The sequence below is a fragment of the Monodelphis domestica genome, chromosome 4 (genome assembly GCF_027887165.1).
Source record: "Monodelphis domestica isolate mMonDom1 chromosome 4, mMonDom1.pri, whole genome shotgun sequence".
Lineage (NCBI taxonomy): Eukaryota > Metazoa > Chordata > Mammalia > Didelphimorphia > Didelphidae > Monodelphis > Monodelphis domestica.
In genome coordinates, this window is record NC_077230.1 from 73,216,181 (window position 1) to 73,287,351 (window position 71,171).

At 37.5% G+C, this 71,171-nt stretch overlaps 1 protein-coding gene across 2 annotated transcripts; it reads left to right on the forward strand.

Moving 5' to 3' along the window:
* The first annotated feature begins 2,147 nt into the window (after positions 1-2,147).
* C4H3orf52 (chromosome 4 C3orf52 homolog) lies at positions 2,148-50,044 on the forward strand. Of its 2 annotated transcripts, XM_007493661.3 has the most exons (7): positions 2,148-2,507; positions 2,602-2,741; positions 18,663-18,792; positions 31,885-32,015; positions 38,062-38,132; positions 42,668-42,849; positions 46,729-50,044. In XM_007493661.3, coding segments are annotated over exons 2-7 (624 nt in total). In that variant the 5' UTR covers positions 2,148-2,507; positions 2,602-2,633; the 3' UTR covers positions 46,731-50,044. The 2 variants fall into 2 exon arrangements, with proteins under 2 accessions (XP_007493723.1, XP_007493722.1); XM_007493660.3 differs by lacking the exon at positions 2,148-2,507 and having other exon boundaries at positions 2,517-2,741.
* The last annotated feature ends 21,127 nt before the right edge of the window (positions 50,045-71,171 follow it).

The following is a 71,171-nucleotide window of genomic DNA, read 5'->3' on the forward strand; positions in this document are numbered from 1 at the left end:
CCTGGGAGGAGATCTATAGCATTGCATTGTAGGTCTAATAACTAGAAAAGATTTGAAAAGACTCAACCATTTCTCTCTTTTTAATTTTTATAATGGGACCAAGGTATGTGGCATTAATCTACCATCCTCAGTGCTAGGATAGATATGATCTGACTAAAGTTCAGCAGGGTTTCAGAGATCAGACTGCTCTTACAGATTCAGACTCACATATTTATCTGAGTGTTGCTTACTTACCTTTACCTGAGCTTTAGGAAATTTAGGAAAAAAAAAGAGAGAGAGAAACCGTCCCTTCACTTACCAGTGACTTTAAGCCAAGACAAGGGAGAATAAGAACCTAGGTAACAGTCTAAAGCACTGGCAATAGGGGGATTGGAATGTGATATTGATTTGACTTTGGCCACTAGGCTTCCTATGCCACCTGACCAGGGACAGAAGTGGTATCAGAATGTAAGTGGACCTTCCCCCACAGCTGGAAATATAAATATTCCTGTCCGGAGCAGAACTACTGTGTGGAAAGGAAGCAAGGTAGGGCAAAAACACCCAGTCAGTATTTGTGCTAGGCTGCCCCACATACTCACTGGGCATAATATCTAAAGTAGAATTTGATCTGCCCAACTAACTATGATTGTACTACAAGGCTCTGTCCTAGACCCCTTTCTCTCTGTTTTTATTTTCTCTCAGTGGCCTCATCAGTTCTTTATGGTATAATTATTGTTGTGATTGTTTAGTCATTTCAGTTGTGTCTATCTGACTCTTAAGGACCCCATTTGGGTTTTTCATGGCAAAGATACTGGAGTGTTTGCCATTTCCTTCATCAGTTCACTTTATGGTTGAGGAAAGTGAGGCAAATAGGGTGAAATGACTTGGCCTGTGTCCAGAGCTTTATATATTTAGTCCTTCTCTCTCTTTCTCCATCTCTCTTAAACTCTTACCTTCTGACTTAGAATTAATAAGTATTGATTCCAAGGCAGAAGGGAATTAAGGGCTGGGCAATGGGGGTAAAGTGACTTGGTCAAGGTAACACAGCTAGGAAGTGTTTGAGGTCAGATTTGAAACCAGGACCATCCATCTCCAGGTCCAACTCTCTATCACTGAGACATCTAGCTGCCCTACCCTCTCCTCTATCTCTCAAAGTCCCATTCTATATCACAAAGTCCATAATGGACATTTCAAACTGGAACCAGATGTCTTGTTCAATTAAAGAATTTCAATTAAATAGGTCCAAAACAAAACTCAGCTTCTTTTCTAAACTCAATTCTCTTTTGAACCTTACTCTATGGATCAAAGCATATATATAGAGATAGATATTCAGGCTAAAATCCTTGATTTCTAGATCTCCCTTGTCCCATGTACCCAAATTATTTCTACATGTAGTTCTCACATTTGTCCCCTCCTCTTTACCCATGAGACAGGCTCCCTAGTTCAAGTCCTCCTACCACTGGTCTAGAGTATTTCAATAGTTTCCTAATTGGCATCTCTGCCTCAAGCCCTTTGAATTTATACTTCATACTCTTGTCAAAGTGATTTTTCTAAAGCATAGGTCTTACTATATTACTCCTTTGCTTAACAGATTCCAGTAATCCCTTCTATCTCTAGAATTGTCTGCTTATTCCTGTTTTACATTTAAAACCCTTCATAATCTACCTCATCATACCATTTCCAGTCTCATTATATTTTATTCCCTATTCCAGACTTTGTGGCCACTCAACTGGCTTTATCTCAGTTCTTCATATACCATTTCACAGACCGGCTCCAAATACCTGGAATTCACTCCTCCCTCCTTTCCTTGAAGACCAATCCAAATGCTAGCTTCTACATAAAGTCCTTCCTTTTCTCCTCAGCTGCTACTAATGCCTTCTTCTCAAAATCTAACTCTTGCTTGGTTCATACAAGCTTCTCATTTGTAGAGAAACTTCCCTCAAATAGGAGTTCTCTGTGCCAATTGAATCATAGATCCAGTTCCTATCCCTTATACAGTGACATACACATATATTGTTAAACCCAATAAGACTAGGATTTTTGTTTCTATCACTAGCACCTGGACCCCCGACTAGCGTTTAGCAGGTGCCTAATAAGTGCTTGTTATCAGCTGCTTGATTACAATATTGTCAATAGGACAAAATGAAGCCCAAGTCTATTGTTTACCGAGGCTGTGCCTCTACGTTAGGAAGGCATGCGTTCCGATTTCTCCTGCTCAGGCAGTTTTTCCAGTTCTTTGAGAACTGTCAGGGCTTTCCCTCTGCCTGTTAAGGAGGATAATCTGACTGTCCAGGGTTAGGCAGGAGCCAGGGACACGCTGAGCAAACCTGAAAAACAACTCTCGGGAGAAGGCGTTATCTTCAAGCTCACCCTTCGCCAAAATGGGCATGACCATTCTCCCCTAGACAGGGACCTTGTCCTCCTTTGGGCCCCGGGCTTAGTATGTTTGGCCCTCCCCTCCCCGCCGGCTCACCACCGGCCCTCTCCACGTCACGGCTTGTGGGCGGGGCAGGAACGAACCTGGACAGGTGAGTACGGACCTCCGTCAAAGCCCTTCAGTTTTCCCGAGACTTTTCTCTACACCTGGCTTCTGCACCTAGCTCTCCTCTGCTCTCCCACTAGGCGGAGGGAGGCTGCCAGCGCCGGCTGATGCTATGATTCAACTCGCGGAGCTCAGGGTACATCCCGAAGAGGCTGTGCCTCTGAGCGGGAGAGTTCCTCAAGAGAACGTTCTCCAGGTGGAAGACCCCGAGGCAGCCCAGGTAGGAAGCAGAGCTTTGCGTTTCCCTAGCTCTAACGCGATTATATGAAGTTTCAGAGTCTGGAGGTGGAAGTTTTAGGGATAAAATTTCTATATAAAGAACTTTTAAAAAAAGTTTAACCTTGCTAAATGGCCCCTAAACAAACGAATATATTCGAATAGTGCCATGGGAAGCCCCAAAGGAAGAACTTTTGAGCTGTTTGGGCAGGGACCACGTCTAAACGGGTGCCACAGCTTCAAGATTATATTGGCAAGGAAGTGGCTTCTTCTTGACTGGTCTCCTTAAATAGGAGGTGGGAGATTAGGTTTTAAGAACTAGTTTTGTCTCTTGAGATTTGGGACCCTTTTCTTCCTCTACATTGTAGTTGAGTTGTGCTGTTTAGTATCCCACAACTCTTTGCATGATTTCTCAAAGTTGTTAAGTAACTGCCTGTTTGGAAATAAAGTGATGCCATAGAACAGATCCGGCACACTTCAAATATGCTTTGCTTGTAGCTGTCTACAGTTTTTAAAAATGTCGTTTTCCTTTTATTTGTATTACTTTGTGTATTCGAGCTCTACCACATAGTTTAAAATGTTCATTTGAAATTTTTGGGTGCCAAGAAATAGCCATTTCAGGATAAATGTTTGTAATAGTGTCAATAAACTATGACATTTTTCTTTTTGTGTATTGCTTAGAAAATACCATTTTCATTTCTATTGTAAATATTAAATGGAATATACAATAAATCATCTTTTACACTAAAAAACAGCAAGAAACAACCTAATTAGGTCAAAAAGTGAAGTCCCTGGAGATTGAACTGGTTTAAAGGAAAATGTAGGCCTAAGGGTTGATTCTCTTACTATTCTATCTACCTACTTTCACTCCCACTTCAGCTCTCTATCTTCAAACTTTATTAAGTTCTTACTTTGAGGCAGGTCTACACTTTCTAGTCTCATACCAATCTTCATCTTCCAGATACAATCTCCCATGAGAGTACATGAGATGGGAGGAATGACTAGGATTATGGAGGGTACTATAGGGTATACTTTTCACCTGCTTAAAAGAATCAAAATAAATATTAATCTTCCATTCCTTAGCCCTTGGCAATTTTCAGGAAGGACTTGTTTTTCTCTTGAGTTCAATCCTAGTTATATCTCATATATCATTAATTTTCAATAACTGTTTGATGGAATTTGGGACCAAATGTCATCTTAAACTGAAAAAAAAAATCAGAGCATGTGAGAGCTCTCCATATATAGGTCCAATAGACACATTTTTTTTTGTCTTTCATTGATTCTTACCCCCATTCCACCTCTTGCACTCCCAAACAGGAAGTTTAAGCATGGACCTTCCCATAGAAACATATAGTGGATGTCCTGGTGTTTTTATTTCTGAGAACACATAATTCTGTTAAAAGGTTTGTGTGAGAACAGATTGACTTTTCTCTTGGATTTGAAATGAGAATTCTGAAAATGTTCTAGTTATCTCTTGCACATGGCTTCAAGTATGCTTTGAGTTATCAGTAATTTAGGACAGTGTCTGGGACTGGGACTCTAGTCTTAGGAAAAACATTGTCTGGAACCTTAGTCTGATATTTTTGAGTATGTGTCAAATAGTATTCAAATTTGTTCTCTATCTGTGTCACTTTATCTCTGTTCCCCTCTCTCTTTGTCTCTTGTTGTGTCTATTTTTCTCTTTCTCTATGTCTATCTATCTTTCTATCCATCTGTCTGTTCCTTTCTCTGACTCTCTTTGTCTCTCTCTGTTCCCCTCTCTATCTCTGTCTCTCTTTGTCAGGCTGTTTCTCTCTTTGTCCATCTCTCGATTTCTCTGCCTATATTTACAAAGGATGTTATAGAAGTGACTCATATATAAGGTTGGACTTCAAAGTTCCTTCCAACTTTGATTGCATGATATCTGCCTACAAGTACAGCTGAGACAATTGGTATCTGTAATGAAATTTGGCAACAGTCATCAGGAAAGGTCTTACTGGAAAAAGAAAGAAGAGCTTTCTGTTTCTTTCCTTACCTAGGTCTAGGGCAAGGATTCTTAATCTAGGGTCTATGGATCCCAAAGACATCATGGGTAGATTTTATAGGATTAATGACCTATTTTCCCCCAATATTTTGATAATTGCATTTTTATATGTTGACATTGGTTTCTTTTCTAATCCTAAGTATTTTATTTCATTCATCTAAAAGCATTATTCTGAGGAATTCACAAACTTCACCAGACATTAAAAAAAAAAGATAAAGAATGACCTGTTGCAATTGAAAGAGAAAGCAGAAAATGAAAGCTACTTGTCTCTGATCAATCAGGGAATCAACAAACATTTATGAAATGCTTGCTGTGGTTCAGGCATTCCATCTTAACTGGTATATTTTTTATTGAATTTTTAAATTTGAATAACAAATTTCCACTTAAGTTTTCCACTCATGTGATCCATATTGTCTCCCTCCATTCTCCCTTCCCCCCTTCCAGAGCTGATAAGCAGCCAATGTATATAGTTCCATAGTATTCATTTTTATAACTGAATAAACTTATACAACTAAAACCCCAAAATATATGTCCAAGTAAACAAGTGATCAATAATATGTTTTCTTGCATTCCTCCTCCAACAGTTTTTTTTTTTTTCCCTCTGGAGATGGATAGCATTCTTTTTCATAAGTCCTCAGAATTGTCCTGGATCATTGTATTGCTGTTAGTAGCAAAGTCTATTACATTTTATTGTTCTGCAGTTTTGTAGTTACTGTGTATCATGATCCCTCAGTTCTTCTTATTTCACTCTGCATCAGTTCACATAGGTTTTTCCAGTTCTTCCTGAAATCATCCTATTCATCATTCCTTATAGCACAATAGCACTCCATCACTATCATATACCACAATTTGTTCAGCCATTCCCCAAAAAGGGACATGCCTTTGGTTTCCAGTTCTGTGACACCACAAAAAGAGCAGTTATAATTTTTTTTTTGTGCAAACAGGTCCTTTCTCATTTTTAAAAATCTCTTTGGGACACAGACCTAGTAGTAGTATTACTGAATCAAAAGCTATGCATTCTTTTATAACCCTTTGGGAATAATTCCAAATTATCCTTCAGAATGGTTGGATCAGTTCACAACTTCACCAGTATAAAAAAAAAATAATAGTGAGCTACACAAAATATAGATAGAAAAACTGTCCAATAAAAGTTCAAATCTGTTCAAAACTGTTTGGATACTTTTGATAGATATAATAAAAAATATCCTCAGTGATGAAGTGAAGCTCAAATGTCAACTTCCCTTCAGGGCCAGTCTCAAGGATGCTAAAGAGACTTTTATTATAAAAATAAAATATTTATTGAAATATATAAGAGTAAATAAAGGATTTCTAATTCTAAGGGATTCTAAATCCACCCAAATAAACTTCCAGGTTCTGTATGGAACTGCTTCTCCTCTGTTTCACAGGCTACACTAATCCTCCCTGATCTGACAACCCAAATTTATACTATCTAAATAAAAACTATCACCATTATCCTTATAAATCTTAACTTTGCCTTCAAATTATAAAATAGCAAAGGCTAGCTGGTTGAGTCTCAACAAGAATCCAGTTAGGTCTCTGAGTCGAGTCCAAACCAAAGATCAGGTTTTAATTTGGTCTTCTCAGAGTTAAATAATCTATAAAACCACAATAGATATTCAATAGTGTTTCCCAAGTTGGGAAAGTAAAACACTGAGCTCCTTCAGATCTTTCCCTCAGACAAAAAGAGAGGCAAAGATGGTACCTCCTCCAGCCCTGAGAGACAGTCTCTGAGAGAATGTCTCTGTCAACTTCTAGAGAGCAACAACCAATTGCCAAAGAGAGTAATTGACATAGAAAACCGGTTATAATTGTCACATCTGAAATTAACATGCTCTCTCATCTCTGTTTCAAACTCCAGTTATTTCTCAAGCGGACACTTTACTTCTTATTCCTAAACTAATAAAACAATACTTATTTTCTAATATCATCCTTACACCAGCCATGCATTAGTGTCCTAGTGTTCCCACATCCTTTCCAACATTTATTATTTTCCTTTACTATCATATTGGCCAATCTCCTAGGTGTGAGGTGGTACCTCAGGATTGTTTTAATTTACATTTCTCTAATCAAGAGGGATTTAGAACATTTTTATATGATTATTGAGAGCTTTGATTTTTTTTTCATCTGAAAACTGCCTATTCAGATCCTTTGACCATTTATCAGTTAGGGAATGACTTGGATTCTTACAAATTTAACTTAGTTCTTTATATTAAAAAATGAGACCCTTATCAGAAAAATTTGTTATAAGAATTTTCCCCCAGTTTTTTTTTTGTTTCCCATGGTTGCATTGGTTTTGTTTGTACAAACCTTTTTAAATTTAATCAAAATTATTCATTTTCCATCTTGTAATCTTCTCCCCTTCTCCATAGATCTGACAGGCAAATTCTATGTTCCTCTAATTTACTTTTAATATCACTCTTTATGTTTATATCACATACCCATTTTGATCTTATCTTGGTATAGGGTGTGAAATATTAATCTAAACCAAATTTTTGCCATACTATCTTCCAATTTTCCCAGCACTTTTTGCCAAATAGTGAGTTTTTATCCCCAAAGCTTGGATCTTTGGGTTTATTGAACATTAGATTGCTGAGATCATTTACCCTTAGTCCATTCCATTGACACCACCCTTCTATTTCTTAACCATTACCAGATTGTTTTGATAATCACTGCTTTAAGTATAGTTTAAGATCTGGCTAGGCCACCGTCCTTCACATTTTTTTTTCATTAGTTCCCTTGTTATTCTTGACCTTTTGTTCTTTCAGAAAAAAATTGTTATTACTTTTTCTAGTTCTATAAAATAGATTTTTTGGTAATTCGATTGGTATGAATTACTGAATAACACTGAATAAATAAATATATTTAGTTAGGATTGTCATTTTATTATATTCAGCTGGTATTTTGAAATGCTGTCACCTCAGGATAACAATAATGCAAATAATAATGATGTAGTTTTAAGGAAATTACCTTCTGCCATTTTTTTTTGAAAATAATTTTGTTGATTTTTTTTACATCATTTGGTATCTTGCAATTTCTTCCCCTTTCCCCCTAAAGAATCATCTTATATGACTTTTTTTTAGGAAAAGAGATGAGGAAAATCAGAAAAATTTATGCATTTTTTTAGAAGTCTAAACTATATGGAGCATTTTTTGTTTTGTTTTAACCAATGGACTTCCTAGTTCTGAAAAGGAGTGGGGTAGGAATGTCTTCTCATAGTTTTCCCTTGGGGCCCTGCTTGCTCTTTGTAATTTCACAGCATTTACTTTATTTTTTTGTTGAATTTTATTTTTTCAATTATATGTAGAAACAATTTTTTGCCAATTGTTTTCTGACTTTTTGCAGTTCAGATATTTTTCCCTTCTTTCTTCCCTGCCCATCCTCAGGTGGTAAATAATTGATATACATTATATCAGTTCTTTTACACAGCATTCACTTTTGATTATTTTATGACTGTTCTTTCTATTTATGTTGTTGTAGTCATTGCATATATTGTTTTGTTGGCTTTCCTTACTTATGTAAATCTTTTCATGTTTCTCTATATCATATCTGTTGTTTATAACAATATAGTTATACTTCATGACATTAATGTACCACCATTTATTTATTCCCTAATCCATTGGCATCTACTTTGTTTCCAATTCTTTGCTAACACAAAAAAGTGCTACTATAAATATTTTAGTGTATTTAAGAACTTTTTTTTTAAACTCTTACCTTCCATCTTAGAGTTAATACTGTGTATTGACTCCAAGGCAAAAGAGTGGTAAGGACTAGGCAATGGGGATTAAGTGACTTGCTAGTCTGGGTCACACAGCTAGGAAATGTCTGAGGTCAAATTTGAACCCAGGACCTCCAATCTCTAGGTCTGACTCTCAATCCACTGAGCTACCCAGTTGCCCCCTAAGAACTTTTTTTTTTAAGTGGATATCCTCCTAGGGGTATAAGCCTAGTAGTTGAATCTCTTAGTCAAAGGATATTCTAAGTCAGTTTATATGCCTATTTACAAATTGCTTTCCAAAGTGCTAGGCCAACTCACAGCTCCACCAACCTATCTTCACCTTTAAACTCTTTCTTCCTATGTATATTGCTCTATTGCTTCTCAAACTTCTTCAGCTTTCCACTACCATAATCCATATTGTTGTTCATCAAAACTAACCTTATCCTCAAATGTCAGTTTAAAAGAGGTTGCTCATCTCAATATGTATGCTCTCATATTTAATAATAATAGTTATGATTTATGTATTACCTACTATGTGCCAGGCACATAAATGTTAAACATTTTATAATTATTTCATTTGATCCTCACAATAAGGTAGGACCTATTATTATCCCCATTTTACTGATGTGAGAAACTGAGTCAAACAAAGGTTAAGAGATGTGCCCCAGATCACAAAACTAGTATTTGAAGTCCAAATTTGAACTTAGGTCTTCTTGACTCCACTATGACACTTCACTGCTCTTTTACAGTAGTACATTAGGTCATGCACCAATAGATTCACCCATCTCTATACCAATGAGAAGAGATGAGCATCTCCACTTTGTTATTTAACTGGGGAAAGCCTTTAAAGATGCAATGCCAATCATGCTATTCATTATCCCAAATTTACTTTTCTCTGATGGCATCTTCAGCTAGCTATAAGAGCTAATGTTTTTGCTTCCATTTCATGTACATTATTTATCTGTCCTGGTAGACTTTTGTAGCTTTTTTATATTACAAGGACCATCCCACTAATCATCCTAGAACTTTTCATCAATCTCTTTAGGAGACACTATTTAAAAAATGCTTCCTTAGTGGGATATAAAACTGTAATTTCCTTTTTCTAATCATCCTTCTGAGCTATCTCCATCAGGAGTATGACTTTTAGGTTATGAAACTTTTTTTTTCTTTTTCTACAAACATGAACTTCCAAGCATTTCCAAGTAAATATATTTATCAAAATATCCACCTTAGGGGGTTATATGGTCATTTCAGTAACACTGACATAGCACAGAGTATTTAGGGACATCTTTGGTGAATGCTATAAATGATAACTTTGCCCAAGTATTTTTTATTCATTTATCTTTTATTATTCTTTTGGCAAACCTCATATAATATGAGCAAAACTATATTGCTCACAATAATTAAACACATTATTTTACTTAATACAAGTTGTAAACACAGTAAAGTGGATAAAATATTTGGACAAAGACATTCTAGAATTCTGACATATCCCATTTTTTGTGCCATTAAGGACAATGGAAACCTTTGAAGCTCCAATTAGAACAGGTTTTATCACATAAAAAAACCTAAATTAGCATATATTGCAATTAATCAATATCAGCCACTATTTAAACTTTGATTTAGGTAATATTTAAATGATAGTAAATAATGTTGAATCAGAATACAAATTCTATAAAAGAAAAAAAATTCCCAATAGAAATCTTCTTGTTCATGTCTACTTTTTGAAAATTCCATGAACAAGACAATGTTCAGCTCATGATGAAAATGATAGCTAACAAATGAAGAATTGTTTTTAAATCTTTAGATTTGGATAACCTACTTTGCCTGACATGGATCATGATATTAAATTCATTTGAATATTTCTGCTTAAAAGTTACAGTGATTCCTTAGAAAATAGGTCAAAAGCATTAATACTTTAGAATTCTATTCTTTTGTATATCTTCTTACCTAAAAGGCATTTAATTTAAATCATATAAACTTTAATTATCTACAAAAAAAGTCCTGTATATTGGGCAAACATACACAAAAATTATTAACCTGATGCTGAGAGTGTATTTTTATTCCTTCTTCCAAAAAGCAAATATATCAAACAAAAGTTATTTGTAATTGCCTATTTGTAGAGCAAATGAGATTCATTTACATATAGGACTTGGGGAGCACCATCTAAAGTATGGACTCTTTTCTGTATGTTGCAATATGGGAAAATAGAGATCCATCTTTTACACTTGAACATATTGCGTCTTATACAGCTATGGGCTCCCAACCACTTTATATTTTACCCATAGCTGAATTATAACCAATTCTTGGTAGCTGTCCATCAGTTGTTTCACAGAATTGTAATGCTCTCCTAAGCCATAGATAGGCATGTCTCATATATATGAGTGTTAAAGGTTTGTTTGAATATTTTTCACCAACTACAATTGGAGGAGAGTCTGCTTGGATAACTTCTATTGGTGGTTGCAAAATAGGAGCCAGAGCCCTTAACTCAAGTGGACCTTCCCATGCAGCTGTGTTTGCAATACCATCACAGTTCTTTCCAAACTCTTCTGGAGTCTATAGATCTCCTGTATTAGCATTTGTTAAGAATGGCAGGAAGTCCTCCCCCCCCCCCATGGTTTTGCATATATTCATCAGAGAGCTCCTCTACTGTGACAGACTTCATGACTACCTTTGGCCAAGTATTTGAAGAGCTATCATGTAGAAAAGGGGTTAGACTTGTTCTGCCTGTCCCCAGAGGGCAGAACCAGAGTGATGGCTGAAAATTTCAGAGGTAAATTTAGGTTTGATGCCAGGAGAACTTCCTAACAATTAGAGTAGTCTAAAAATAGAAGTGGTTTCCCCAGGAAGCACTGGGTTCCTCTTTCATTGGGAGTATTCAGACAAGCTGGACAAACCCTTATTAGGAAATGCTCCCTTTTCACTGGACTTTCCTTGGGTTGGACTGCATGGATGCTGAGGGCATACAAATGTAGAATTCTCTGATTCTGTTTCAAAAGGCTGTGGTTTATCTTTTGGAATAACCTCAATGGTACAAAATCTTTATCCTCTAAGGGTTGATTTGACTATTATGGAAAAACTGTTTATACATGTAAAATCTATATCAGATTGCTTTCTGTCTTAGGGAGAGGGGAGGGCAGCGAGGGAGTGAGGGAAGGAGAATCAGAAGAAGGGACAGAATTTGGAACTCAAAACTTTTTTTTTTTAAGTTTTTAAACATTATTTTATTTGGTCATTTTCAAACATTATTCATTGGAAACAAAGATCATTTTCTTTTCCTCCTCCCCTCCCCCCTTCCCACTACCTCTCCCATAGCCGACGCATGATTCCATTGGGTATCACATGTGTTCTTGGTTCGAACCCATTTCCATGTTGTTGGTATTTGCATTAAGGTGCTCATTTAGTGTCTCTCCTCAGTCATATCCCCTCCACCCCTGTAGTCAAGCAGTTGCTTTTCCTCAGTGTTTTTACTCCCACAGTTTGTCCTCTGCTTAAGGATAGTGTTTTATCTCATAGATCCCTGCAGATTGTTCAGGGACACTGCATTGACACTAATGGAGAAGTCCATTACGTTCGATTGTACCACAGTGTACCACAGTCTTTATGTACAATGTTCTCCTGGCTCTGCTCCTTTTGCTCTTCATCACTTCCTGGAGGTTGTTCCAGTCTCCATGGAATTCCTCCACTTTATTATTCCTTTTAGCACAATAGTATTCCATCACCAACATATACCACGATTTGTTCAGCCATTGCCCAATTGAAGGGCAGCCCCTCATTTTCTAATTTTTTGCCACCACAAAGAGTGCAGCTATGAATATTCTTGTACAAGTTTTTTTTCCTTATTATCTCTTTGGGGTACAAACCCAGCAGTGCTATGGCTGGATCAAAGGGCAGGCAGTCTTTTATCGCCCTTTGGGCACAGTTCAAAATTGCCCTCCAGAATGGTTGGATCAATTCATAACTCTACCAGCAATGAATTAATGTCCCTATTTTGCCACATACCCTCCAGCATTCATTACTTTCCTTTGCTGTCATGTTGACCAAACTGCTAGGTGTGAGGTGATACCTTAGAGTTGTTTTGATTTGCATCTCTATGATTACAAGAGATCTAGAACACTTTTTCATGTGCTTATTAATAGTTTTGATTTCTTTAACTGAAAACTGCCTATTCATGTCCCTTGCCCATTTTTTTCAATTGGAGAATGGCTTTATTTTTTGTACAACTGGTTTAGCTCTTTATAAATTTGAGTAATTAGACCTTTGTCAGAGGTTTTTGTTATGAAAATTGTTTCCCAATTTGTTGCTTCTCTTCTGATTTTAGTTACATTGGTTTTGTTTGTACAAAAAGTTTTTAATTTGATGTAGTCAAAATTATTTATTTTACATTTTGTGACTCTTTCTAAGTCTTGCTTGGTTTTAAAATCTTTCCCTTCCGAAAGGTCTGACATGTATACTATTCTGTGTTCACCTAATTTTCTTATAGTTTCCTTCTTTATGTTCAAGTCATTCACCCATTTTGAGTTTATCTTGGTGTAGGGTGTGAGGTGTTGATCCAAACCTAATCTCTCCCACACTGTCTTCCAATTTTCCCAGCAGTTTTTATCAAATAGTGGATTTTTGTCCCAAAAGCTGGAGTTGGAACTCAAAAGTTTCAAAAAATGAATGTTAGAAATTATTTTTACATGTAATCAGAAAGTATAATATTATTTTTTAAAAAGTGATGAGTTTTGCTAATCACATAGAATTTTCAAGGTGTTTCTTCCAAAAGAGGAATTCCAAAAATATTTTAGAGGAATGGCAGAATAACTATTGTAATCAAGTTTAACTTCCCAAGACTATGGGATCAAAGATTTAGATCTACATGGCTTCTCAAAGATCCTCTAGCCCAATCCACTATCATTTTTAAATCTTTTTTTAAAATATATCAGTCACTTCTGTATAGTTTTTAAATGTGGTTGTTTCCTCTGCACAAAAAATGTCTTGTCATCTCCTCCAACCATCAACTGTTGTCTCTTTTTTCACTGTTAAATTCTTACAGTCATCTTTTTTAAAAATATATATTTTATTGTTTGAAAATGACCAAATAAAATAATGTTTAAAAGAAAAAATATATTTTTTATTTTACCAATTACATGTATAACAATTTTCCACATAAATTTTCTGAAGTTATAAGATACAAATTATCTTCTTCCCTTCCCCCACCTAGAGATATTAAGCAATTTAATCTGGGTTATACATGTATTATCATTTAAAACCTATTTCCATATTGTTCATTCTTGTAAGAGAATACACATAAAATCAAAATCCCCAAACCAAAATCCCTGTAAGCTAAAGTGATAAATAGTATTCTTTGATCTGCATTCTAACTCCAATAATTCTTTCTCTAGAGATAACATTTTTTGTCATTAGTCCTTCAGAATTGTCCTGGAACATTGTATTGCTGAGAGCAACTAAAATTTTCACAGTTGATCAGTCCACAAGATTGCTGTTACCATGTATAATATTCTTCTGGTTCTGCTTATTTCACTCTGCATCAGTTCATGTAGGTTTTATCAGCTCTTTCTGAGATCATCCTGTTCATCATTTCTCAAAGTACAATAGTATCATATCTTATAGTCATTTTAACCCATGACCTCCTTTTAGTTCCTCAAATACTTTGCAAAGAGGAAAATTTAGGCTTGGTGTCACGAAAAATTCCCTAATATTTAGAACAGTTTAAAAATGGAAGGGTTGGAAATAGTGAATTTTCTTTCTTTGAAAAACTTCAAGCTTTTTTTACTCATTTGCTCCTGTGTGTATCTTTCTGCAGATCCATATTTATTTGTTGATTAATTGATTTTACTGATCTACATTTCTGTTGACTACCTCTGTAGAGTGTAAGATGTTTAAGAGCAGGGACCCTCTTATTTTTGTCTTTGCTTCCTCAGCACCTAATAGTACCTTATACATATTGTTGTTATTCATTGGTTTCCATCTTACCCAAGTCTTTGTGATCCCCTTTAGGAATTTTTGGTGGAGATCCTGGAGTGGTTTGCCAATGTCTTCTTCAGTTCATTTTTATAGATGAGGAAACAGAGGCAAACAGGATTAAATGTCTTATCCAGGGGGACACAGATAATAAGTGTCTGAGGCCTTGTACACAAGTGTTTGATAAATGGTATTGAATTGGAAAAATAAAAATAAGTAAATTGTGTGGTACAAAATGACTAAAGGCCACACAATAAACAGCAGAGATAAGATTTAATCCCAATTCCTTTGTTCTACATTCAATTTTTTGTGTAGAAATTCTGTTGTCTTTGTTTTTTAAAAAATCACATAAGGGAGTGAGGGACAGGAGGAGAAAGAAAACATGAATGGAAAAATGTCAGAAAACAGTTATTGAAAATTGAACCAGAGGCAGCTAGATGGCTCAGTGAATTGAGAGCCAGGCCTGGAGAAAAGAGGTCCTGATTTCAAATCTGGCTTTAGACACTAGCTAGATGTGTGACCCTGGGCAAGTCACTTAACCCCAATTGCCTAGCCCACTCTGCTCTTCTGCCTTGGAACCAATACATAGTATTGATTCTAAGACCCAAGGTAAAGATGGATTTTTTTTTTAATTTAAGTATTTTTTTTCATGGTTATATGATTCATATTCTTTCCCTCCCCCTTCCCAGAGCTGACAAGCAATTCTCCTGGGTTTTACATGTATTATCACTTAATACCTATTTCCATATTAGTCATTTTTATAATAATCCCTTAAAAACCAAAACCCACATCCAATACTCATATAAACAAGTGAAAAATCAAATATTTTCAAGGAAGAAAGGAAGAAAGAAAATGTTTTCCTCATATAATCTGGAAAAAAAATAAAATAAAAAGAATCACAATGTGTCATAGCCACACCGCTTGTAAGTTTATAGTTAGATAAATGGATAGCTAGAACATTTCTTAAGTGCTTGCTCTGTGCCAGACACTGGTATGTACAGGGATATAGATACAAGCAGTTAGGTCTCTCCCCTCAAAGAACTTAAATTATAATAGGGAAAGACAACTTCTAAAGGGAGCTGAAAGGGACAGGGACAGGGACTATGGCAGGTAGAAGGTAACCTGAGAGGGGCAAGGTAGATGGGAAGGAAGCAGAGAAGTCCAGATGAATCAAGCCAGGAGTGACTAGTGTCCCCCATGAAATGATGGTCTGGTGTGGAGCCACCAATCAGGAGAATGAACCTTGGGGTGGAGATCTCTCCAGGGTTGAGAAGGAAGTGGAGAACTTGGAAGAGTGTTGAGCCAGGAGACAATAGTCTCTACCAGGGACAAGAAAGGAAATGGCTATTCAGTTGAATCTTGGAAAGACATTTTCCTAGGTGTCAGGAAGTTCTCAGATTCCTGTGGTGTCTGCTTCTGATGGGGTACATACAGAATGGGGTAACTTGTCAGAGATAAACAGGTAATCCTCCCATCCCATCCAGTCTTTGTTAGTCTCTATCCAGGGCACTCTGAGACCTGATTCGTTAAAGGCTGATGGGGAGACATGGGAGGTCACTCAGAGCACAGCCAGACAAGGAGATGATGAAACAGGACTTTCCCAGCAACAGAGTGTACACCCAGTCCCCACAAATTTGTAGAGGGAAATACTGAAAGTTTGTGAGTTCGGTGCAGGATTTCTTGTGTTCCCCATCCCATCCTAACCCAATAAAATGGAATACCATCTTGTGACCACTTCGTTGGCTTACCATGAAAGGTTGTGGAGGGAGGGAGGAAGGAAGTGGTATTTCTCCTCTGGATGATCCAGGATTGTGCAATCCTCAGTGTGAAAGGAGAAAGTTAAATCACTTAAAGGGGACAAAAATTAATACCAACAGGCTTAATGAGTCGAGAGAAAGCTCAAAGACTACATAATATACTTTTCTAGATTAAGTTAAAGCTAGTTATCACCTCTTCTATGTTATAGCTAAGGGCAAATAAATGATTTTAGTTATATCATGAGGGATTTAAGTTGAGTAGAAGAGAGTTATTCAATTCTGCTAAGAGTCACAAAGAGACCCGGGTTCTAGAACCAACTCTGACATATGGTAACTAAGTGTTTTTAAGCAAGTCACTGAACCTCAAGGTACCCTTAGCTACTACTCCATAGGATTACTTTGGCCAAAAATGTAGACAAATTGCTGATATATATTGGTAAAAGGAATTTCCACAATGGAAATGACCTATACTGATAAAATCTGATCCCTCCCCAAAAAACTAGTCAGACCAAAAGAAAACAAACAAAACAAGATTCTGAAGGAACATTAGGAAGTTAATGTCTTTAAAACCAGACAAAGGCTCTTCTTTAACTAAAAATAAATTTGATTATTAAAAGGTTTTTATTTCACCTAGTTTTTCCCCCATCTCTATCTTTTTTCCCTCCCAGAGAACCATATCTTATAACAAAGATTTTTTTAAAAGAGGGAAAAAATCAGCAAAACTCTAAGAACACATCTAAAACCACTTGATTTGATATATAATGTTTCACATCTAAATTGTATAATTTTTTTTTTTAAACCCTTACCTTCCCTCTTGGAGTCAATATTGTGTATTGGCTCCAAGGCAGAAGAGTGGTAAGGGCTAGGCAGTGGGGGTTAAGTGACTTGCCAGGGGTCGCACAGCTGGGAAGTGTCTGAGGTCAGATTTGAACCCAGGACCTCCCATCTCTAGGCCTGGCTCTCAATCCACTGAGCTACCCAGCTGCCCCCTAAATTGTATAACTTAAAAAATCCTTATACTAATAATATGGAAATAGGTCTTGATCAGTGATACATGTAAAACCCAGTGGAATTGCTCATTGGCTACAGGAGAAAGGGAGGGAAAGAACATGAATCATGTAACCATGGAAAAACATTCTAAAGTAATTAATTAAATAAATAAATTCAAAGCATAAAAATATAATTTTTTAAATTCTTATTTTCTGACTTAGAATCAATACACTGAGTATTGGTTCCAATTCAGGAGAGTAGAAAAAAGCTCAGGGTTTAGTGACTTGCCCAGGATCATACCTTTAAGAAGTTTTTGAGTATAAGTTTGGGCCCAGGACCTCCCATCTCTAGACTATCCACTGAATCATCTAGATGCACCCCCAACTTTCTGCCCTCTCCCTCTTCTTTCTCCCTCCCTTCCTTCCTTCCTTTCTTCCTTCCTTCCTTTTTAAATTTTCTTTTCTCTTTCTTTTTTCCTTCTTTCTCCTTCCTTCCTTCCTCTTTTCTTTTCTCTTCTTTCTCTTCTTTGTTTTTCCTTACCTTCCATCTTAGAATCAATACTGTGCAATGGTTCTAAGGCAGAAGAGCATTAAAAAGTAAGCAGTGGCTTGTGACTTACCCAGAGTCACACAGCTAGGAAGTGTATGAGGTCAAATTGGAACCCAGGACCTCTTGTTTCTAAACCTGGCTCTCAACCCTCTGAGTCACTTAGCTGCCCCTTACAGTCTTTAATTTCAAGGAGGTTGAGGACATTTGATTGTCCTCCATAATGTAGGAATTCCTAAGGAATACTCTCTTAAAACTGAATGATTAAGGATGTGCCCTAAAGATGATGGTATCTGAGCTAAGCCTTGATGTTTAGATAGAATTTGGATAATCAGGTGAGAAAAGAGGAGTTTTCAGGCAAGGGAAATGGTGTGTTTAAAGCTGCTGCTATCATCCAACCATTTTCCATTCTTGATTATGGTCAGTGTCAGAACAATAACTAACAATGATGGTTTCCAAGGCAGGAAATACTAAACATATTGGCAAATCAACTTTGGGGGGTTGGGGGGGGTTGATGATGGTGGTAGATCCAGATTTTGGCACCTCCCTTTTTGGAGAAGATCAAAGATCTTAGGGAGCTCACTTGGTATGGATTTGTACACTTCCAATATTTCATGTTAACTTGCCTTAGTTATGATTTTAACTACAGAACTAACCCCTTTCCCAAAGGATCAGGACCTGAGAGATGATGGGGGGGGGGGGGTAATCCTAGCATAGTGCTTATGGCTCTTAGTACTTTTCATTAGAGATTTTTATTCGGCAGGATGTGCGTTCTATGTGCGAAGATTTTCTCTGTTAAGTGTAAGTGGAGAGGTCTGCTGGACAGTTCACAGTTTTGGAACTCTCTTAAAAGTCTGCTTCACCATCCTGTTCAGTTTTAGCTGATCATACCCTTCTATTTCTTAGGCTAGAAGACAAAACTCCTGGAAATTCTGCAAGAGACCTGTGAAAGGGAAGTATAAACTGTGGATGGCAGTTGCTTCTCTCTTCATAGGCTTCATTTTAATGATTATTATAGTCATTTTGATCCATGAAGGTAAGAATATTAAAAAAGATAATTTACTATCTATATCTATACATCTATATACACACACACACACATATACACACACATTTATATACATGAACAGCTAGGTGGTACAGTGAATAGAGCACTGTGTTTGGAATCAGGAAGACTTATCTTCACAAGTTCAAAGCCAGCCTCAGACATTTGCTAGCTCTGTGACCCTGGACAGATCACTTAACCCTGTTTGCCCAAGTTTCTCATCTGTAAATTGAGCTGGAAAAGGAAATGGCAAACCACTCCAGTGTCTTTGCAAAGAAAACTCCAAAATAGAGTCATGAAAGAGTTGGACATGACTAAAATGACTCAACAACAACAAATATGTATACTTGTGCATATACATTATTCTTACTCATCTAGGTTGGGTTGTTTTCTGCTTTTTCAATGACCTAGATTTGGAGCTACATAATATGGATATGGAACTGACTTGGAAATTAAGAGACTTTCCAGATTTAGAACAATAAAAGCCACTCTCCAGTTGATAAATTTTTAAATGATATAAGCAAGCAATTTTGAGAAGATATCAAAGCTCTCGATGGTCATATAAAAACACTCTTAAGTCATCAATAAATAGAGAAATATAAATTGAAACAACACTGAGTTACCATCTCATATCCATCAATTTGGCTAACATCAGAAAAAGGAAAAGGAAAAATGCCGGAGAGGGTGTGGAAAAAATTAGGACATTAATGCACTGTTGGATCTAACCATTCTGGAAATAATCTGGAACTATACTTAAACTATGCTATAAAACCATGTACTCTTTGACACAGAGATATCACAAGTAGGTCTGTATCCCAATAGGATCAAAGAAAAATAAAAAGGCCCCATATGTACAAAAATATTTATAGCAATTCTTTCTGTGCTGGCAAAGAAATTGGAAATTGAAGGGATGTCTGTCAATTGGGGGTGGCTGAACAAGATGAGGCATACAATTATTCACGGAAAACTACTGTGCTGTAAGAAATGACAAAGGGAATGGTTTCAGGAAAAACTTGGAAAGGCCTATATGAGTTGATGCTGCAAATGAAGTGAGAAAAACTAGGAGAATATTGTATGTAGTAACAACAATATTGTGTGGTGATCAAGGGGGAATGACAACTACTCTGATTAATACAATAATCTGTGATAATTCCAAAGGACTTTCTGAAAAATTGCTGTCTACATTTGGAGAGAAAACTGAGAACAATTAGTGAAGTCTGAAGAATATTTTCAAAATTTATTTTTCTTCCTTTTTATTTTTTCCCACAACATGACTAATATGGAAATGTGTTTTTTTCATGATTTCACATGTATAATGGGTATGATATTTCTTGCCTTCTTAGGGTTAGAGAGGGACTGAAGGGAGAGAGAGAATTTGGAACTGGCAATAAAAACAAAATAAAAAATAAAGCATGCCCTCGTGGAAGTATGGGGGAGGAGAATGGAAATTAGGGATTTGATGTTAACATATACAAGAGGTTTAAGGTTTATTTATTTAAGCACCAGAGAAGGAGTTAAAAACACTGGAGTCTAATTCTCTTGCTGCAATCTTGTCACTTAATCTTTCTGAAATTATTTCCTCATTTGTACAATCAGAATGATAATCTCTGCCGTACCTCTTTTGGAGTGTGTTTGAGAGGATATGATTATGTAACAGGTGAAAACACTTTAAAAACTGTAAACCTGTCAAAATTGAGGAATGAAAAAAGATAAGAAGCATGGGGGTGGTACATAAATGAATAATAAGTCACAAAACAATTTAATATCAGTGTAGAAAGTATTAAAGACTTACAGGGAGGAACAGAAACATTCCCGTCTTTTTAAGTACTTGATATCAGTGTTCAAATATTCCACAGGGCCTGGTGAGGAAGGGGATTTTATTTGTCATGTGTTGACCCCAATGGTCAGAGCTAGAACACTGAGCAAAAGTGGCACACAAATTTTGGCTTGGTTTTGGGAAAAAAAAACCTTATCACAAAGCTAAACTGCCCAGCAGTGGAATGGAGTGTAGCTAGATGGAATCCCCCTCATCTGAAATCTTTAAGGGGAAGCTAGAAACAAAAACCAATGCAACCAGAATTAGAAGAGAAGCAACAAATTGGGGGGAAAAACCTTTATAACAAAAACCTCTGACAAAGGACTAATAACTCAAATTTATAAGGAGCTAAATCAAAGAACTATGGGAGTAGAAATGCAGAAGAAAATTGCTTGATCACATGGTTTGATGAAGATGTGATTGGGGATGTTGACTTTGAATGATCACTCTATTGCAAATATTAATGATATGGAAATAGCTTCTGAATAAGGTAAACCCAGTGGAATTGCTTGTCAGCTCCAGGAGGGGAAACGAAGGAGGGGAGGGAAAGAACATGAATCATGTAACTATGGAAAAATATTCTAAATTAATTAAATGAATAATTTTTTTAAGGGGAAGCTAGATTAGGAATGTTATGGTAGGGAGTTCTTTAGGATGTAGGCTGAAATAAATGGTTGTTGGGTTCTATTTCAACTCAAAAAAATATTGTAATTCCCTACGTAGGTGCAGTGGATAGATGGCTGGGCCTGGAATCAGAAAAACTCCTTTTCTTGAGTTCAATTCTGACCTCAAGTCATTTACTAACTGTGTGACCCTGGGCAAGTAACTTAACCCTGTTTGCCTCGGTTTCTTCATCTGTAAAATGAAGCAGAAAAGGAAATGGCAAACCACTCTAGTATCTTTGACCCAAATGGGGTCACAAAGAGTTAGTTAGATGTGACTGAAAACCCAATAGCAACAACAAAAATTCTCTAGTGTTCACTGATCTTTCCTAGGAATCATGAGACACTTTAATCAATTAACAAGTATATTTTTTATTTTTTTTGAAAATTTTATTTAATTAGTTAATTTAGAATATTTTTCCATGGTTATAAGATTCATGTTCTTTCCTTCCCCTCCTGCCAATCCCCTCTTGTAGCTGATGCGCAATTCCACTGGGTTTTACATGTCTCATTGATCAAGACCTATTTCCATATTATTGATATTTGCACTAGGGTGATCATTTAGAGTCTACATCCCCAGTCATATCCCTATTGACCCATGTGATCAAACAGTTGTTTTTCTTCTGTGTTTCTACTCCCACAGTTCTTTCTCTGGATAGTGTTCTTTCTTATAAGCCCCTCCAAATAGTTCTGGATCATTGCTGCTAGTAGAGAAGTCCATTACATTTGATTGTACCGCAGTGTATCAATCTCTGTGTACAATGTTCTCCTGGTTCTGCTCCTTTCACTTTGCATCAATTCCTGGAGGTTGTTCCTGTTCACATGAAATTCCTCCAGTTCATTATTTCTTTGAGTACAATAGTATTCCATCACTAGCATATACCACAATTTGTTCAGCCATTCCTCTATCAGAGGGCATTCCTAATTTTCCAGTTTTTTTGCTACCACAAAGAGCATGGTTTTGAATATTCTTGTACAGGTCTTTTTCCTTCTTATCTCTTTGGGGTACAAACCCAGCAGTGCTATGACTGGATCAAAGGGCAGTCTTTTAGCGCCTTTTGAGCATAGTTCCAAATGGCCTTCCAGAATGGTTGGATCAGTTCACAACTCTACCAGGAATGCATTAATGTCCCAATTTTGCCATATCCCCTCCAACATTTATTACTTTCCTTTGCTGTCATATTAGCTAATCTGCTAGGTGTGAGGTAATACCTCAGAGTTGTTTTGATTTGCATTTCTCTGATTATAAGAGATTTAGAACACTTTTTCATGTTTATTGATAGTTTTGATTTCTTTATCTGAAAATTGCCTATTCATGTCCCTTGCCCATTTATTTAGCAACTGGAGAATGGCTTGATTTTTTTGTACAATTGATTTAGCTCCTTATAAATTTGAGTTATTAGTCCTTTGTCAGAAGTTTTTGTTATAAAGATTTTTTTCCCCAATTTGTTGCTTCCCTTCTAATTTTGATTACATTGGTTTTGTTTGTACAAAGGCTTTTCAATTTAATAGTATCAAAATTATTTATTTTGCATTTTGTAATCTTTTCTAACTTTTGCTTGGTCTTAAAATCTTTCCTTTCCCAAAGATCTGACAGGTATACTATTCTGTGTTCACCTAATTTACTTATAGTTTCCTTCTTTATATTCAAGTCATTGACCCATTCTGAGTTTATCTTGGTGTAGGGTGTAAGGTGTTGATGTAAACCTAATCTCTCCCATGCTGGTTTCCAATTTTCCCAGCAGTTTTTGTCAAATAGTAAATTTTTGTCCCCAAAACTGAGATCTTTGAATTTATCATAGATTGTCTTGCTGAGGTCACTTACATCAAATCTATTCCACTGATCCTCCCTCCTGTCTCTTAGCCAGTACCATATTGTTTTGATGACCACTGCCTTTAACAAGCATTTTTAAAAAGTGTTTACTATGTAACTTGCATTGTTCTAAGTGCTTGGAGTATAAATAAAAAGCAAAAACAGTCCTTGCCTTCAAGGTGCCCACATTCTAATGAGATAGGCATTATCTACATATATAGTTGAATAAGATCCAAAATCAAAGGGATTTACTGAGCCAACTTATGAGATGAAATTGTTAAATTTTCAGTGCAACTATTTATGTCTCAAAAATCTTAGCTATAAATCAGGGCTTGATTGACTATTTTGTTGATTGGCTAGTAAAAAATAATGAAGAAACTGTTAATGTTGATTAAACTTAGAAGTGTATCATGTACACATTTCCCCCTTTTGAGAGCTGGTTGTTAAACATTGAATAGCACACATCTCTGTACATACCTGACACCTTAGTAGGAAAGGTATGAGTAGTTGGGGGCCTGATAAAGACCTTCTGTGGATGGTGGCCTTTCAGCTGAGTCCTGAAGGAAGCCCAGAAATTCTAAGAGACTGGACATGAGGAAGGAGAACCTTCCAGGGGTGAGAAAGAGTTTGTACTATACCATGAAGGCTATAGAAAGAACGCCATGTGTTAAGAATGGCAAGTAGAAGAGGAAGCTAGGTGGCTAAATAGATAGAGTGAGGCATAGGGATGGGAGGTCCTGGGTTCAAATCTGGCCTTTGATAGTTCCTAGCTATATGACTCTGGGAAAGTCACTTAACCCCAATTACCTAGCTGTTATCTTGCTCTTCTGCTTTTTTTTTATTCTAATAAAAATTTTTTTCAAACACAGCCACAGAGGGAAGACCTCATATTTAATACACACATTTTTCTTTTAATATAAAATAAAGCTACAAAATTTTCTTTTGTGGTGTGGGATGTAAAGGGGAAAAGGGGTTAATTATATAAAAAGGTTGGACTGGATTATATTTAAAATCAGGTCACCAGGAATTTAATTTATTCCAAAGAGATTTATTTATAATTTTTTTTTACAAAATATAGATAGAATGAAGTAGGAAATCAGAGAGAAGATAGGGTAAGATATCTAGTCTAAGTACTAAGTAATTTGCTCCTGGCCCCTGGCTCCCAATCTGGGCAGGAAGGCTTAGTCCTTAGCTGGCCTCAGCAAAGCTGAGGACCTGGGGAAGTCTCTCTCAAGAGGTAGGTCTCTCCTAAAGCTAGTTTTTTTCAGAAAATCTCCAGGAAAGGAATCAGCCTTTTCACTCACCACATGTCAGTCCAAAGGAAGAGATTTAAGAACAGCCTCACCAGGAACAAGGTCTCAGATCCAGTCAGCAGATTCTTCACCAGCCTCAACTCCAAAGAATGAAGAACTCTCTCTCACAAGAAGTTCAGCTCCAAGTTTTGAACTGCATTCAGGAAGTTGTAACTCTCTTTTAAAGATACTTTCTTTTGTGTCACTTCCTGTGCCTTCCCCTAATTTTACATCTACCAATCACAGTTGAGGCTTTGCTTTAGGACTGCCAAGGGATAGTCAGTTTAATTCTGATTTGTCACCCACTATTGCACACATGGGTCACAGACCTCCCCCACTCAAGTGTGAATGGGGTGTTTACACCTTAGGTGATTAAATCTAAAAATGGACAGATCTCCCTACTCAACTTTAAGTAGGGTGTTTACACTTTTGGTGTTTAAATCTAAAAATGGGCTGTGGAACTGATTTAATTTTCACAATCAGGAGAAAGTTAATTTTATTTTCATAATCAGGGGAGAGTTAAATTTAATCTTCACAGGGATTTAATCCCATTCTTACAGGGACTTTGGCAGCAGATGAGGATGTATAGATGGCAGCAGGGGCTGCTATTAGGAAACTACCAGGGGATAGGAAGATTGAGAGGGATGAAAGCACCAGTCTTTCAGAAGCTTCATTCACAAACATAGAAATACTCACCCCTGAGTCAGTTAAACACCCCAATACAACACAGATGGAGACTTTCACCCAACAATGGCAACTATGCATCCAATATGAGGGTACCCCTGGGTTAAGCAAACCCAATATGTGAAAATCTAGATTTACAAAGTTAGACCAATTGGAGAGGAGGTTATTATTATTATTATTATTATTTTATAAAAATTAGCTTCAGGATGCTTTTAAAATAGTGAACTTCCTTTAATGTATTTAAAATAGGGATCCAAGGTACACAAAATTTTTCAGGAAAATGTTCAGTAAAGCAAACCCACTCATTCTTTAATACAAGATTTGTCCTGGGGCAAGGCAATGGTTCCAATAGATTTCATAAAAACACTTTCAAGGTTTTCAGTTTTAAATGGTATTATACCTTTGGGCTTTCCCAAAGTTGAACTGTTCCCCCTAAGGCAATAGGAGAGTCAGGTCAAGGGTGAAAATTATCTAGAGTTCACCACTGAGAATAGGTGGAGGTAAGTAATGTGCTGGGTGTTCTAAAAATCTTAGGGTACTTTTAAACAGTTAAAACCATAGCAAGGATTTTTTGAATATCTTATGTAAGAAGACTGAAAAGTTAGGAAGGAGACAGTTGTGAAGAGCCTTTAATGTCAAATAGAATAGTTTATTTTTCATCCTTTAGGTAATTGGGAGCTATTGAAGTTTGAGTAGGGAAATGATAGGAATGATCTGGTCAGGTTTGTGCTTTAGGAAAATTACTTTGAAGCATGTAGAGGATAGATTGGAGTTAGTAGACATATGAGGCACTTGCTTGCCTTTTGTCAGATACTCCTAAGAAGCATGAGAAAATAAGAACACAAAGCTTGATAGTCTTTGGATGATTCCTGGAGAATCATTTTAGCTTTTTGATTTGAAGACTCATTTCTCTTTATAAAGTTGTTTGACGAGTCCATTTAGGAAGACGTTTGTGTAGAATATTTCTACTTTGTGTAAGAAAGAATTGTTTTCTTGTCCCAGAATAAACCCTGCTAGTCTATTTAAGAGATAGAATTAGTCCCATCACTGCAAAGAGCTAACCCTGTGTAATACTAAGAATAGGTAAATGCCAAATACAATGATTACATGATATTACACATCCCAACCTGTGCTCCCTTCCACACCTCAAAGCATAGTTTGGGATTTTTATTGTTTTATGACATGTTTAAGTGATACTATGAGGAATACATCTGTTTTTCTTGAGCGGGGAGTAAGTCTCAGAAGGTAGCTCAATGATATCACATGCTATTAAAAGATGGACAGGTTTCTCAAGTCCAAAATTTCTAGTATAAGGTGACTCATGGGGAAAATTCTAGTCTGTTGGCAGAGGTCGATGCCAAATTTCTGAGTTGCTGGATGGTCTTGTATGTCTTGTAACTTTCATGGCCCCCAGCACAATGCCTTATATACTGTGGAGTTTCTCTAACTAGGTCTATCACATTACCTGAGGGAATCAGATCATCTTTCTCGGAAGACTTCCGTAAATTAGTGCTATATAAATGAGTAATGCTTTTTACTCATCCACCCCATTCAATAATATTATTCAACTTTCTTCCATCCCTTCTGTTATAGGAGGTCGTGTCTCATTTCTTAAACTAATCCTTACCCCAACTTCTCTTGAACCTTGCTCTAGCATTCTACCAGTTATCCTCTCTCTCACTACTCTATTCATTCATTCAATAAATGTTTATTGAAAACCTACTGTTCATGGTAATGTGTAAGGCATTGTAGGGGAAGACACAGTTTCTTTATAGTCTCCCTGGTCCTCCTGAGCTCAGCCATGCTGAGAGTGCAAGGACTACTTATGGGTCCAATCCCATTGCAGTGAACCATGGGAACTTTGACCCAATCTTTCTGACCTGGACAAGTTTGCCCTTCTTAGGCAATCTGGTGGTTGGTTCTCCATTCCAAGAGACTTACCATGTTGATGTTGGATTTATGCAGCCACTTGATTGTCTTAGCTTTACTTTAGCTCAGAACTCCTGAACTCAAGGAATTCACCAATCTCAACCTTCTTAGTAGCAGCATTTGAAAGTCATGTTCCACCATACCTAGCTACCCCAAGCATATGAAAAATTCCTCTACTGGAACGAATGGATGAGGACAATTTATTCCAATGTTCCAACAGCTGTGAAGATGGCCAAAGCAGGCACTCTGGAGTGTTTAGTGCTTGGTCAGACATTGAAGATGCCAAGGAAGAGAAAGCAAGACTGACAATTTTGTGCAATCCTACCTCACTTAAAACCTATTCATAAGCAAGTCAAGACATCACCTGTGATGTCATTGGTCCTCTTCAGAAATGAAGGACAAACAATAGCAACACATCTAAAAGTTTTACAAATCAAACTCAGCAAATATTTATGAAATATCTGTCATATACAAGGCACTCTATAGATGCTGTGGATATAAAGGTGAACGATGAATTATGGTATAGTGGAGGAGATAAGTATAAATGTAGAATACAGAGCCCCAAAACTCTTAGTGCCATTTTAGCATTAAAATTGCTTTGGGGACTTTTTGGACACCCAGTATAAATAATACACTCAATTCCAGTTAAAACACTTCTAAGCCCAACTGCTATGGGGGATACCTGAGTTGGGCCTTGAATGAACTTTGGTTGAGTGATAGGATCTCTGGATCTCACTTTTCTCATTTATAAAACAAGAAGTCAGGTATACATTGTCTCTGGAGTCCTTTCAACTCTAAATATGTCATGCCAGGAAAGAAGAGACTTCACTGTGTTTTATGTGTGTGGTGATGGTGAGGGTCCATGCCAGTCATGAGCAAAGCCAAGTTTGGAGAGAGCAGGATAAAAATAGGAGATGGCAAGTAGTCATTTTATAATCATCTTAAAAATTCTGAATTTAACAAATTCCAAATAAAATAAGTATTTCTATCTATATGGGAGAACAGAAAAAAAAAGGGACTCTGCACAAAACCAACAACAACATGGAGTTTGTAGGTATCATACAGTGTATGAAGGAGAGCCATTTGAGAGAAGCCTAGAAAGGTATGTTGGCGCTAGATAATGAAAGATTTTGAACGTTAGGTTCAGAAGTTTATGCTCCTAGTTCCATGACCCTGTGCAAGGCATTTAATGTCATGCAATCTGTTTCTTTATCTGTAAATGGGGGATAATAACAGCACCTACCACTCAGGGTTTTGTTTTTTCTTTTGATCAAATGAGATAATATAGGTAAACCTTGAAGCACTATATAAATCCTAGCTTTACTATGCTCACATATAAGGATCAGAGGCTAGACTTAAACTTGAGTCCTCCTCCAACTCCAGAGCCAATGTTATTTCTTCTGTAGAACATTTGATGAACCAAGAACATTGAACTCATTCCTCTCTTGTCTTACTCATCAATGTCATCTATGCTTCTACCTTCAACTACTACTTCTGTAAGATAGTACCCAAACAGATAGCTCTGTTTTTCAAGCATTTCAGTTCCCAGTCTCCAATGGTCTGCAAAATGTCTTAGTTTTGATGTCCCACCACCATTTTGAAATGAATACGTATAAAACAAAATTCATCATCTTTTCCTCCAAAATCTGGTCTTCTTTCATTCTCCCCATCCCTCATTAAATAAGGAGACCCGAGTTCTGATCTTAACTTTTTTAGATCTTAGTTTCCACTGTAAAATGAAAGCATTTGACTAGATGATCTCAAAGTTTCCTTCAAATTCCAAACAAAATAAAAATTTTGTCTCTAGATTTCTGGCCTTGCTGCCATCATTCTATCCTTCACTCAGGATGGAAAATTTGTAATCTTCCTTGGATTTACTTTAACGCCTCCACTTACTGCCAATTGCCAAATGCTGTCATTCTTTCCTTGGCAATGTTCACCACACACATTCTTTCCTTCACATTCCTGCTGCACCCTGGTTTAGGTTCTCATTACCTCATGTTTGTACTTTTGCAATGGGCTCTTAACTGGCATCTCTACCTGGAATCTCTTCCCCCTTTTGATATATTCTACATTCCCCTGCCAGATAATTGTCCTAAGAGATCACTTGGCATATATTGCCCTGCTGCACATAATTATTAGTGCTTCTTCATTACCTGGATGAGAAATTACTTGGTCTGGTCCTTAGCACATATCTACAATCTTTTGAAGAATTCTCACTTTAGACAAACTGATCTCCTCTTCCCCACACCACAAAAGTACTTTTAAACCTTTGCACAAACCATTTCTCTTTACTGGAATGCCATTCCTCTACATTCCCTCCTCTTCTCTCTTTTCCACTCCCAGATTGTTTAAGCCCTAACTTTCCTTTAAGGTTTATTTCATCAAATGAAGTAATTTGAGTAAGACACTTTACAAATCTTAAGGTGCTCCATAAATGCTAGCTGCCATCATTATCATCATTGCCATTTTCATTATCATCATTGTTGCTCTTTTTTCCGGGCTCCTTTTCTCCTCTATGAAATCTCTCCAATTGCTCGTTTGCTTTTCTCTTCACTCTTGGGGTATTTATCATTTGCACCATTCTCTGGGCACTTAGATTTGAACATTCTTTTGTGCATATGGTCTATCTTGCCTATTAGATTATGAATCATACAAGGACAAGGATTATGTCTTACAACTTGTTGTATTCTCTGTGCTGACATCTAGCACATTTCCCAATTTGTTGAAGACATTTAATAAAAATTTATTGAATATATGCATGAAGACCAATATGTGTGGCCCATTCAGGGTAGATGACCTAGAATCAGGGCTTGTTGAAGATCCCTATTTAGCCTTGGGCTTTCATTTTACCTTGGAGATTACAGGATTAGAGCATCCTAGATTTAGAGCTGGAAGGGCGCTTAGATGTCCTTGAGCCAAGTGCCCCAAAGATTGAGGCTTAGACTCCAAGTAGCCCAAGGTCATGGAGCCAAGTAAGAGTCAGAAATGGGACTGGAACACAGGCCTTCCTGACTCCAAGTCCAGTGCATTATCTTCTCTACCACACTGCCTCCCACTAGAATACATTTCAATCCTGCCTGTGTTCTTTATATTTCCTATAGAAGAAATGTGACTCAAGAAAGGTAAAAACTAATCATTCTTCCTTTTCATGCTTCCTATTTGCCATTTTTCTAAGAGAGAGTTAAAATGTGTTTTTTGGTTTCTTTAATAGACCATCTGTCATACTGAGGTTTATCCCATTACAGGCAGCTTGTCTTTTCAATGGCCCCTATAGGCCATCACTGCCAGGTTGAGTTTTGTTAAAAGGGGTCACCTATAAGCAAGAACTGAGTTCCTCCTATACCCACTTATTTCCCATTGTTTAAGAAGCAGTAACCCATAGTACCCTGTTCCAGTGGGGTAATGTTGAACAAAGGTTGAACAACTGGTTATTCCTTCAAAGTGCCAGCTTCTAGGTCCAGGATTTGTTTTTCCTTTAAATTGAACAGGCTAAAAACCAGCTAATAGCAAGAGCTCATTAGAACATAAGTAGAAACACAAAACTCAGTGTAAAGTAACTATTATAATTCCTATATTATTTTGCTTGTCCCTATCTCTTTTACAAATTCCCTCTATATCTCTATAAAAATATTTATAAACATTCGTTTCTTTTTTTTTCTTATTATTACTAGGCTCTCTTCCTTATACTCACATGATTACTAAGCACTCCTAAGCAAAAAACAAACCAAAATGAAACAAAAAACAAAGCAAAAAACCGCCAAACAACCCAAACTAAAGACCTTCTCTTGCAACAAATAAATACAACCTGACAAAACAGATGCATACTTTGCCTGTGTCAGAAAATGTTCCTCATCTGCACTTCTTGGGAAGTAGAACTTATGCATTATTAATCTTATATGAAGACGTGACGCTTTACTGAATTGACCAGAGTTTTTAAGTCTTTCTAAATTGTTTTTCTTTGGTGTTCAGTTGTTTCAGTCATGTCTGACTCTTTTTTTTTTTACCCCATTTGGGTTTTTTTTTGGGGGGGGGAAAGGGGAGGCGGTTGGCAAAGATACCGGATGGTTTGCCGTTTCCTTCTCTAGCTCCTTTTACAGATGAGAAAATGGAGGCAAATAGGGAAAAGTGATTTGCACAGAGTCACACATCAGTAAATATATGAGGCCAGATTTGAACTCAGGAAAAATAGTTTTCTTGACTGCAGACTCAGCACTCTATCAACTATGCCATATAGACATAGCTGTCCTATTTTTTTCTTTGCAATGTAGTGATTGTATAAATTATTTTCTTGGTTCAGCTTACCTTGCCCTTTAAATAAATAAATAAATACACACACATATATATGTATATATCTATATCTATATATATAGATATCTGTTTCTTTGAATCTGCCCCTTGTGTATTCTTATGACACAGTAATATTCCATTATATCCATATGCCATAATTTATTTAGTTTTTCCTCCTTTAATGGATGCCATTTCCTTGCTACAACAAAAAGTTCTGTGAGGAAGCTAGGTGACTCAGTGGATAGAGACCTAAGCTTAGAGATGGGAGGTCCTGGGTTCAAATTTTACTTCAGATACTTCCTAGCTGTGTGACCCTGGACAAGTTACTTAAACCCCATTGCCTAGTCCTTATTGCTTTTCTACCTCGGAATTGTTATTCTAAGACAATATCTATTCTAATATCTATTCTAAGACAAAAGGAAGAGGTTTAAAAAAAAGTTCTGCAATAAAAGTACACAAACTGTGACCTTGTCCTATATTATAAGACAATACTTTACCTTCTGCATAATATCCATTAGAATATATGTAGAATATATTTTTAAAAATCTATTCTCAATGATTATATTGATTGAATTTCCTTTTTTTTTTACATTTTAGTAACCTACAGTGATGAAGATGAAAATGAAATATTTGAATTGTCATTTAATAAGACATTCTTGGTCACACTAAAGATTCCAGAACCGTGCATGGCTAAAGAGGACTCATTATCTAATGAGCTCAATGAAAGGGTAACTGTACCTTTTATATTCTTTCATTTGTTACGATTAAGATTTATTTAGATAAGTTTTAAGATCAGAGAAAGGGTTCGCCCACTTTACTCTGTCCCCTTTAAGAAAGTAGACAGAGAAAGGTTGCTGTGAGCTCTTTAAGAAACTAGGATAAAGAGAAACTAGATAAAGAAGGAATTCTGGGCCTGTTTCTTGGACTTTGTCTCAAGAGCAGGTTGCTGGATCATTTTCTCTGAGAAGATCTGTTAGGTTTTTTTGAGAGTTAACTTTGAAAAGTTGGATTAACATCTAAGAAGCTGAAGAAGAGTTGGTTGGACTGAGAGCTTTTCTCCCAAAGAGAAAAACAGCTACCAGAGGGGGGCTCTGTTCCCTCTCACTTGGAGCAGTCCTGTGTCAGTAACTGACTCTCTTCCAAGACAGTCTGACAGCATAGAGGTTCTAACAGCCATATCTGGCAGCTGGCTTCAGGCAGTTTGTTAATTTTGATAGATTATTTTAAGGAGGTTAATATAAATTTAAGTTCATCTATTAGAATAAGTTTAGTTAGATAGAAATTGAATCTTAGATAGTTAAGAATAGTTTAAGGAGGTTCACTTTGGTGGACAAGAAGAAAATCCTCGAGGATTTAGATTTGGGGGGTTTAATTTAGAAACATTAAAATTAGGGTAAGAGATTTCCTGCTTTATTCCTACCTCCTTTATCCTATCCCTGCCTCTCCTCATAGATATAAATAAATGAGTTCGATTAAATTGTGTCCAGCATTTCATCTACCAACTTCAAATAGGTTACCCTGACAGCTTTAACTTATCTATACCAGTTGATCAATAACAACTGGCTATCAATATTCAAATCCCATACATGATCAATTATACCTGTAACAGCATGGTTAGCAAAAAGGACTTGAACCTAGAATCTTCTATAGAGGACAGTCAAGAATACTAAAAGAACCATGGTTGTAGAGACTATGGCTCAACTAATAACAGAAGGGATTCCAGTATACTTTCAAGAGCTTTCCTTCCTTAAAACATTCAGGGATATCCTATGCCTTAATGTACTGGATATATTAAAATTGATGCCATTGGGTAAATTTGTGATACTATTGGGATTGGTAGTAGGGTAGCAAATATACTCCATTCTAGCTCAAATATTGATCAGGAAGAAAAAAGAAAATGAAGGGCAATCAAATAGAAACTAGGCTAAAATATTTAGAAGATATTATGAAACAAAGTCAAATAACACATCTACTTCTCAATGGCACTAATACGGATAAAGATACCACTGCTAAACCAAATAAACAAAGCATAAAGAATATTGACGATGATAATAGTTTTTCCCTCTCCATGAGATACCAACATTCAATCCAGATCAAGCATTGATTAATTTCAGACACCATAAGCCATTCATACCTGCAGGTATGGAAGGGTTCAAGCATGGTACTCCTTCCTTCAAAGAGGAACCAATTTCTGTGATTTTTTAAAAATGGGGAAAAAATGTAACCCCACCTGGATTAATTTTGAATTTCTTATGGATGAGCTATTGATTAAATGGGAAAAAGAGAAAGTGATTAGCCTAACAAATGCAGAGTAGGAGACTGTACATTGGCCTGAATCAGATCCTGGCTAGGATAGGAACAGTGAAAAAGATTATGATAGACTGGTTCAAGCTAGAAAGGCAGTTTTACAGGCAATGAGGGCATGTTCCAACAGATCGGGCACATGGAAAAAGTTTGAAAAGGTCAGGCAAGGTCATAGAATTGCAGGTTCATGATTGTATAATCACATGATTGGCTTTGGTATTGAATTTTTCTTCTTTATTTGTGAAGAAATCAAAATTTAGAAGTGTTTTTATAAAACTTCAAATGCTCTTTGCATATGTTTATTATTGTAAGAAATCACCATATTATTCTCTCCTCATCCTTTCCTCTCTCCTTTGTTCAGAGGTAAGAGTAGGTAAATAGGGAATGATAGTGATTAACCTGTAGCCAAATGCATCAGGACTGGCCCAATTCTTTGATAGGTTGAAATTGGAATTCATATTGGATTGGCCTTGGGTTCCTTTGCTATTTCTGCACCAATTTCAGAAATCCCTAAGCCTAACAATCTGAGAGAAATTAGATTTTTTAAAAAGTATATTGATTCATTTTGTTTTTAAACCACTCTCATTACTCAGCACAATAAAAATAAAATAAAATCAATAACACTTATTTCATTAGTAAAACAAACAATAATACTTTTTTTTAATTAATAAAACAGCTAATTTATTTTTAGTAAAATAAATAATACTTATTTTTGTTAATAAAGGAAATATTTTATTAACAAATAACTTGTTTTTGTTAGTAAATTAAATAATACTTATTTTATTAATAAAATAAATACTATTTTATTAATTTTATTAATAAAACAGATAATAAAATAGTATTTTTACTAAAATAAATGTTAACAAAATAAATAATAGAGATTTTTAAAAGAAAATAATCAGTTTAGTGAAATTAACTAGCATAGGAACTGACTCTGAAGGTATATACAATGTTCTCCACCGATAATCTGTCCTTTACTACCACTACCATTACTTCCTCCTCTGCAAAGAAAGGGGATCGAGGTATATTTTTTTCTTTTGTAGAGCCAAGCTTGATTATTAAACAGAATTCAGTGAGGCAACATATTTGATTTTAGAATCCACAATCTAACTACTTTTCTTCACTGATAATAATTTGGAGGTTTTGATAGACTGATTTAGCCCAATACTTAGGTTCCCCAAAAGAGGATCATATTGGTATTGATTTGGTCCCCTTGAGTAATTTCCAGGATCAAATTAGATACCCTCAAAATCACTTTAATGAGAATAGATTCTACGTGGGAGCTATGGTTATGTTTCAGTATCCTCTCCCTAACAGTCTCTTAAGAAATTAATCAAAGGTTCAAATCTGGCCTCAGACACTTCCCAGCTGTGATACCCTGGACAAATTGCTTATCCCCCATTGCCTTGCCTTTAGCCACTCTTCTGCCTTGCAACCAGTACACAATATTAATTCTAAGATGGAAGGTAAGTAAACAAAGAAAAAAAAAAGAAATAGTTAAACAAAAACTGGACTGGAGTTAGGAATGTAATGAGCCTGAATGATCATTTGCTTTCCAGTTAGCTCCTTGTGAGTTTTCCTACAGAGAGTGATTTCTTTCAGATCACCCTACAGACAATCCCCTCATACTCCTAAGGATAACATTTTCTGGATCCTTTTATTGTAGTTTTGTTTCTTTGAGAGATTTCTTTTTTTTTCCTCATATTTTATATTTTGTGCTTATAATCTACACTATGAAATATGCCTCATCGCTTGCCTATTGTTAACTAACTCCTTTAGTTTAGGCTTGCTTTTCTAGAAAGTCTTGGCAGGAACTGAATCTGGAAACACACCCATAGTATTTGCCTTTTAAGAGGAAAATCCTGCCCTGAACTGATATCTCTTCAGGTTAAAGGCAAGAGGAATGTGAATGTGTGTCACACCTTGTCGCACTTATCCAAAGAACTGGTCATGCCAGGGTGATGGCTCATTATTACATCCTTGGGAAGGGGATAGGTGGGGCATATTAGCATTACTAATCTATAAACAGGAAAAGGAAATAAACCTGAGGCCCAGAGACTTGTTCTTTCATCCCTTTTAGCAAACAGAAGCAGAGATAGGAACTAAGACCTGTTTAACTTTCTGAAGGTCTAGAAATGTCTTTATAAACCTAGCCTAAGGGGTGAAGCAAATCTAGAATAGTTGATAGTTCTCTAAATTTGGCATCAGGGGACCTGGGTTCAATTTTTTACTCTGCTTCTTAAAGATGTGTGATGTTGGGCTAGCTATTTTGCCTCTCTCGGACTCACATTGCTCATCAGTAGAAAGAAGGAACATAAACTAAGTGATTTCTGAGGTCTCTTCCAGATTTTTACCCCAGGACTACTTTTTCTTTTCTTTTTTTAAACCCTTATCTTACATCTTGATCAATTCTAAGTTAGAATAGGAGTGAGGTGTAAGCAAATGGAATTAAGTGACTTGCCCAGGGTCACAAAGCTAGTATCTGAGGTCATATTTGAACCCAGGTCCTACTGAACCACCTAGCTGCCCTCACCTCACCTATGATTTTATGAATCTGGGTTTGTTTGTTTTTTTGTTTTTCCTATTTGCCATATTTCCCATCTTCTGTCAATTTCTGGATATTCTTGGAAATAGATGATGAATGGGGGTATGGAGGGAATGTAGGAGATATCTCCTTCCTGGTTTAGCATGCTTTGCAAGACACAATATTCCTTATTTTCTCCCAATTCCCTAATGGGTTTTTATTCCATTTATGATTAGTAGTGTGGTCCAGGATTCTCACAGAGTTTTGGATGATAGGCTAATATCCAATCAAATACATATACCATTTTAAAGATAAGACATCAAAAAAATTAGTTCCACTTAATTTCCCTTGTCTGTTCTTTGTGCTTTCTTCATTAAGGCAAAGCCCAACCCATTTCTGCCTTAATTAGAAAGTTGGTAATGAAACCTCAGAGCCAGAGTCCTGAGGTTATTTTCTAATTATCCTTTGAGTCAGAGTGAGTAATCTTGCTTCACACTCTAAGATAGGTATCCAAGAAAGCTTTGCTTGATTTTCCACTTGATTATGCAAATATGTTTGACAGGTAGTATTGTGTGTGAGAGAGCTAGCCTTAAAAGCAACAAGTGTTCAAGTTCTGTGTTCAAGTCCTACCTCTGATATGTGTTGGCTGTGTGACCCTGGGCAAATCATTTAGCTTCTCAGTGTTCTGGGAAACTTTCTAAGGCTATAAGTTACAGAAAAGTTATCAGTCTTCACTAGTAGACATCTCACCTAAGAGTTCCCTGTATCAATGAAACTATACATCTAGTTCTTATGGAAGAAAACTCAAAAAAACCCTCAGAAATGTCGATTCAAGCTGGTGTAAGACTGGGAGCTAACCTGGTTCCTCATGCAGAAGAGAGAGAAAGACTATATATGAAAGTACTTTAGAAAGCTAGATAAGTATAAGCAGGTCTTATGATTGCTCCCAGGGGTTGGCTATGGGTCCAGTTAAGTCTGGGAGGCAAAAACAATTCAGCAGAAACTTGAGGACAGCCATGGAGTGAGTTCATTAAAGGAAAGAGAGTTAGGCTGGATCCAGGAGCCAAACTACTGGAGGAAGGCTTTTAAGTGCAAATTTAGACCAAAGAAAATATAAATGTTTCTGGCCACAAGAATTGGAAAGCTTTTTGGCCTGTTAAAAAACAAACAAACAAAACCCAGCAGTGATCTGTAAAACATCCTGGTGCTGAAGAGATAGAAATACAATGAATGCAGCTCCTTTCCTTCAAATTTGTGGGAATTTTTCAGATAGAGTGTAAAATGCCATTTGTTCAAAAGACTTGTCTCCATTTCTGGTCCCAGAGAAGCTGTGTGACTCAGGCAGGTTCTTTAGTGGATTGACTTAAGGTGGCCTGAAGTCTGTTGTCAGCTGTATCACTGCTCTTGTGATTTTCCATCGTATCTCCGGACTTATTTCTGTGTCACCTGTCATGGGATGCTCTCAATTCTGACCAACACTAATAAGTCAATAAGATGACATTGTGTTATATAAAGGATGGCATGTTAGTTGCTTGATCCCATTGGATTCTGGAGGAAATGGAAATTAGTTTTTAAAATTGATAAATCTTTCCCTCTCTCTAACCCTATATAATATTGATAACAACAGTAATAACAATAATAGCAAATTAGCCTTTGTATAGCTTTAAGGTTTGCAAAAAGTAAGAGCTGTTATTATCATCCTTAAGTTACGGATGAGGAAGCTGAACCAGAGTGACTTAAGTGACTTGCCCAGGATTAAATGCCCAAATGTCTGTGATTGGATTTGGATTTGGGTCTTCCTGACTCCTGGCTCATTGTCCTGTTCACTGGTCACCTAGCTTATGAACTTATAAATACATCCGTACATGGCCAGAGTGGAATTCCTTTGAGAGGAAGTTTGCATTTTAGGAGGAGGAAATCATTTATCCTTTTCCCTTCCTCCACAGCTCAGAAGTCTATACAGCTCGTCTCCAGCTCTGAGTCGATATTTTGCTTCAGTTGAAATAGCTGGCTCCAGGTAAGAATGGAACAGTGCTCCGAAATTTCAGGGTCATAATGGCTTTTCATAAAGTCGTGATGGTCTAATGGATAGGGACCTGGCTTTGGAGTTGGGAAGACCTACTTGTCTCTGTCACATACTGGCTGTTGTGGTGCTCATTCAGTTGTGTCTGACTTTCTGACTCAGTTTGCTGTACCGTCATGAACGATGGGATGCAGCAGTCTCTGAAGAATTAAAAGTTAATGTTGGAGAGTGATAGAAAATTGTTTAATGGATGTGACAAGACTATAGCTTGTAACTAAGGAAGAACTTTGAAGAAGGCTGGGGTACAAGTTCTCATTAAGAAAAAAATGGATTGCGCACGTCTTGAGGGATAAGAAGAGACCCATCCAAAGCGTCCCACACACATATCTGGCAGTAGATAGCATGGAAGACCTTCAGCATGTTGGATGGACCCTTATGGTGAATTTATGGGACGACGTTGACAAGAGATACACAGGATAGGCAGGAATTGAAGAGTAGTGTTCTGTATCATCCAAGGGAATTTTCAAATCAATAATATCAGATAGATACTTGAGCATTTCATTATATTTTCATGGACATAGATCTGATATACATACAACTGTTATATCTATGTGTAGATACACACATATGTTCTCTCCCCTATAGAATATAAGTTCCTTGAAAGCAAGGTGTGTTTTATTTAGAGGCAGCGTGATACAGTGAAAAGTGGTTTGAAATGGGAGGATATGGATTCAAATCCTACTTTTTCCACTTTCTAGCACCATCTTCTCTTCTCTGACTCTACTACTACTCTGGTAGAGGCTCTCATCATCTCCCACCTTGACTATTACATTAGCCTACTGGTGTGTCTGCCTGCCTTAAGTCTCTCCCCACTCCAGACCATCTTCCACTCTGCTGTCAAATTGAAATTCCTAAAACATAGGCTTGACCATGTCACTCAGTCCACCTTCAGTACATTCCAGTGGCTCCCTATTATCTCCATAATCAAACATAAAATCCTCTGCTTGGATTTGAAACCCCTTCATAATCTGACCTCCTCCTGCTTTTCCAGTCTTCATGAACCACCCTCCCCTTTATGTACTCTGTGAATCAGTGACATTGGCCTCTTTGTTCTTCCTCATGCATGATATCCCATCTCCCAACTCTGGATGTTTATAATATCTGCCTTTCCTGATCTCCCTCCTTATCTATGCCCTCCAGCTTCCCTTAGCTCCCTCAGCTAACTCATGGCCAAATCCTCCCTTCAGAAAGAAGCTTTTCAGGGGCAGCTGGGTAGCTCAGTGGGTTGAGTGGTGGGCCCAAAGATCTGGGTTCAGATACTTACTGATTGGGTGACTTTGGCCAAATCACTTGACCCTGTTTGCCTTAGTTTCCTCAGCTCTAAATTGAGTAAGAGAAGGAAATGGCAAATTGCTCCAGTATCTTCGCCAAGAAAAACCTAAATGCGGTTATAAAGAGTTGGACACGACTGAAATGACTCAAAAACCACAACAAAAACAGGTATAGGTAGTTCTAACACTCCAAGCTGTAGCTCCCTTTTTTTTCCTTCTGCATCAGTCTTCAAGATGAAAAGCCTTGCTTCTCTTAGATAGTGCCCAACCCTCTTCGTAATAAAGTCTGTACCATTGTTGGGCGAAAGTTCAAGTCCAAGCCCAGATGAGGAAATGGGACCCAGACAAAGGAAGGCACTTGCCCAAAGTAGGGGTAGAGTTAGCATCAGAGCTGCAACTAGAACCTACATCTCCCAGCTGAAATTTGTTCGTTTTATTCTTCAAAGTAGAGGATCATTCATTTCTTTTTTCCTTTTTTAAACTTTCTTTTCTTTTTTTTAAATTACGTGTAGAAACAATTTTTGACAATTGTTTTCTGACATTTTGTGATTCCGAGTCTTTCTGTTCCTCTCTCCCTCCCCTCCCAGAGGCAGTGAATAGTCTGCTTTAGGTTAAACCAGTTGCTTTCATGAAATACACATTTCCATATTCCTCATACCATGACAGAAGACACATAACAATAAATATCTTATGAGGAAATGAAGTGAAAGATGGCGTGCTTCAGTCTGCAGTCAGATTCCAACAGTTCCTTCTTTGGCTATGGAGAGCATTTTTTAATCATAAGCCCCTTGGGGTTATCTGGTTCCCTATTTTGGTAATACTAACTTAGTCCACAACTGATTATCATAAAATATTTCTTTTACTGTCTTCATTGCTCACTTCAATTGGCATCAGTTCCTATAATAAGGCTTTCCAAGTTCTCTTGAACTTACCCTGTTTATCATTTCTTATGACAAAATTGAACCTTTTTTTTCATTATGCCACACAGTCTCCCCAAGTCAAACATCCATTGCCCTCTGGGAGAACTGATGATAGATAGGATCATCAGCGAGAGGTAGTAAAGGATGCTGTGGGGTTGGAGGAGGTTCAAACTGGCTGGCTACAGTTGCTACTTAGCTACCCAATGGCTTACAGGAAATCTCCCAGCCAGCCAAAAGCCTCTGACAGAAGCAGCACCAGCTCCCATTTCTTTATTGCTTTATGATTTACAAATCATGTTACAACCATGATTACATCTGATTCTCCAAGCAGCACTTGAGGTAAATGAGATAAGAATGACGTTCTGCTAGCTTTTCTTAAAGGGTTGACTTGTTAAAAATAATTAGAGGAAGGAAGAGGTTTTTATGAGACATGAAACTCGAGTTAATTGGATTTCAAAGTCCAATGTAGAATAGAGCTTAGAAGCAATGGCCGAGAAAGCTGTTCAATTATGTTTCAGTTGTATCTGATTCTTTGTGACTCCATTTGGAGTTTTCAAAGATAACACAAGTTTGTCGTTTTCCTTCTTCATCTGATTTTACAAATGAGGAAACTAAGGCAAATTAGGCTAAGTGATTTGCCCAGGGTAGCACAGCTAATAAATGTGATAATAATAATTATGTACAATGTGATCATAATTATTGTGATGCTAATCTGGAATTGGATTGGAACTCAGGAAGATGAGTCTGCTTGATTCCCAGCCCAGTACTCTATCCACTGTGCCACCTCATTCCTGGGGGAGGGAAGTACAGAGAGGGAAAACTGAAGCTTTTGAGTCAACAAAAATTGATTGCACTCCTTTTATGTGGCCAGCATTCTACAAAGCAGTAGAGTACCAAAAGAAAAAGCAAAATACTGGCTTCTGCTCCCAGTTCCTCTATCAATAGCTGGAGGATCATTTGTGGGGGGTGTTTTTAGAGAGGACTTTGTTAAGGTATGCTTTGTACTAGATATCCTTTACAATCCCCAAAGCTTTGTGATTTTGTATTGTCTTTGTTTGAAAAAAATCCATTGGGAAGGTGACCACTAGAGGGTGCCATTTACCAGTTCATCTTAAGCCTCAGCTCCTTGCTCATTGGTTCCAGTTGTGACCACTCACTCTTTGTGATGCATCTTTGGTGTTTTCTTGTCAAGGACTCTGGAGCAGTTTGATATTTCTTTCCTCTGCTCATTTTACAGATGAGAAAACTGAGGCAAACAGGGTGAACTGACTTTCCTAGTATCACGTAATTAGTAAGTGTCTGAGTTTGTCCTTAACCTCAGATCTTCCTGACTCCTAGGCTCAGTGCTCTATCCACTGTACTACCTAGCTATGTTCCCTCAACCCCCCACCAATTCCTTCTTATGGGAATTAAAATACTGTTTCGAGATAGGAGTTTTCAGAAAGGTTATTTAGGCCACATTGAAAGAGGATTTCAAACCACAAATTAACTCATCTCGACAGCATCTTTCTTAGGCAGCTAAGTGGCCCAGTGGATGGAACGTAGGGTCAGACAGACATCAGGAAGACTCATTTTCCTAAGAGCAAATCTGGCCTCAGACACTTACTAGTTGGAGGCCCCTGGACACAACAATTAACTATGTTTGCCTTAGTTTCTTCATCTATAAAATGGGTTGGAGAAGGAAATGACAAACCACTCCTTTATCTTTACCAAGGAAAGGTCACAAAGAGTAGGATGTATCCAAAAAAACTGAACCACAGCAAATGTATCTCTCGTGAATCACTCAACATGTATCCTCGTTTTAGAGGCAAGGGAAATAAGTTGAAGAAAGATTAAGAGCAATGACTTAAGCCATGTACGTCATAACTTAAAAGTAGAGTACCTGTACATAATGATAGAGCCATGGATTGAGAGCTAGAAGGGACTTCTCCTTTCCCACATGTATACACTACAGTAGGTAGCATGAGGTCGTGGAGGGAGCTTTGTACTTCAGGTTGGGAGAAACTTGTGTTTTCCATTTTGTAAAACCATAAGAATGTCAATCCCCAAGACTCAGTTTCCCCATCTTTAAAATGGGGAAATGTAGAGCTATAATATCTCTCTCACAATGTTTATTGGTAGGAGGTCTCAGTGGGGAAGAATGTTTATCAAGCACTTTTTCCAACTTTAGAGCATTTTAGAAATACCATTTATTATTATGAAGAAAAATTCAATGTGCCTCTTGTCCAATTGTATTCTTTGTGTGTGTTTACTCTCTGGTTTTTGAATTGTTTTTCAGTAGTAACAACTCCACCATGGCATACCACTTGAACTTTGTGGCTCCATCAGAGGATGGCCTGTTTATGGAGTATATGATGAGCAAGGAGTTGGTGCTGGGCATCTTACGTCAAAATTTTCATGATCAGAGTGTAGTTGGCTGTGAAACTCTAGGGACTGATCCAGCCTCTCTCACACTCTCCTGTAAGTATAATAGGCATCGCAGAATATGCAGATGTGGGAAAATAAAAACAAATGGAGACAAAATCCTGGGTGCTGAGCCTGAACATTAATAGTAATGACTACGATTTTTATAGTACTTTAAGCTTTGCAAAGTGCTTTACAAATATCATCTCATTTTGTCCTTACAGCAACCATGGGAGATGGATGATGTTCCCCTATTCTCATTTAAAGATGAAATACCTCAAGTAGGCAGAGGCTTAAGTGACTTTCTCCAGGGTCACAGAGTTAGTATCTGTGACCATATTGGAACTTGAGTCTTCCTGACTCTTAGTTCAGTGCTGGTACCATTGGACCACCTAGCTGCCTCACGCAGACCTGAATTTTATTCCCAAGCCAACCAGTCTCATTATAAGACTCTACTCAAACCATTTATGTTGTCCATAACTTAATACAACTTTTCTAAGCAAACAGAGGGAAGGAGAGGTTGGAAAACTGAGGGATTATAGACAGGAAGACCAATTAGGAGGCTATAATAACAGTAATCTAGATATAAAGTTGTGAATCTAGATATGAAGATGGACAGCTAGGTGACTCACTAGATAGAGCACCAAGACTGAAGTCAGGAAGACCTGAGTTCAAATCCAGTCAGATACTTGCTAGCTAGGCGACTCTGGGCAAGTCATTTAACCCTGTCTGCCTCTCAGTTTCCTCTTCTCTTAAGTGAGCTAGAGAAAGACATGGCAAACCATGCCAGTATCTTTGCCAAGAAAACCCCAAATGGGGTCATGAAGAATTGGACATGAGTGAAATAAATGAACAACAAAATATGAAGAAATGAGAACTTGAAGGAGACTGTTGCAAGGAGGGAACAGCTGTAAGAAATATCTTTGATATTTCAGAATATACAAGATATGTTAACAATTAGATGTGTGGGATGATTGAGAAAAAGAATTGAAAGGTTAGGACCTTGGTTGAGTGAAAAGATAGCAGTATTTTCAACATAAATATTCAGATGAGGGCTAGATGTTTTGTTTTCTAAATATGGTGAAGAATTCATTTTGGAGAAGTCATCTTTGAGATGCAAATATGATACCCAGATGCAAATGTCTTCATTTCATGCCAGAACATATTTTATCTGGAATTTAAAATAAATTAAGCCTGCTACACCCAATAAGATCCACAAAATACTGTTGGTTTGGATTAACTTCATACCAGTTGAGCTTAATTTAGGCTTCAGCAATCCAAACAATGAAATAACATTTGTAAATTGTCAAGCTGATGAATCATAAACACAGGAATTTTGTTCTTAGAGTCTTTAAAATTAACAAAGTTTCTTGGAAACTTGTTAAAAGCTGGATGCAAGCAACCAGGGGGCCAGAGGATCAAGCCCTTGCTCTGTGACTAATGTGCTCTGTGAAATAGTCCAGTAACAAAGGTGAGAAGAGGAACAGTTAGATAAATGGAGGACAACAGCTAAGATCTTTCTTTTTTCACACCATCAAGGTCTCTCAATTTCTCCTGGCCAGCTTAAACTCTCAGAAAGAGACAATGAACTCAAAAGCCAAGTTTATCCTTCTTCTCTCTCTGTGGCCAGGAAAACCCCAACTCTTGGTTAGTCAAAATCTCAGAGAGCGCAGGGGTCTTCCCTTCATCAGAAAGCCCCAAACCCAGACAAACAATCAGGGTCTTCAGCCAGCCTCAACTGCCAAAGAGAGTCTCCTCCTAGTCCCCTCCCCCTCATCAGCTCAACTGCCCCTCCTCCTGGGAACATTCCGCTTTAGAATCTTCCTCTTGATTGACAAGACAGGTCCCCAGCTTAGTCTCTTGCATCTTGGCTTGTCCTTCCAAGCCTTTCTCTCTTCATGCCTCTTCCACAGTCCCTGCCCTCAGGGAGCTTTCCAATCCATTCCTTGGCATGTCTTTTTTCTCTCTTGTAATTAACATGTGCAGATGCCATTAGACTATAAGCTTCTTGAGTGTAGGCTCCTTGATAAAGCTTTGTTTATATTCTCTCGCCTACAAGAGTGCTTTGCACATGCCAGACGCTTGAATGTATTGCTCTGTTCATTGTTTAAGCATCATGATGCTGCCAAGAAAAACCTACCCAAGTCAACAGAGCAGTGGGTCTTCTCAGCCAAAAACATGAGGCATCACTGAGAGGAAGACACTCCTTTTAATTGATATTTTATAGATGAAATAGCAGCATTTTGCACTTGCCTCACAGGGGAGACAAAAGATTTGTGTTTTAATGAGTTAAGGGAACAGCTAGGTGGCTCAGTAGATGGCCCTAGGCTCAAGTCTGTCCCAGGACACTGCCTAGCTGGGTGACCCTGGGCAAGATATTCAACACCAATCACCTAGAATTTACCACTCTTCTGCCTTGGAACTAAAACACAATATTGATTCAAAGATGGAAGGCAAGGGTTTGGTTTTGTTTTTTAAGATGATTAAAGATTTTGTGTATGAGAGCAGAGAGAGAAAAACTTGGGAGATATCTGGAAAACTTTGGGCAAAAGGAATGCAAAATCCTAGGGTAACTAAAAATAAGTTATTAAGCGTGTCTCTGAAGGGTGGTAAAAAAAGAATGCTGAAAACTTTGAGAGACACAGCGTAAAGAAGGAACACTGGAGCTGGAGTAAGAAGACCTGGGTTTGGGTCCCACCTCTGCCAACATAGTAAGATGCTGATAAGGATAAGACCCTTAACTTCTCTTGTCCTTAGTTTCCTTCTCTGTACAATGGGGATAATACTTGCATTGCCTACCTCAGGTTTATTGGGAATATACTTTATAAAGTGCAAAGCACCATGTCAACACAAAATGTCTTTTATTGAGGAAAATTACTTTGTGCCTATTTTTGGCAGTTTAGTCATTCCCCATTCTCTATGACCCCATGGACCGTGGTAAGCCAATAGCTTACCCAGATATTGGAGTCATTGGCATTTCCTTCTCCATTAGACTAAGGCAAACAGAGCTTAAGTGACTTGCCCAGAGTCACACAACTAGTGAGTGTCTGTGGTTGGATTTGAACTCAGATCTTCCTAACTACAGGTCCAGTGCTCTATCTACTGCACCATCTAGATGCCTCTGATTAAATATTTATTCACAAGTTAGATTTTTGAGAGCAGGAACATTTTTAATATGCCCACTTCCTACCACAGGGCCTGATATATAATAGACATTTAGAAAAAACTAGTTGACTATATATTATGTAAATTTTATATCTTTTGATCTATCATTTAAAATAGTGTGCATGCAGTCACATGATAAAATTGTTTTTTGTTTCTATGAGAATGCTTAGAGTTTATTTTAAAATTTTATCATCTATTTTACTCATCCATTTAGGCACTGAAAAAGTCTAACCATTTAAAAAACCAGTTGTGACTTGGGTTCTAGGTCTTTATGCACTATTATGCTTTTATAGACTATTTAATACATATAGGATGTGTCCCAAAAGTTTTAGTGCAGTTTCTTATCATTCAAAAATTAAAACTCTGTTAAAACTTTTGAGACTCTTGGAAGGGAGGGGAAGAAACTTAGTTTTTGTTAAGTAGTTGAGAATGGGAGAAACCAAGAAGATCAAAAATGAAAATATCTTTTTTTTTAAGTGACTCCTTAAAAAAATAACAATGGGGGACAGCTAGGTGACTCAGTAGATTGAGAGCCAGGCACAGAGATGGAAGGTCCTGGGTTCAAATATGACCTCAGACACTTCCTAGCTGTGTGACCCTAAGCAAGTCACTTCACCTCTTCTGCCTTGGAACCAATACAGAGTATTGATTCTAAGATGGAAGGTGAGGGTTTTAAAAAAAATTATAAAATAAAATAACAATATAATAATAATAAAATAACAAATAACAAAAATAAAAAATTGTTTTTCTCTTGTTTCTTTTCCTTTTCAGAGTCAGACCCTCATTTTCTGAAGGCAATAATCTCCTGGTATCTGTTACTTTTCCAGAGAGCAAAAACTCATTTTGTTTTAGAGACAGAAATCTGCTAACACCATCATTCTGAAGATTCATTAGAGACTCTGACAGTGTCCATCTGAACCTTTATCCTGCCAGAGCCAGCCTACTTGACTCTTCCTGTGATGGGGCAGAAGAAAAAGCCATCATTAAAGCCACAGAGACATCCCCTCCACTGGGAGGAATAGCAAGAAAATGAACTCTCCTGCAGATAATCTGGCTGCCGTGCCCCCCTCAATAGTACAATAACACCTGAACAGCCCCAGTTGTATAAGCTTGTAACGCAGCCTTGTTCACACATTCCACTGAATACTGCCACTGCCTTATTGCCAAATTGGAGCATTTCTGGGCAAGTTTCTTTCATGGCAGCTGGGTTTCCAATGGTCATTCGAAACCATCCTGTTAGACAAGTGGTAGCTCACTCCTTGATTGTAAGCAATGATGTGGGGGACTAGAGGCCCATGGGTCCCCACTGGGAAAGAAGATGGAAATTTCCCAGAGATAAGGGAAGAATCTAGTCAATCATTCCCTGTAGGTTTCTGGACAGTGGATAAAAATGATACTATCTACCTCCTAGCACTGGTGTACTTTGGGCTAGTACAAAGTGCTAAATGATAAAGCCCTGATCACCTGTGTGAGAGTAGGGGACCCTAGCACACTGATTGCCATGTGAATTATGACACCCTGTCTTTGCTCTATCATAGAGTAGCCTTTTGCTACTATATGTCAGTGTATTGTTTCTAGTACATGGGTTTGGGAACTGGGGTAGCTGGGTGATGCAGCAGATAGAGCGCAGGTCCAGGAGCCAGGAAGACCTGAGTTCAAATCCAGCTTCAGACACTTACTAGATGTGTTCCCCTGGGCAAGTCATGTTATCCTGTTTGCCTCTGTTTCCACATCAATAAAATGAGCTGGAGAAGGACATAACTAATCACTCCAATACTTTTGCCAAGAAAATCTTGAATGGCATCCCAAAGAGTCAGATATAAATAAAAAGCAAATGACCAACAACAATTTGGGAATTAGAACTTAACCTGAATTAAAAACAAACAGTTTTCATCATGGAGGGGAAAAAATAACTTTCTTTTTGGTCTTGTGAATTTCTAGCACTTTGATCAATATGTCAGACTCACTAAGTTGACCTGACACTATTATGCAAACGAAGCTTTCTCTTTACTTCTCTATTTTAGTGCTACGTTGCACATCCTTTCTTGCATCAGTCACTTTACCTGTGCAGCCCAATGCCTCAATATTTTGGAGGTAGCAAAAAAATAACTAAGCATATGACATATTTATAAGCAGCAGGATAGAATTACAGAGAGAATGCTAGGGATGATGGTCAGGGAGATGAGTTCATACCCCACCCACCTATTATTAGCTTTGCGACCCTGGGAAATAAGCCTCTGCCCTTAGTTCTCGTATTGGTGAAATGAAGACAATAGCATCTACCTCGCTGTATTGTTAGGGCAGTTAAGTGGCCCAGCCGATAGAGAGTCAGGCCTGAAGTCAGGAAGAATCCTCTTCCTGAGTGCAAATTTGGCCTCAGACATTACTAGTTATTTGACTCTGGACAAGACACTTAAATCGCTTTCTCCTCTGAACAATGAGCTGGAGCCAACCACACCAATATCTTTGCCAAGAAAATCCTAAATGGAGTCATGGAGAGTCAGACATAAATGAAAAACAAGTTGTTTGGAGGATCAGATGAGCTAATGCACGTAAAGCACTTTGGAAAACTTAAATGTTTGGCAAATGAGATCATCTATTGTTGATTGCAGGATAACCTCATAAATAAATCGTACGTGGTTGGTAATTTAATATCCCTACAATACTGAGACAGTGGCATTGACCTGAAGAGGTAAACAGTCATCATGGTTGCAAAATAGAAACCTTTTTTTCCTATTATTGCTCTGGATTCATTTTGAAAGTATCATCCTGTGACTCAGAAGCACCTCCTGCTGGTTGTCACTGGAAATGGGGTCTCCAGTCTGTCAATACAGTGCTCTCCCATCGCTGAAGAGATCGATTCCTTTGGTGTTTTCCACAAAGAAATGTTTCATGATTAAAAAATGAAGGATCCCTGATCTTTATTGTCTTCAAGTTAAATTGAACCTCCTGGGGAAGATGGGGAGATGGATAAATGTTTGCATATCCCTCACTATTTGCATGTTTCTCTTTCTTCCTGTAACAGATGTATCTACAGAACTGAATTCACATTTGGCTAGCTTTTTATGCACATTAAAGATGGCGTGGTATCATAGATGAATGTCAGAAACTTACCAGGTGTGTGACCTGGACAAATCACTTAAATGTATGTGCCTCAGTTTCCTCATTACTATCTGTGTGACCTGGGCAAGTCACTTAAACCTCTTTGCCTCAGTTTCCTCATTTATAAAATGAGCTGAAGAAGGAAATGGCAAACCCCTAATATCTTTACCAAGAAAACCCCAAGTGGAGCCACAAAGAATCAGACACCACTAAAAAGACACAGTGATAACAATGTAAAGATGCTAGAAAAACCTTGCATGATATACTGGGTCATTTATTTCCAACTTAACAGCTATCTTCTTTCCAACTTCAATTACTTTTTGTCATATTTATTAGTAATAAAATCTATATTTTTGTTTTGTAATTTGTGTATTTACTTTTTACTGTATATTATATGACTTCTCAGTTAATTGAATAAATCACTTAAAAATGTGTTATTGTGGTTTGGGGGACGCTTCCTACTTGTGTGACCCTGGGCAAGTCACTTAACCCCCATTGCCTAGACCTTACCACTCTTCTGTATCGGAGTCAATACACTGTATTGATTCTAAGGGAAAGTTAAGGGTTTAAAAAATATGGTTTGGGGGATCCTAACAAGGCTTTCCTTGTTCAAAGTTATCTCCCTTGCATGTTGACCATGGTTTTTGAAACCCTGCTGGGGAAAGTGATTTGGTTTGGAAATTGGGGAGGGGTGTGCAACTTTAATTCTAGTTTAGTCATTTTGTGCAAGTTATTCTGCTCTTTGGGCCCTGTACCGTTCTCTACCATCATATGATGCTTAGCACTTCCTTAGTTAAACCACCTCTCCCCCAGACATCACCAATTGTTAAATATTGCTAAAAAAATTAAAATGTTGCCTATTAGTAGAGTATTTTCTAAGCACAACAATCAATATATGTTATTGCTACAATATGGCCAGCAATGTGTTGATAAATGTTTAATAACCATCTCTCCAACAATAAATTGTACACTCAAGTTCAATCTACATTTTACTTTCTTCATCATTTTCTTAAATCTAGACAACAAAGTAATGAACCAAGCCCTGATTTGTAGTGTTTGCCCATTTCTGAGGTACAAATTCTCACAGTGAAAATTTAAGTCAGATTCTCAAGCCAGTAGAGCTAGTCAGTACATCCCTGAGTAGAATAGTCATAAAGTCATAGATAGGTCCATAGATCTAGATAGAGGGCCAGAAGGGATTATAGAGGTTGTCAACCTTGAAAGTCTTCATAAATCTGTGATATGTAAATAAGGTCTCATTTTATAGAAGAGCATAGTGAGGTCCAGGAAGACTAAGCATCTTACCTAAGATCACATAGGTAGTAACTGTCAAGTGCACAGAAACTGCAAAGAAATTGATTGATGGCCCTCAAGCCTCAGAATTCTCCAAGAGTTGGCTGAGTGAGAGTTCCAAACTGTTGAAGGGACAGGTTCCCAACTGTCTGTCTGGAGCAGAAGGTCAAGCCTGAAGGGTGTAGATCTGGACTCTCCCTGGATAACCTCATCTTATAAGCTGACTGCCTGAGAATAAGATCAAAAGGTGAAAAGGAAGTTTCCCCAATGCATTCTGGTGGACAGAATGATTTTGGAGGAGCCTTTTTCTCTTTCCTGGAACATCTGAGGACTCAACAGCTGGATTCCTGCTACCTGGCCTACCCAGGACTCTGTGTGTGAGATTCTGGATTCCTGTTGGATTTATCCTTAATAATCTTTAGTTAGTTAGGTTAGTTTAGGAAATTAATTATAGTGGTTAAATATCTTGAGCAAATAGTCAGATGCAAACCTTTCCCCTTTTCCTTTCCCATCATTCCTTTCTTTGTAAATAAACTCATTTTTATTAAATTGCGATTTCCCCCTTTGTATAAATCTTTTCCCCCTTCCTAAATTCACATGACACAAGAGATGAGATTATTTCCTTTTCTTCCAAAACTCTAAAGTATAAATACAATGTCACTTAAATATATATAATTGAAATATATTTATTTTGAACTTAATATTTTAAATGTATTCAATATATAATATAATAGTATAAAAATTAAATTTATGGAGCAGCTGAATAGCTCAATGGATTGAGAGCCAGACCCAAAGACTAGAAGTTTGGGGTTCAGGAATCAAGATGGCAGCATAGAGGCAGCGAAAGTTCAGACCTCTGAAAACCCTTCCTTACCAATTACAAACTAAATGCTCCCAGAGGACTGAAAAATCAAACCTAACAACAAGACAGAACCAAAAGATACTCCCCCCAAAAGCCGGAATTCGAGAACACTCAGGTTTAAGGGGAAGGGAGAAGAAAGGTCCCAGGACTCCCCCCTAACCCCCACCTAGAGCTCTGAGCCTCCAGTAGCAGCTGGAAAAATTAAATGACCTCACAAGGCTGAGCAGGACACTGTAAAACAAAACCAAAAGAAAGAAAAAAAATTGAGGAAAATATGAAGCATCTCATTCTCAAAACAGAAGATTTAGAAAATCATTTGAGGAGAGACAATTTAAGAATCATTGGTCTACCATAAGACCATGACAAAAGAAAAATTCTGGACATAATACTACAGGAAATTCTCCAAGAAAACTGCCCTGATATTCTAGAACAAAAGGGAAAAGTGGAGATAAAAAGAATTCACAGTTCAGCCTTCTGTACTTAATCCCCAACTGACAACACCCAGGAATGTTATAGCCAAATTCAAGAACTAACAGATTTTTAAAAAAATTTACAAGCTGCCAAGAAGAACTCATTCAGATCCCTTGGAACCACAGTGAGGATAACACAAGATCTGGCTGTATCTACACTGAAGGACCAAAAGGCATGGAATATGATATTCTGGAAACAAGCGAATTAGGTCTACAACCAAGAATCAACTACCCAGCAAAACTGGCTATATTCTTATAGGGGAAAGTATGGTCATTCAACAAAATAGAAGAATTCCAAGCATTCATAAATAAAAGACCAGTCCTGAACAGAAAATTTGATGTCCAAACACAAAACTCAAGAGAATCATCAAAAGGTAATTAAAAAAGAGGGGAAAAAAGAAAAACAAAATAAAACAACAACAAAAAAACACCTGAGCTAAAAAAAGAGGCTAATACTAAAAGAAATGGAAAAAGAAACTGAAGGGGGTAAATTTATATGTCACAAAGAAGCTCAGGGCGGAAGTGGGGAGAATAACAATATACTGGAAGGGTAAAGAGGTTGGGGATAGGAAATACTCAACTCTTACGTGCATTGAAATTGACCCAAAGAGGGAAGAACACTTCAATCCATTGGTACAGAGAATAGATTCTCACCCTATAGGGGAGTAGAAGGGTAACAAACAGACTGGTGGGGAGGAAAGCAGTACAAGGGAGGGAGAAGGTGGGGGAAGGTAGTTTAAAAGTACTGTAAAGAAAATAAGTGGGGAATAAGAAGGGAGAGGGGTAGAAAGGGAAATAAAATAAGGGTGGGAACTAGGGGGACTGATTAAAAACAAACATTGGTGTGGAAGGAAATAGTGAAAGAAGAAAAGGCAGAACTAGGAGTAGAAATCAAAATGCTGAGAACTACACAGCTGGTAATCATAACTCTGAATGTGAATGGAATGAACTCACACATAAAACGCAAGTGAATAGCAGAGTGGATTAACATCCCAAATCCTACCATATGCTGTCTACAAGAAACACACATGAGGAAGGTAGATATGCATTGGGTCAAAGTAGGAGGATGGACCCAAATCTATTGGGCATCAATTGATAAAAAAAGAAGGCAGTAGTCCCAATCATGATATCTGACAAAGCCAAAGTAAAAATAAATCTAGTTAAAAGATATAGGGAAGGTAATTACATCCTGATAAAAGGCAGTTTAGGCAATGAGGAAATATCAGTACTCAACATGTATGCACCAAATGGCAGAGCATCCAAATTTCTAAAGGAGAAACTAGTGGAACTAAAGGAGGAAATAGAGAGAAAAACTATACTAGTGGGAGACCTGAATCTTCCCTATCTGAACTAGATAAATCAAACCAAAAAATAAATAAGGAAGAGGTAAGAGAAGTGAATGAAATCTTAGAATAATTAGAGTTAGTAGATATGTGGAGAAAAATAAATAGGGGCAAAAAGGAATACACCCTTTCAGCAGCACATGGTACATTCACAAAAATTGACATAAAACTTTGCAAACAAGTGCAAAAGAGCAGAAATAATAAATGCAACCTACTCAGATCGCAATGTAATGAAAATGATAATTAGTAAGGGTACATGGAGAGGTAAATCAAAAATAAATTAGAAATTAAACAATATGATTCTCCAAAACCAGTTAAAGAACAAATTGTAGAAACAATAACTTTATTGAAGAAAATGATAATGATGAGACATCCTTTCAAAATGTATGGGATACAGCCAAAGTAGTACTCAGGGGGAAATTTATGTCCTTGAGTTCATATATTAACAAATTAGGGAGGGTAGAGGTCAATGAAGTGGGCATGCAAATTTAAAAAACTGGAAAGTGAACAAATTAAAAATCCTCAGATGAAGATTAAATTAGAGATCCTAAAAATCAAAGGAGAAATTAATAAAATTGAAAGTCAAAGAAATATTGATTTAATAAATAATACTAGAAGCTGGTACTTTGAAAAAACAAATAAAATAGACAAAGTACTGCTCAGTCTAATTAAAAAAAGGAAAGAAAAAACCAAATTGACAGCATCCAAGATGAAAAGGGAGACCTCACCTCTAATGAAAAGGAAATTAAGGCAATCATTAAAAACGATTATGCCAAATTATATGGCAACAAATATGGCAATTGAGGTGATATGGATGAATATTTACAAAAATATAAATTGCCAGACTAACAGAGGAAGAAATAAATGACCTAAACAACCCCATATCAGAAAAAGAAATTGAACCAGCCATCAAAGAACTCCCTAAGAAAAAATTGCCTGGCCCAAATGGATTCACAAATGAATTCTATCAAACATTCAAAGAAGAACTAATCCCAGTATTATAAAACTATTTGACGGAATAAGCAAAGAAGGAGTTTTACTAAATTTCTTTTACGACACAAATATGGTACTGATTGCAAAGCCAGGCAGGTCAAAAACAGAGAAAGAAAACTTTAGACCAATCTCCTTAATGAATATAGAGGCAAAAATCTTAAATAGATACTAGCAAAAAGGTTCCAGCAAGTCATCACGAGGGTTATTTACTATGACCAGGTAGAATTCATACCAGGATTGCAAGAATGGTTCAATATTAGGAAAGCCATCCACATAATTGACCATATTAACAAGCAAACCCACAAAAATCACATGATTATCTCAATAGACGCAGAAAAAGCCTTTGATAAAATACAACACCCATTCCTACTGAAAACACTAGAAAGTATAGGAATAGAAGGGCCTTTCCTAAAAATAATGAAAGTATATATCTAAAACCAACAGCCAACATCATCTGCAATGGGGATAAACTAGAATCCTTCCCAATAAGATCAGGAGTGAGACAAGGATGCCCATTATCACCTCTATTATTTAAAATTGTACTAGAAACACTAGCAGTTGCAATTAGAGAAGAAAAAGAAATTGAAGGTTCTAAAATTGGCAATGAGGAGACCAAGCTATCATTATTTGTGGATGATATGATGGTCTACTTAAAAGAATCCTAGAGAATCAACCAAAAAGCTAGTCAAAATAATCAACAACTTCAGCAAAGTCGCAGGATACAAAATAAACCCGCATAAGTCATCAACATTTCTATATATCTACAACACATCTCAGCAGCAAGAATTAGAAAGAGAAATTCCATTTAAAATCACCCTAGACAATATAAAATACTTAATCTGCTGAGACAAATACAGGAACTATATGAACACAACTACAAAACACTCTCCACACAATTAAAACTAGATCCAAACAATTGGAAAAACATTGATTGCTCATAGGTAGGATGAGCTAACATAATAAAAAAAATGATAATCCTGCCCAAATTAATTTACTTATTTAGTGCTATACCCATTGAACTACCAAAAAACTTTCTTTGCTGAATTAGAGAAAACCATAACAAAGTTCATTTGGAAGAACAAAAAGTCACAATATCCAGGGAAATCATGAAAAAAATGCAAAGAAAGGAGGATTTGCAGTCCCAGATCTCAAATTATGCTATAAGGCATTGGTCATCAAAACAATTTGGTACTGGCTAAGAGACAGAAAGGAGAATCAGTGGAATAGACTTGGGGTAAATGAGTTCAGCAAGACAGTCTATGATAAGCTGAAAGATTCCAGTTTGGGGGACCAAAACCCACTATTTGATAAAAAAAAAAAAACTTCTGGGAAAATTGGAAGACAGTATGGGAAAGATTAGGTTTGGATCAACATCTCACACCCTACACCAAGATAAACTCAGAATGGGTGAATGACCTGAATATAAAGAAGGAAACTATCAGCAAATTAGGCAAACACAGAATAGTATACTTGTCAGATCTTTGGGAAAGGAAAGACTTTAAAACTGTGGAAAGGAAACCGATGAGATTTTTGAAAGAATTTAAAAAGAGCAATTTAACTTTATGATCCAGATTTCCAAGACACTTATAAATTCTTCTCTCAGAATTATTTTCAATAAGGGAAAAACAACAATTCATTGATGAAACTAGGAACAATCCAAATTTAACATCATGGCCAGAGGAAGGAACAGACTTAGAGCTATCTAATATTGGAAATCTATGTTACCTAAGAAAGGCCCGACAAGATCTATTAGAGGCAATGAAAAGTTTTTCAAAAAGACCAGATACTTGGGAACAATTTGAGAAATTGAGACAGGAAAGTGGGGAACATCCATTAAAGTTCTTTGATAGATTGATTGAAGTAGCAGAGGATGTGCTTGGATTTGAAAATTTCACTGAACAAAATGTCTACCACATAAGGAGACAATTTGTGAAAGGCAGTAACACACCTATAAGATCATATTTTAAACTTCAGTGCCTAGACTGGGAAACACTATATCTGGAAGATTTAAGAAAAACTGCTACTTACATATTTTCAGGTCATAAAGAAATCTTAGAGGAAAAGGATGAAATAATAAAAGAACTTAAGCCAAGCTCAAGGAGGCAAATAGCACAAGTAAACATAAAAAATTGAAGAAATAAAAAATCTAGCCACTCTGCAATTATACAAACCCACAAGAAATTATACACAAAGCAATCAAAAGAGAAATGTACTCAAATGTTTCCTCTGTGGAAAAATGGGTCACATAGTTCAAGACTGTTATTTAAAGGCACAATTATTCCAAGCTAATAACAAACAGAGGTCCTGGAAAAGCAATATAAAGTATAGCAGCAATAATACACAAACAAATATAAAATGTTGTAATTATAATTGCAAGAATTCATTGCAAGCACCAAATTTAGAAACCATGGATAAATACATCCAACAAGGAGTGAAACCACATTATTTGCAAGTAGTCTCAGGTGCTGCCAAATAAAGTCAGTTATGAAGCCAGGTGCATGGAGTAACATCAAAAAGAAAAAAATGGGAAAGGAAATGGGAAACATGAAAAGGAAACATGCAAATAGAACTTGAGGTTGCAAAAGCACAATATAAAACTAAAGAACAGACAGAAGAAGAAATCCAATTAGATAATGGTGTAACAGATTAAAGAGAAAATTTTTGGAACAGTGGAACAAGCTATAAAGAAAGAAGAAGGAACAAAACTGGCAACAGTCTGTAATACACAAACTGCAAATGAATTAATTGAAGCACATGAGCAAAGAACAGAAGGGTTCAATGGGGAGGAAAATGTAATAACAGAAAACATTCAAATTAGCAGACCTCTCGCAGACAATGACACTGAAGGCAGGGATGATATTACAAAAGAAAATACCAATGACATAATGGAAAATCAACCTTAAATCCTTATGCAGAAGAATTCCAACCAATAGTAACTGCACAAGAAAAAGCAAACACAAACATTATTATGCCTTCCTTAAGTCTCCATGATAATGCAATTCCCTTGCAAACTGATGATGGATTGCAAAATGAATGTTCAAAGCAACAAGAAAAATCTGTAGCTGAAGAACAAAACTGGGATATGATAGCAGATTCACAGGAAGGAACAAACACACAAGAACCAAATTTATCAACACATAACACAGAGTTCAGCATACTAATAGGCAAGAGCTTGCAAAAGACTTGAGGAATATAGAAATCACCAAGCAAGAGTTAGTGCAAGACACGAATCACACAGAATCACTATATTCAATAATGTTTGATTCAGAAAATGAAGACGACCAAAAACCTTATGAATATATCAAACTTTACAATCAAGATCACAAAGCTTTACAAGAGGGGGAGACAGATGATTACATTAACAACTCAAATCAAGAACAAATGATCCTGTCAAAAGAGTTAGTTAAGGACATAAACTACACAATCTCATTAGAAGAAATTCTGGCAGCATTGGGAGTGAAGAATTACCAAGAACTTTGTGAAAAGTATGAGGAAGAGGGAAAAGACACTAAATTAGCAGTACAACAAAATCATATACCTGATAGAAAACAAACAAAAGAAGAAGCAAACAATGTAATGATCCTATCACATCATCCTTACTCTGATGTAGAACTTCTCACAAACTAGACTGTTAATTAACAAAATATATACAAGCTTTACAAACAAGAATAGCAGTGTTGCATGAAATGGGCTTGATACAACAAACAGTACCCCTATATTACAATTTGCACAACATTAAACCAGGAGACATAGTATACTTAAAAAATTTCAATAGAAAATTGTCTACAGACATAAAATGAACTGGACCACATGAAGTATTGCTTACTACACCAACAGCTATAAAAGCTGCAGAGAAAGACTCATGGTTCTACTGTTCCCACATAAAACCAGAAAATTTAAAATCATTGTAACAGGTATATAAGATAATTAAACAAAAGATAGTGTTGATAAATGAAAACAAAAACTGATTAACATCAAAAAGTACACTACAAAGAAATAATAGTGACACATAATGTTCAAGACAACTTTCCAGCCCAGAGGAAAAGCATCCCAGAGGAAAAGCATCCCAGAGGAAAAGATTCTAAATCAACCCAGAGGAAAAGAGTCAAGAAAAGCAGCTAAAGACAAAAAAGAAACAAAGAAAAAAGCTGAAATGGACAGCTAAGACTTTGAACTTTGTAAATTTATTTAATATCTACTACAGAAAAGAAACAAAGAAAAAAAGCTGATATGGACAGCTAAGACTTTGAACTTTGTAAATTTGTTTATATAAGAAGAGGACAGATGGAAAATGAGACATATGTAAGACTGAGTGTGTTGAAATAATAAAACAAAAGTAATTTCACATATTAGGGAAATAGCATGCATCACTACATAACTTAGAAGAAAGAAGAGATCCATCAGTCAACATGAGAAGTGAAAACATGAAGAAACTTGATAAGTATTAATTCAACACAACATTATTAGACACAAAACAAAATCACAAACTGACATATTGAGAGACCTTGTTTAAATAAACAAGTATCTGAAATTGTACTTATTGCAAAATGTATATATGTATATAGTGAGTTCCAGAAGGTCTTGGGCAAATAGAAAGATCAATAGATATTTCTAGTTGACTGACATCAGGATGTAGAACAATGTATATTATTGTATTATATGTAAATAATCTCTATAAATAATGTATATATTATGATTAGGTTAGTAACATAGTGATAGAGTTTGTAAATATTTAGCATAGCATGTATATATGTTGTACATAAGATTAAGTTATAAATTTGACATAGGTAATAGTTATAAGTAGGGAATAGATTAGGAGTAAATTAAGTTAAACATAGCATAGAGAATTAGTTATAAATAGGAATAGACTTAGCCTGCATTTGCAGATAGATAGTAAACTTTTATTTGTTTATTGTAAAGTGGATGCTGAAATTGTGTTTAATGGATATAGATAGATAGATACATAGATAAGATACTCTGCAAATATTAATATATATGTATAAATCGGAAAACTATTTGTTTTAGTTAATTTGGTTTAATTCAAATTTCTTGTAATGGTTGTGTTTAAACATTTATTGTACTGAATTTATTGTAAAACCCCAAACTACCCTTACCTAAACTTTCCTGCAAAGAATTCCTTAGAGTAGATTTAGTAAATTGGTAACCATAATAAAAATAAGTGACCTTGGGAAGGTCGCAACAAAAAAAGGGGACGATTGTGGAAAGGAAACAAGACTGACAGTTGGTGGGGGAAGGGCAACTGAGAGTGGCAGTTGGGTCTTGTGACTAGTACTTCCTTCCTTCCAGGCTTCATTTCCTTCCTGGTGTTGGAGGTGGGAGGAGGGTTGGCTTCCCAGTCTGGATTTGGAGTGCCTCTTCTTGGTTCAGCCTGAAGACACAGGCCCAACCAGCTCTGAAGGTCAGACTTTCTTGTTGCTTTCTGTCTACTGCTAAGATTCTGAAATTGACAAAACTAGTGCAGAGGATGGGAGTTGGAGAAACCCTCCACCAGCCTCTGAGGCCTGGCCTTAGCTCCAAAGCTGAGGAAGACTCCAACCTTATTTAGGTACATTCCTTGCCCCTTTTTCCTGATACCTCTAAAATCCATTATTAAACTTTATCTCATTTGAATTTGCAGTCAGATAAGTGGACTATCTTTTCTGGGGCACAGAGGGAGCTGAACATCAGTTCAGTCATTCAATGACCAACACTCCTTATCAGACCCCTGCTGCTTCCTCTCAGCAGAGGGCATCTATCTCCTTTGCCTCACCAGCAGCAATATTCCTCTCTCCCCTCAACTCCTCCATACTCTGATACAAACCTCCCGTTATCCCCTGATTTTCTATCCCCTCAATCTTTTCCCAATAAATATCACAAAACCAAGTATGAGCTAGAAAAAAATCACAAAATGTAAAATCAATAATTTTGATTACATCAAATTAAAAAGTTTTTGTACAAACAAAACGAATGCATCCAAAATTAGAAGGGAAGCAACAAACTGGGAAACAATCTTCATTACAAAAACTTCTGACAAAGGTCTAATTTCTCAAATTTATAAAGAGCTAAATCAGTTGTACAAAAAATCAAGCCATTCTCCAATTGATAAGTGGGCAAGAGACACGAATAGGCAATTTTCAGTCAAAGAAATCAAAACTATTAATAAGCACATGAAAAAGTGTTCTAAATCTCTTATAATCAGAGAAATGCAAATCAAAACAACTCTGAGGTATCACCTCACACCTAGCATATTGGCTAACATGACAGCAAAGGAAAGTAATGAATGCTGGACGGGGTGTAACAAAGTCGGGACATTAATTCATTGCTGGTGGAGTTGTGAATTGATCCAACCATTCTAGAAGGCAATTTGGAACTATGCCCAAGGGCGTTAAAAGACTGTCCTTTGATCCAGGCATAGTACTGCTGGGTTTGTACCCCAAAGAGATAATAAGTAAAAAGACTTGTACAAGAATATTCATAGCTGCACTCTTTGCGGTGGCAAAAAATTGGAAAAATGAAGGGATGCCCGTCGATTGGGAAATGGCTGAACAAATTGTGGTATATGTTGGTGATGGAATACCATTGCGCTCAAAGGACTAATAAAGTGGAGGAATCCCATGGTGACTGGAACAACCTCCAGGAATTGATGCAGAGTGGGAGGAGCAGAACCAGGAAAACATTGTACACGGAGACTGAAACACTGTGGTACAATCGAATGTGATGGACTTCTCCATTAGTGGCAATGCAGTGATCCTGAACAACTTGGTGGAATCTATGAGAAAAACCACTATCCACATTCAGAGGAAACACTGTGGGAATAAAAACCCCGAGGAAAAACATCTGCTTGAATACATGGGTCAAACGTATCTGGCTAGGGATGTAGACTCTAAATGAACAGTCTAGTGCAAACAACAACATGCAAGTTGGTTCTGATCAAGGACACAAGTAATACTCAATGAAATTGCACATCGGCTGTGGGAAGGGTGGGTGGAGGGGAGGGAGAGAAATAATGTGATTATTGTAACCAAGGAATAATGTTCTAAATTGATTAAATAAATTAATTTTTTTAAAAAAGGTTCAAATCTGGCTTCTGACACTTCCTAGCTATGTGACCCTTGGCAAGTCACTTAATGCCCCCATTGCCTAGTCCTTACTGCTCTTTTGGTTTGGAACCAATGCACAGTATTGATTCTAAGATGGAAGATAAGGGTTTGTATTTTTAATGTATCCTACTTGTGACACTTGAGATATTCAAGCTAGACCATTGAGTCCTTGCATGGTACGCAAATAATAGCACAGACATCATTTCACACTGTGATCTCAGCTAAGGACTCCCTCAATCCATGTGGAGATTTTGCCCCATCAAATCAGAGCACATAGGTGAATGAGCAGGTGACTAAGTATTGACATTGATCCATGTCCAATAATCATGATAAACTTTTTTGGTGACAATGTGATCAAAATACAGTGCCACTGATTATAATGCTACTGACATATTTTGGGTTATCGTTCCTTTTCAAGCACATTATGAATGGTATATCAGACTTAGCTATGGAAGGGGCCTCAGAAGAGTGAGTCAATCCTCACATTTTACAGATGAGGAAATTGAGGCCTCAGGAGGTTAGGTAGCATTAGTAGTAAGCATCAGGAACTTCCCTCCAGAGGAATGTATGGATGAGAACAACTTGTTCCAGTGGCCATGAAGGCAGCTGAAGCAGGTGCTGTGGAGTCCTTAGAGCCTGGTCAGATATCAGAGATGCCATCCCAGCATCCTGGGTCATTGCCAGTCACCATGACTTTTATCTTGCCACTGGAATTTGATGATTGGAAGAGAAAGCAAGGCTGATGACTGAGAAACTCCGTCTCACTTAAATCCATTTCATGTGCAAGACAAGGCATCACCTGTGATATCCATGGTGCCCTTTGAAAGACAAAGGATAGACAACAACAAGGTCCAATGCAGGAGATGTTTATTAAGCACCTATGGCATGCACAGCATTGGGTTGGTACTAGGGAATGAAGACACAGAGTTCAGATGACACAATGTCTGACAGCAAAGAGACAAATAGCATCCTGCCAGAGCTGAGACCTCAGCCCACAAGGATGCTCTCATAGACCATAAAATACGTTCAGAAGTTAGGAAACTGTTACGTAATATCTAATGGGAGGTTATTAGCAATTGTTGAGATGGTAAGGAATGAGGGAAGAACAGGAAATGCTTCCTTTGAGCAAGTAGCATTTCATGGGTAAAAAGGGGCACTTGGGATTTAGATCTGGAAGGGATTTTGGTCATCAACTAGTTCAGACCTCTCTTTGCAAAGCCCCAACTTGAGGACCAGAAACATTGTTACTTGCCCAAACTCTCAGAGGGAATAAATAGTAGATCCTGGGAAAAGAGAACAGTGTGAATATGGTACATGTTACTTCTGCAGGGCAGTGCATGTATTTGCCTTGTTGACCTATTACCTAGGGCTCATTCCTACCTGGCAAGAAGTGGGCCACCCTGGGTTGGTTGATTGAGAGCCAGGTCTAGAGACAGGAGTCCTGGGTCCAAATCTGGCCTCAAACCCTTCCTAGCTGTGTGATCCTGGGCAAGTCACTTAACCCAATTACCTAGCCCTTACTGCTCTTCTGCCTTGGGACCAATACCAATATTGATTCTAAGAAAGAAGGTGAGAATTTTTTAAAAAGTGATGCAACTAGAAGGGAGTCGCTAAAAGAAAGGAGAGTAAGGTTTCAAGTCTCTTTGTGTTTACAAAATGCTTAGGTTCCATTTGAAGCACATAAACCAACCTTCTCGAGCCCATTAGTGCTTGGTGGATTATAATTCTGCGACTCCCAACTCATTCTTCTTTTTAACAACTATTGAAGATCCTCTTTGGGGACTTAGCACATTATTTTAAATGTCTACATTTGGGGGCAAAAGAATAAATATAAGTATGACTATGGGTGTGCTGATAATGATTAATAACTGGTTCTCTGAAAAAAAAATACAGATATGACATACTTTTAAATTTAATCTGCTTTATTAACATTCTCTCCATCACTTTAAGTCTAAAAATCAATGAAACAATAAATCAGTCATAATTTTTGGCATTTACTAATTTCTGGTATAAATGCTCACACTGGAAATTTAATTGTTCTATTGACCAGTTAGAGTTGGCTGTAACACATCCATCCCCAGAATTTTATTTTAAACCTTTATTTTAAAATTGATATTATGTATCAGTTCCAAGGCCGAAGAATAGTAAGGGCTGGGCTATTAGGGTTAAGTGACTTGCCCAGGGTCACAAAGCCAGGAAGTATCTGGCCAGATTTGAGCTGAGGAACATTTGTCTCCAGGTCTGGCTCTCCACTGACCGACCTACCTGCCCAATTACCCAATTTGTTTAAAAAACAACAACAACAAAAAGACCCCTCTGATATGATATAACATTCCAAAATGTGTTTATCAGTTCTCTGTTAAATGCAACAACAGTGGAGAACTGAGTATCTTTCTACTTCTTGCTTAAATTCTAATTAGTGGACTTAATCATCCAATATATTTGATTTTGCTTCTAGCATTGGCCCAGCTTTGGACTCCTGCCCTCAGAGGAGCCAGTGTCAGCAAGTATCCCAAGATACTTACATTCTCATCCCAAACTGACCTAATTTGTTTCTGTGATAGGATGAGCCTGACTTCAGGGCTCTTTAAGAGCAGAGCATTTTACCTTAAGTTACCATAAAAGGGGAAAATCAGACAGGCAGGAGGTATCCAAGACAGAAGAGTAGTAGTGAGGGGTGGGCTGCAGGAATTAAGTTTCTTGCCCAGGGTCACATAGCTAGAAGTGTCTGAGGCTAGATTTGAACCCAGGACTTCTAGTGTTCTCAATCCACTGAGCTACCTAGCTGCCCTCCTGGCCCACCCACCATCCCGAAAGTATTTTCATTAGTGTTTTTTTTTTTAACTTTTCTGTGAAGAATTTTCTTTTGGTTCTTGGATATTATCATACTTATGGCATATTCAAGATGGAGTATAAAAAGTGCTGGGCCAGGAGTCAGGGGAAAGGAGTTATAATTTCAGCTCCACTAGTGCGTGACCCTAAGCAAGTCATATCATCTCCCTGGTTGCAGTTTCTTTATCTGTAAAATGAAAGGTTATACATGGGCAATGTAGGAATCTGTTTTGCTTGACTACATGGATTTTTAAAAGAGTTTTGTTTTCTTTTTCTTTTAAATAAGGTTTGGGAAGGAAGAATAATAAATGCTTAATTGAAAAATTAATTGGAAAAAGAATAATTAAAGTGTTGATCTCTGATGATGCATCTAACATTATGTGTTAGTAATTGTTCATGAGAAAGAAAGAAGTGGAGGAAGAAAAAAGAGGAAGGGATGGGGGGAGAATTTCATCAAGTGGATTAAATCTTCCAGAGTTTGACTAAAGTTTTTCCTGTTTCCCTATATATAAAATGAGAGGGCAGACTGGGAAACCTTGGCAGGATGGCCCTGGAACGAACTGATAACCTTAGTGTCTTGCCTCTCCCTCTCCTTGTTGTATATAAAGACCCCTCCCTCAAGTTAGGAAAGCTGGGTGAGAAGGTGAAGGATGCTCTATGCACTTCTGGGAAGATGGATTTCCAAGCTGTTGCCTGGGCATAGTGTCTTTCAGTAAGGTTCCTTGTGACTTCCTGGCTTCAAACAGGAAACAGAGCATAGTATGAGGGAAAGCATTCTGAGCTTGGGAGTTCTAGCTCTTTTCCTTATTTTGAGGTCAGCCTTCCCATCAAAGACACAGAGCTAGAAGGACTCCTTATGGATGCCTCCTTGTTTTATACATGACGAAGCAGAGGCACTGAAAAGTTTGAATGACTTGTCCAGACCCACAGCTAAGTATCTTAAAAACAATATGAATCCAAATCTTTCTGACTCCAAATTCATAGCATGTTGCCCCTGGATTTCAATGATGGGCCTCCCAATCTCAGCTCTAACATGGAGCCTTAGGGATTTCTCAGTGAATAGAGGCAAGCCTAGAGATGGGAGGTCCTGGGTTCAAATCTGATCTCACATACTTCCTAGCTGTATGATCCTGGGCCAGTCACTTAAATCCAATTGCCCATCCCTTACAGCTCCTCTGTTTTGGAAGCAATACTCGTATTAATTCTAAGACAGAAGGTAAAAGGTTTGTTTTTGTTTTGTTTTTAACCCAAAACTTGAAGGCATTGCAAATACCAAATTGGAGAAAATGTGAAAAAGTACTTGTAACCAAAAAACATTCTGCTAATTCAACGACTTGTTACTGTTATTATTGTTGTTATTTCTTTGATTTTCTTAGAAATTTTAGAGATTCTATCTATTCAGGTTCCCTGAATTCATCCAGTTGAGGTGGGATGGATAATGAGTATGGGTAATGGGCATAATAAGTTCATATTCCTCATCCTGGAAGCTATAGGAAGGCTGAGGGCTAGAAGGGACCCTAACAACAGCATATTCTGTCTCACACCTGTCAGCAAGTTGTTTGGTCATGTGCTTGGGGACAACATTCTCATAACCATCATCTGTGGAGTTTGTGGAAGGTCTTCGTTGGGGCACGTGCATGATGAGGGCATAGAATGGCTCCTTTGCATTGTCTTCATTGGTTTCCTGCCAATTAGTTAAAAAACAAACAAACCAAGTTTGCATCAGATACTTTTCTGCCTCACTTCTCTGGGAATTCCTCTTCCAGTTGTGTCTTCTCCACTTCTACCCCTAGCCTAGACCTCTTACCCTCACAAAGTGTCCCCTACTGTGCCTAGGCCTGTGCTGTCCCAAGTGGTACCCATCTTGCCAAGGTGCTCTACTCTTAGTTAGCTATCATGGAGGAAAGCTTCATCCATGAGCATTTCAATGAAATTTTGTGCCAAGTCATAGCATATCTTCTCCTTTCAAGGTCTGCATGTCTCGAACTTGAAAGGGGAGCATTTCATGCAAAAGTGTGGACTTCAAATAGTCTCAGATCCTGTGGTGGCCGGAAAGAAGCTATTTGGGAGAGAGGCATTTGCTTTTATGTCCTCCAGGTGATACACATGGGGGCCATCTCTGTGTAGAAATCCCCTTGAGGGTTTCGGAGGCACCCAAGCTGAAAGGTGGTGCCTATGGGATCTGCACTCCTTAGGTATGTTTTAGAAAAGCAGACAGATTTCTCCTTACCTGATAGAAAGCAGGTGAGACTTCTTCATCTAGAGGAAGAAAAATAAAGCAATCAGTTAGGCTTTGGGGAGGCAGGATTGAGGGTGGAATAGGCATAGAGCTACAGATGAGGAAATGAATGAGCAGAAGCCTGTCCTATTGGGACCCGTCACCTATTTTTCTGCAGGCAGGAGCTGCTGAACAGAGGTGGAAGAAGTGAGTGGTTCCACTCCAAATTCATATTATTTAACTTCAGTGCAGCAAGCCAATCCTTTTGGTTTGACAGTCCTTTTGTTGATTCTTGTTCCCACCCCCACGAAAGGTGTTCTAATATTTTCTCATTAAAGCTCCCACACTTCCTTCTCCCCTTCCTTACTTTTTCAGCTGATGACCTCTCCTCTTACTTTACTAAGAAAATAAAGAATATTCCCTGTGAGGTTCTCTTCTCCCCTTCTCTTTATCTCAAAACCTCTTGAGATCATCTTATTCTTCATTTACTCTAGTCTCTGAAAATGAGCTGGTCCTTTCTCTTGACAAAGTCACTTTTATAATAGATTGCCCCTACCTTCATCCTCCCATCCCCTCACTTTCAATCTCCTCCCATTTCCTGGCTCCTTCTGCAAACAAAGATGTCCAAACCTCTTTATCTTTAAGAAAACTTCCTTTCCATCTCCTCAAATTACATATTTCTCCCTTTTCAGTCAAAGCTGTTTTCATTCATTGCCTTTTCTTCTCCTCTCATTCAGTCTTCAACACTTTGCAATCCGGTTCCTTCACATCACTTAAGTTCCAGCAAGTTATGCAATTGATAAACCTAATGGCCTTTTCCTACATCTTTTTAAACTCATCTGCAGCACTTAACTTCGCTGACTTTTCTCTCTTCACCTGGATCCTTTTTCTTCTCCAGACTTTTATGGTATTGCTCTCTCTTGGTTCTCCTTCTACCTGCCTGTTTATTCTTCAGACCTCTGCTGATTCTTCTTTCATACCACACCCCCTAACTGAAGAAGTAATCTACGGCTCCATATGAGGCCCATTTTCATCTCTTTTTATAATCTTTCACTTGATGATTTCCTTAGCTGCCATCGTTTGAATGATCTCTTTGCAAATAACACAAATCTTCCTAAGCTCCAGTTCCAAGTCACCAAATGACTATTAGACATTTAAAATTGAATATTCTATAAACATTTCAAACTTAAAATATCCTAGCTGCTAGATGTCCCAATGGATAGAGTACTGGACTGCAGTCAGGAAGACCCGAGTTTAAACTCTGCCCTTAGAAACTTACTATGTGGCTCTGGATAAGCACTTAATTTCTGTTTACTTCAGTTTCCTTATCTGAAAAATGGAAGAATGGTACTAATTACACCTGCTTCAGAGAGTTGTTTCAAAGATGCATTAAAAAAAAGTGCTATATAAAATTTATTATGATGATAACAATATCTAAAATACAGCATTCTTCAAAATCTACCCATCTTTTGAACTTCCGTGTTTCTGCTTAGGGTATAGCCATCCTCCTAGTCTCCCAGATTATAAACTCTTCATTATTCATGACTTCTCATGCTTGATCCAATCAACTGCCAGATTTTATTGTTTCTACCTCCAAAAATGAGTCCTTCTCTTTTCTCATACAGCCACTCCTTCATTTCTAGCTTGGACTATGATGATGATTTCCTGATTGGTCTCTCTGCCTCTATTATCACCCCACTACAATCCATCCTATATATGATTTCCAAATGCAGATAGAAATATGAAATTTGGCTTCTTATAGGATAAGAAATCCTACTTTTGATAGAGGAGGTAGGATAAGACTAGACTTATGAGTGCGTCAGAAAGTCCTTGGAGCTGGGTCCACAAAGTCACATCCAGACTTCAGAGCCTGAACTTCCATCTACTGCTTAGAACAGTGATGGGGTAACCTTTTGAGCTTGGTGTGTCAGAATTTGCCAAAAAAATGAGCATAACTCAGATCATGTGTCACTTTGAGAAAAAAACCATAATTTCATAATATTTATAGCTTAAATAACAAAAATGTATAATTATAATACATTACTGTATTTAATAAACCAACAACTAATTATTTAACTTAGCTGCTTAGTGACTTCTTTGTTCATCTGTCAGTCATTTTCTTTTGTTGGCGACATGAACTAAGAAGTGAGGGGGAGGGGGAAATTCTTTAACTAACTTGCCTATTAGTGACTTTTTTTGTTGATGAATTTCATTGACTAAATCTTCAGTTGAAGGTTGGTATTTTGTACACTTCAAGCCCTGCAAATGCTACTAACTTCATCTGTCAATCTCTCTCTTTTGTTGGTTTTGATATTACTTAATGATGAGAATAAGGTCTCACAAATGTACGTAGAGGGAAAAATTGTGAGTAAAGTTTGCTATGTTTTTCAGGGTGCTAAAAGTGTCTGGTAATCAATTCCAGGCACTCCTCCACTGTACATGGGCTGAAGCCCCACCCAGTCTTCCACTGACCCCACCCCACCCCTCCTCAGCCAGTTGGCCCAGGGGCACTGGGAGAGCAGCAGGTGCTGCCCTCCAGCCTGCCTGCCCGCATGTGCTCCTTATGCTCATCTGCTTCTCCTCCCCACCTGGGTGGGAACCCCACATGCCCTAGCCACCTGGAAAGCGCTGCCTGCCTCTCACACCAGGCCCCTGTGGCTAATGAGTATAGCACCCCTTCCCCCTCCCCCCACCTGGCCCTAGGCTGGGCCTGGTTATAGGCATGACCATGGCTGCAGGCACTCAGCTCCAGGGGGCTCCTGGGCCCCAAGGCACACTGAGTCCTCATGTAGCCTCGTGTCATCAAAAATGATTACGTGTGTCAGTGCAGACACATATGTCATAAGTTCACCATCATGGGCTTATAATAAGAGATTGATAGAAAACATTTGGTGCAGGGCCAATTAGAAGGCAAATTTTGCTGTTGAGCACATCTGAATGGGAGGAAAATATTATTTCTTTATCTATATTGCCACTGACATCTACTTCATAAGAGGTGGGAACTCTTTACTCAAAAAAGTTGCCCTGGACTTAGGAGAATTGTTTTTGGCTAAAAAGAGTCAAACTCCCACCAAACCTCATCAAATATTGGTCATGGAAAAGCTCTTTGGTCTCAAGGAAAGAAGAAAGGAAGGAGGGAGGGAGGGAGGGAGGGAGGGAGGGAGGAGAAAGGAAAGGAAGATGAAAGAAAGGAAGATGAAAGGAAGAAAGGAAGGAAGGAAGGAAGGAAGGAAGGAAGGAAGGAAGGAAGGAAGGAAGGAAGGAAGGAAGGAAGGAAGGAAGGAAGGAAGGAAGGAAGGAAGGAAGGAAGGAAGGAAGGAAAAAGGAAGGAAGGAAGGAAGGAAGGAAGGAAGTGAGGGAGGGAGGCAAGGAAGCAGCATTTTGAATGAATGTGGTAGAAGATAAATTTTTATGATCAAATAATAGGGCTAGAGATTTGGGATACAAACCCAGCAGTGCTATGGCTGGATCAAAGGGCAGACAGTCTTTTAGTGCTTTTTGGACATAGTTGCAAATTGCCTTCCAGAATGATTGGATCAATTCACAATTCCATCAGCAATGCATTAATGTCCCAACTTTGCCACATCCCCTCCAACATTCATTACTGGAGGAATTCCATGTGAATTGGAACAACCTCCAAGAATTGATGCAGAGTGAGAGGAGCAGAACCATGAGAACATTGTACACAGAGACTGATACACTGTGGTTAAAATCAAATGTAATTGACTTCTATACTAGTGGCAATGCAATGATCCAGAACTATTTGGAAGTACATATGAGAAAGAAGGCTATCCACATCCAGAGGAAGAACTGTGGGAAAAGAAACACAGAAAAAAAAAAACCAACTGCTTGATCACATGGGTTGATAAGGTTATGACTGGGAAAGTAGACTCTAAGATCACCCTAGTGCAAATACTAATAATATGGAAATGGGTCTTGATCAATGACACATGTTAAACCCAGTAGAATTGTATGTCAGATATGGGAAGGGGGTGGGGCGAGGGGAGGGAAAGAACATGAGTCTTATAACCATGGAAAAATATTCTAAATCATCTAATTAAATAAAACTTTAAAAAAATTTAATAAAGTTTAATCCCATATATCAGCAATGGCCTAGGGGCAACTAGGATCTATCAATGAGTAGAGAACCAGAACTAGAAATGGTGAGTCAAGGGTTCAAATTTAGCCTCAGACACTTCCTAGCTGTGTGTCTCTAGGCAAATCACTTAACTTTAATTACCTAGCCTTTTCAGCTTTTATGCCTTTGAATCAATACTTAGTATTGTGAAGATTGGATTTGGCTCTCTCCTGATTGTAATAATGAAGGTACTTAGCTCTTCCTTGATTGCAAAGATTAAATTGTAATCCCCTGTCTATTCTCAGATTTTAATCCCCAAAGTGTAAAGTACAGTACTTTGAGTTGAGTATGTAGATCTACCCATTTTGGATTTTAACCACAAAAAGCTGTGAACACCCATTTCATACATTGAGTGGGAGGTCTGTGACCCACCTGTGAAAGAGTGGGCAGTCTTGAAGTGGAGCTTCAGCTGTGATTAGTAGATGTAAAAATTTAGTGGAAGTGACACAAGAGAAAAAGGTCTTTAAAAGTGGAAACAGAGACACACACAGATACACTTGAAGGGAGTCACATGGAGTGAAGATACATGGAGTGAAGAGAGACTTGGAGTGAAGAGGGACACTTGGAGTTTGAAAGAGACACACTTGGAGTGGAGCCTGCTGGAGTTGAGGCTAAAAAAGAATCTCCTGATTGAACTGACAATGTAGTGAGTATAAAAGCTGACTTCCTTCCTTGCCCTTTCTGTAGGCATGAGCTTCCAGGAAAGGCCCATCATCTGGAGACTCCTTTCCCTGGCTGGGGACTTAGAATTTCTACCTGGCTCAGAGGAAGGTGGAGCTCTCTCTCTCTCTCTCTCTCTCTCTCTCTCTCTCTCTCTCTCTCTCTCTCTCTCTCTCTCTCTCTCTCTCTCCCCTTTTCTCTCT

Excerpts from the sequence above, each read along its gene's own strand:
- C4H3orf52 (XM_007493661.3), top strand. The coding sequence starts at position 2,634 with ATGATTCAACTCGCGGAGCTCAGGGTACATCCCGAAGAGGCTGTGCCT. Across the intron at positions 2,742-18,662 it reads AAGACCCCGAGGCAGCCCAG|GCTAGAAGACAAAACTCCTG; the intron begins GTAGGAAGCAGA and ends TCTATTTCTTAG. Across the intron at positions 32,016-38,061 it reads CTAATGAGCTCAATGAAAGG|CTCAGAAGTCTATACAGCTC; the intron begins GTAACTGTACCT and ends CTTCCTCCACAG.